Source organism: Thermobia domestica, chromosome 9 (assembly GCF_964235325.1).
Source record: "Thermobia domestica chromosome 9, izTheDome1.hap1.1, whole genome shotgun sequence".
Taxonomy (NCBI): Eukaryota; Metazoa; Arthropoda; class Insecta; order Zygentoma; family Lepismatidae; genus Thermobia; species Thermobia domestica.
In genome coordinates this window covers 247,505,363-247,577,451 of record NC_137462.1, presented here as the reverse complement: position 1 = coordinate 247,577,451, position 72,089 = coordinate 247,505,363, and positions in this window count along the sequence as shown.

Sequence of the window (72,089 nt, the reverse complement as noted above, 5' to 3'; positions counted from 1 at the left end):
TTCGGGACTTCGGCCTTCAAGACTACAACCTCTGTAGCATACAGATTATAAATGTAAGGCATTATACTGAAAAATTGATTTCATTTGTTTCATTTGAATGTTTGCAACGATATGATTTGGCAGGGTTTTTAATAGTAACAAAATACATTTATCTTTTATTCTGTCTTTTATAGTATTGAGTATTCTAATCCAAACTGTTTCGGTAGCCCCTACTACCTTCCTCATTAGAATTGGGAAATTTACAGGCAAAGCATACATGCAAAACTCTACGATGACATCGTGAGAGGTGTAATATTTTCCGTGTGAGATATTCGTGCAGCTGAGAAGGTAGCAAGCGTTACCGAAATGTCACGAATATAATACTCAATACTAAAGAATACGAAGTAATCTGAAAATATTTCGAGGTTTTGGAGAACAGGTTTACACGTTTAGCTCGAAAGTTTAGTCTTATTTCAGTGTTTCATCAGATACCAAATTAATATAAAACTAAATATTATTAGGTAAAAATTTATCATACTAATTTAGGGAATATCTGCCTTATTAGTTGTACGTACAACCAGTAACAGCACGATCTGCCTGGTTTTATCATAGTTTACTTTGCCTGAACAAGAGTCTAATTGCTACTTCACATTATTCATGTATGCGCATTTCTAACATTGCAGTAAAACATTATGACAACGAACTACTTTGGAACTTCGTGACTAAAAAAGGAAAAATATATTATTTAATAGAATATATTTGTATAACAATTAAATCTTTATATTTCAGATCGATGCTGAATTTAATAATTTGTGTTCGAAGTTCGGTTTCATAGTTGACCACCTTTTACTGCAAGCAAGGAACTGTGGCAGAAAATGTGCAGAGAATGTAGTTAACGATTTCCTTCAGAAGCATGCTTTGACAGAGGAAATTACGACAGAAAGTAAGTATATTATACATGTAGTTATGAACGTAATATTTCATCCGTATCCTTTGTATCTTGGAAGGGAGTTTTATTTAGTAGTACGTTGCCAATGACATATTTATGTTGATTAGTAAATACTATTTAAAAAGAAAGAAAAAGAATAAACAGCCGGAGTGATTAAGTTGAAAACACTTATCTCTGGTATGTTTTTCCGTATTTTATCTTGTCTAATAAGCCATCTCTGCCTACACAGGGGTTTTCTGCATTCTCTGCTTTCCTTTTCCTTCATTCCTCAGTATTTCCATTCATTTTTCATTCTTTACCATCACTTTTCTCGGAGCACGATCTTACAGATTGAAGTATCTTCTTAGTAAGAACGGCTATATACTCCAAATTGAGATGCTCCTACGTGATTATGGTTAGCGTATGAGACTGGTGTGACAGACTCGACCTCAATTACGGGTGCGACTTCTTGGAGATCGCATTGCAAGTTAAGCTGTAGGTCCACATCTCAGTACTAAAAAGGAACATTAAACTTTAAATCAACAAACCAGTCGTCTGCTATGCTAATGTATATAGTCATCCAGTAAAGAGAAGTTTGTATTATTTTGAAACATTTTACTTGAATAACAAAATAAGAATTATTTACAGAGAGCTTTGTGTTATCTCCGCTTTTTAGCGATTCACTCTTACATTCGCTTTGTGAGTCTTTCTTCTCATAATATAATGTTGATTGATTGATTAAGTGACGTTTAGCCTTCCTTTTGAACATCGAGACTATGTGAGACGTGGACCTACAGTTTAAAATGGAAGAGTGGAACCACTCTTTCAACGCTCTCCCACCGGGAATCGAAGCCGGGACCCTTTACACCAAAGGCGTGCATGCTAGCTTCTAGACCAGCGGGAAAGACATAACATAATTTATTGCAAGATGGAAAAGAGCTACCAAAAATTGTTACCTTCTTGAGAATCAGCACTTTCAATTTATCAGTCTGTTTTCAATGTCATCTGTTTGTCAGTGATACTTTTCTTTAAGGTTTCGCTAGAGAAAGTCCTTGGTGAGTAAGATCAAGTTTTCGTGTATATTTACCATATTTCAGGTAGCATGTATAAATATGTACACAAGAGTCTATTTGTCATCAACACAACTCTACTTCTGGCAAAGTACCCATTTGATTTTTTGTTTTCTTTACATTATTTTTTTATAGAGTCTTTTCAGAAACATAGTTATTGTTATAATTCAATCGCAACAAATAGTAGCTTTCATATGCTTTACTTTGAGAAGTAAAAATAAGAGTCAGTATTTTGAAACACGTAATACCTTTTAAATAAACGTACATGAACTTAAAATTGCACATCTTTGGCTTATTATCTTCACGTCTTAAGACAGCGATGGGCAAAGCATGGCCCGCGGATTAGATGTAGCTTCTTAAACGTTTCCACCCAGCCCACGACGTGATTCATTACCTGACGAATATAACTTCACTTCTGAGAATCAGTGGATTATACTTCCAGCCAAATTATGAGAAATTTTTAGAAATGCATTCACAATACCATTTATCACATTCCCCTTCATGATCTTTCGAGTATTAATAGAGCTTGGTTTTACAAGAGTGATACAATGACTGTTGTTCTTTTTTATAAATTATATTGGCCCGCCAATAGTTTTCTTCGTTTTTCTTTGGCCTGCGGCCCAAAATGTTTCCCCATCATTGTGTTAAGGAATATAACAATTATCTAGGGCTTTAGAAAGCAGTACACTTTACGTTAAACCCTATTTCAACTCATGAAAGTAGTTTTTGAATATTTTAGTGTGATTTACGTTGTACTTCAAAAAATATTTTGGTAGACAAGAGCAATATCTACTAATTGCAAACATTATTATATACTGCCTTAGTGATATTTTCTATCTATAGCAATCAATTGTGCACTACATTTGCTTCCATTTCTACTACCACAAGGTGTAATCACACGTAAGATAGGAGGAGTAAGAGCTAAAATAGTAAGGAGGAGGCCGGCACCTTACGTAGGGATGGTACCGAGACCGAGACTAGTCTCGGTCTCGTCTCGATAATTCAAGACGAGACCAAGACCGAGACGGGCTTTTATATATCGAGACGAGACCAAGACTGAGACGGACTTTTACATACCGAGACGAGACCGACACCGAGACAGATCTCTATAAATCGAGACGAGACCGAGACGAGACCATGATCAGTCTCGAAAGTCTCGGTCTCGTTTTGAATATTGATAGTTATTTTGCCTTTACTCAAAATTTGTTTCGTTGCTGTATGAGATAATATGGGAACGGTTGACTGATGTACAGTGTCATATTTAGGGGGTGGGTATCGGGCTCAAGCCCCTTCCGAAATAAATTTATAATCATTTCTTTGCATTGCACGTACAACACCAATGTTTTTACCCGTTCCTCAGGCCTCTCCCGAAACAAACTCCACTGCTATTGTATATAATCTTCTCTCTCTCTCTCCCTCTCTCCATATATATATATATATATATATATATATATATATATATGATAAATTGAACGGTTTTTAGATAGGTAGACAGATAGACGTAATATATATATATATATATATATATATATATATATATATATATATATATATATATATATATATATATATATATATAGGGTGGCCCATTTTAATCTTTCCACAGAAATATCTCGAAAACGGTTGAACATAAATGAACTGAACAAAAACTAAAATAAGAAATACCATGGGACAGATCGAATGGCGATGTCATGGTGCCCCCAGGGCCTCTCTTCAAGGGGGCCCGGGTACAAACTTTAAAATCTTAAATGGAAACATGGGTCGAGTGACACCTCATTCGACACCTCAGGTCTTTAAAAACTAAAAGGCGATGTTGCAAAAGATTTTTCATATCGGTCACCGTATTCAAAATAGCCCGCAAAATATGTTACCTGCATCAGATGAACGTCCAGTAGCACTAATATGAAAACGGTTGAAGATAATAACGAATGAACAGAATAAAACTCTTATAGGAAATCACAGACGGTATTTATCATTCCAGGACTCGAAAATGTTGCAACAGAGGAGAAGATGCTTAGAGTAAAAGTGCCATAATGAAAAGGAGGAAATCTATTTCCTAGAAAATCATCGTTCCAACGTCCCCCGTAAGTGGGTGAAGCGGGACGGGAAGAAACGGTGAAATTGCAAATGAGAACCTTAGTTTTTGCAAATTGTATCTAGAAAACAAAATTATCTGCAATGTGCTTTTATAACAGATAGGTGTCTGTAATAGATTAAAGTAGGTAAAATTCTTGTTAAATATTACTTTCCATTTTAATTTTAGATAATGATTTGTGCAAAAATGAATTAACTGAAATGCTAAACCAATTTGACGAAAAATGCAATTTTAGAACAACGAATACAAATGTTGGTTTTGCTCAAACGTCGTCTGAACAATATTGGTTCATTACTGCATTACAGTGCCAGTCACTTGTACGCCCAAGTGTTTGAGACAAACCATACCTATCGCAAGTAAAAGTGGGGCTTTCATTTGAGATTTTACAATTCATTTCCGCGTCGTCCACTTACGAAGGGAGGTCGGAAAGATAATTTTTTAAGAATTAGATTTCCGCTCACTTATACTTTAATAATCTTTTTCTCCGTTGGATTATTCTCGAGGCGTGGAATAATAAATATCTTCTGCGATTTCCTATACGAGTTTTATCCTGTTCATTTATCTTCAAACGTTTTCAAATTAGTGGTACTGGACGTTTTATCTAATACAGGCACTATGTCTTGGCGCCCATTTTGAATACGGTAACCGATATGAAAACACTTTTTAGTTTTTAAAGATCTATCGAACGAGATATCACTTGACTTATGTTTTTTCCATTGACAAGGCGGCCCTGGGGGTCACCGCGACATCATCCGACGTGCTTTATGTCATTTTCCTGTTTCACATTTTGTTCTGTTTACTGTCACAACTCTGTTTAGTGTTTGAAGGTCTATCGAACGAGGTATCACTTGCCCCATGTTTCTATTTAAAATTTTAAAATTGGGTCCTGGGCCCCCATGAAAGGCGACCCTTGGGGACACCGCGACAACACCATTCGATTTGCCCCATAGTATTTCCTATTTGAGTTTTTGTTCAGTTCAATTATGTTGAACCGTTTTTGAGATATTTCCGTGGAAAAATTAAAATGGGCCACCCTGTATATATATATAGGCGCGGATCCAGGATATGATCAAGGGAAGGGCTAAACCATACTTTGCCTCTTTATCCAGTGTAAAGCAGGATTGAAGCTCATTTTACTCAGTGTATACCTGAGCGTTAAGGGGGGATATAGCCCTTATAACACTTCCCTTGGATCCGCGCCTATATATAAACAAGCAGTGTTACCAACGAAAAATAAAATTGTATTTTCTCAAATTGCACTATGTAAGGTATGACCGTACCTATTTCTAATTTCGATATTAAATAAAACCATAATACCACATACATTATTCAGTGTAATAAAGGACAATACAGTATCACTAACATCAACATGTTGGAGATCTCTATTAACTCAAATAGCATAGACGGTGCAATGCGCATCATTTGTATCTTAGCGTCAAATACTATGATCATGGTATAATGTATTTTAAAGGAAGGAAGGAACAAAGTTACAAGAAATGAAAAATTTAACTTTTTCTAAAGACTTTACTTCGAAAATGTACTGATCACGTCTCATCATGTAGATGCTTATATAATACATTACGACTTTATAAACTTGTATAAGAAACAGAATGTACTTAAAGTGAGACGCGAAACGAAACATAAGACTTTGAATCTAACTTGTTTTGTGATCCAACCCGAGACCACACATAGCAAAGATGAGTGCAGTAGCTCCCACCATAAGGTTAAGGAAGTGTCTGTTTTAAAGTGTCATTAAACACTGAGATGTGAAACGGTAATGAAGCAATTGATCAATTTGAAACAAAATATATGGTAGTAATAATTTACTCTGTTTGTTACGATAATGAACGTTATATCCTGTTTTTAAAATGACAATCAAAACAGTGTTTTGGATAATAACTGAGAAATTGTAAAATTTCAATTTCGGTACCATTAAATACATTCGTACTGCTATGTGTTGCGTTATCCGTTAGGAGATACTGAACAATTCTGATTCAAAGGAAGCAAATAAACTGTACAGTACTGGAGTTAATTTAATCGAGTTTAATTGTATAGGCAGTACTGAGGCTATTTGAGACAAAGTCTATTGCTGAAAGTGAAATATGGGTTACTATTAGTGTTTTATCCCAAGTATGTTATACCCACTGATGATTGAACCCGGAACACACGCATGGAAAGCATTAGCGTTAGCAATTTAGCTACGAAGAAGTACATCATACCATAATTCCGTCAAAAATGAAGGCAAAAAGTAAGAACCGGAAACGACAGACTGTACGATAATAATACTTTCACAAATTTAATTTCATACTATTAATTTCGAGGCTTTCGAGACGAGATCCGAGACGAGACCGAGACTTGGCCTTCGAGACCGAGACTTAGATACCCAGACAGCACAATGCACGTACAGTACCCGTATAGTACATATACAATTGCACGGATGCAACATGTGCATCATCTGTATAAATGCACGCCTGTACATGTGAAGCACATATACGTCACAAGTCCTATTCAACATCTTCACGTGCACAGGACATGTGCAATGCACACTTACACGTCCTGCACAAGTGATTTACGCCTACTGCGCAGGTGATTTACAAGTAGCACACAGATGATTTACATGTAGTGCACAGGTGATTTGCATGTAGGACAGAGGTTATTTACACGTAGCACACAGGTGATTTACATGTAGCACACAGGTGATTTACACGCAGTAACCAGGTGATTTATATGTAGGACAGAGATGATTTACATGTAGGATAGAAGTGATTTACACGTAGCACATAGGTGATTTACACGCAGTACCGAGATGGTTTACATGTACGACAGAGGCGATTTACACGTAGCACACAGGTGATTGACACGCAGTAGCCAGGTGATTTACTTGTAGGACAGAGTTGATTTACACGCAGTACCCAGATGACTTACATGTAGGACACATGTGATTTCCTCGTAGTGCAGAGGTGATGTAAAAGCATATTCGAGATGCAACGAAAAACAGAGTTTATATATTTGGTGGCTTACGCAGTAACACCATCTATAACACCAAAGACATCACCTTCAAAGTATATCACAAGTAACTAACAATTGTCAGTGAGAATTTTACTTTTTTGAGTCTATTATTTGCAACGAGCAAAGCTTTAAGTAGTATATTTGACATGTTTGCCAAGTAACAAATAACGCAACATATTCTGCTGTAATCGCTCACGAAAATAATTTTGTAAACCTATGAACTGTCTGACAGTAGTTACAACAGTACAGTGCTGTCGCCTGTTGATCTTGTATCCTAGCTCAGAGGACGTTAGGGAGTTTCTACAATCATTCAGCTGTCATTCGTCGAAAAGTTTATATAACACCGCCTGGAGGAAAAACGACACCTATCAAAATTGCAGGTTACTTTATATTTTTGATGAGAATGAGAGTAAAAGAATGAAAGTAAAAGTATACACTTGCACGGTATTATGGACGTCTCATACACACGTGCAGTAGCCATGCAAATGCACATGTGCACACAACGGCTTAAGCACCGGTAACTTAAATGTGCTTCATCTTCGCAAATGCACATGTGCACATGCACAGCTCAAGCATGGGTTATGTACGTGCGCTGCATCCACGCAAATGCACATGTGTACATAACGGCTACAGCACGGGTTATATAAATGTGTGCTTCATCCATGCAAATGCACATGTGCACATAACGGCTTAAGCACGGGTTACGTACGTGCGCTGCATCCATGCAAATGCACATGCGTACATAACAGCTTAAGCACGGGTTATATAAATGTGTGCTTCATCCATGCAAATGCACATGTACACATAACGGCCTGTGCACGGGTTACGTACGTGCACTGCATCCATGCAAATACACGTGTGTACATAACGGCTTAAGCACGGGTTATATAAATGTGTGCTTCATTCATGCAAATGCACATGTGCACATAACGGCTTAAGCACGAGTTCTGTACGTGTGCTTCATCCACGCAAATACACATGTGCACGTAACGGCTTAGGCACGGGTTATATAAATGTGTGCTTTATCCGTGCAAATGCACATGTGCACATGCACGACTTAGTCACTGGTTATATACATGTGCATAACCCACGCAAATGCACATGTGCACATACACGATTTATGTATTTGTGCTTCATCCACGTAAATTCACGTGTACGGTTTATGCACGGGTTATGTATGTTTTCATCATCCACACAAATGCACATGTGCACACGTACGGCTTATGCATGGATAGAGCACATGTGTCATACAGGTACGTGTTGTCTGGGTAGAGACAAGCATCTGTTGACCGAGACGAGACCGAGACGGCGATTTTTGACACGAGACGAGACCGAGACCGAGACCGCTACTTATCAACCGAGACGAGACCAAGACTGTACAAAGTCTCGTCTCGTCTCGTCTCGAAACCATCCCTACCTTTCAGGAGCCACGAATATTTCATTGCAGAGCTACAGGTAAGTCGTGTCAGGCGTTTGATTAGACACATAATTTGTTTTGTATACCTTCCGGATTAGGAATATGTCTATTATCGTTCAGTTGTTGTCATAGTTTCGTAACTACAGAGTTAATACATTTACGTTCCACGTTATACGTTTTGGAAATATCTTAATAAAAGGACGGTTTTATAAATAATTTGGTTTGCATACTAATGGATGGTTCTAACGTCATCTGTATATGTAGTCATTAAGTTTCCTTCCTATGAATACAGAATTTGCACTCTCAAGCAGTGGCGTAACTTACAGGCTCCCGGTGAAGGGGGTATTTAAGTTTCAGAGTATAACTTTATAATGTTTGGATGTTAAAAGCACTTTGCAGAGTTCCTCCGTGGCTAAGCGGTTAGCGTACGCCCCTTTGGCGCGGGAGACCCGGGTTAGATTCCCGGCGGGAGCTCATGTGGTTCGGATTCCACGTTAATCAGTAGGTCCACGTCTCACATAGCCTCGCTGCTGAAAGTGACGCTTAACTGAAATTCAACTCAATTCAAAAGCACTTCAGTAGTAATGGGGATACTCTGCCGAACTCTTAATAATCCAATTTTGGGTCTCCATGGACCATAATGAATGAATTAGGGATGCTTTGGCCGGGATTACGTCACCTATTGAAATTTTGCTTATGCTTATTCAGGGGCCGCACGTTGGTGTAAATGAATCAGAGGTACCTTGGCCAGGCTATGACGTCATTGAATTGGGAGTATTGGATCAGAGGTCATGATGATTCTTTAAAATTACTAAAAATATGGTCTTGATGATTCATTACGTTATGAAATAGTACAGGTTTATGAATGCTTTCGTTCCCTTTTATGGCATAAAATTTGGAGATTGTTATGCATGGACTAACACGGATGCAAATGAAATCTTTTAGTTTTACGTCCCACGCTTATGCCATTTAGGCTAAAGGAGATGGTGACGATAAGAAAGGAATGAAAGTGTGGGAGAAAATTGGAGCATAATGTTGCCCACCACAAAACTATTTTCGAGGTGTTTAAATCAGGAACCACATACAGCAGAGGTGAACGCTCTACCACTGAGCCACCGCACCTCTACTGGTATGGATGAATTAGAGGTAGTTGGTTCGAGCTAATATGTTCGTTTGACGTCACTGAACTGGGATTTTTAGCTTGGAACTTATGATGGCTTGTTTCGTTCCCTTTTATGGGTATAAAATTACCAAAACAAGGTATGATCTCTTTTTTGATGACCTATTACGTTATGAATTAGTAGACCCCAGTAATAGTATAAATTAGTATTAGTATTAATATGAAACTCGAAAACTTTGGAGTTCCTTTGTGGCTAACCGGTTAGCGTATGCGCCTTTAACGTGGGAGACCAGAGTTCGATTCCCGGAAGGAGTTTATGCGGTTCGGATTTCACGTTAATTAGTAGGTTCTATTTTTGCTGCTGAACTTTGGGAGGAATACTTGATTTTTGGTTGTTATCCCTTTGATGAGATGAACTAACACTGGTGCAAATGAAATCTTTAGTTTTACGTCCCACGATTAGGCTAAAGGAGACGGTGACGATGAGAAAGGAATGAAAGTATGGGAGAAAATTGGAGCATAATGTTGCTCACCACAAAATTACTTTGAACCAGGGACCACATACAGCAGAGGTGAACGCTCTACCACTGAGCCACCACGTCCCTTATTGGTCCGAATGAAGTAGAGGTATTTGGTTTGAGCTAATGTGTTTGTTTGACGTCGGGCTGACCCTATTTCACTTTTGGGACCCCACATGGACCATAGTGAATGAGTTAGAGATGCTTTGGTTTGGGATTGCATTACCTATTGTAATTTCCGGCGGGAGCTCATGTGGTTCGGATTCCACGTTAATCAGTAGGTCCACATCTCATATAGCCTTGCTGCTGAAAGGGACGCTAAACTAAAATCAACTCAACAACTCAACTTATTGTAATTTTGCTTATGTTTTCTCAGGGGCAGGGATCACTCAGGACACATAAGATCACCTTAATTCACATCAGGAGTTGGGGGGGGAGGGTACAGGACCTCGTTCCCTTTGATGATTATCGATTTTGGAGCCTTATTACGTTATATGGAGGCGTATATAAAATTATTTCCTTAAATTTGATAAGTACTTTGTGATCCACTTTGTTCCGTTTCAGGGGTGAACATGGATATCTTGCAATCGTACCGAGTTCGATTCTTGGTGCTAGTTTAGGAAATGTTGAATTTAACGTCCCCAGCGAAAAACGATGGTGATGAGAAATGATAGGACGAAACAGGAGAAAACATGTTTCCTTTTAGAGGTACAAAATTGCCAAAATATAAACGTAAGCAATACGTTGTAGGCCTACCACGTGTTTGATCTTTTGGCCCAATTTATCCTCTTGGATGAGGCCCTATTACCTTATATAGTTATATGGACGTATACAGGGGTTCATTACCTTTTATAAGATATGGGTATATTTGTGAACCCTTTTAAAATTTGGGTGGAGTACTTTGGCCCACACCCTTCAATTTTGGAAATTGCCCAATTTAAACATTTGGTATAATAGTATAGGCTCTAATATATATTATTATAAATTTGGGTGGTCCAGCTCGTTTCTTTTAGGGGCACAAAATTACCAAATTTTACTGCAACCACGTGTTTGGTATTTTGGCTCATTTTATTACCTTGGATGAGGTCCTACTACCTTATATAGTTATATGGACGTATACAGATGTACATTTCCTATTATAACACATAGGTACATTTGTGCACCCCTTTAAAATTTGGGAGGAGTACCATAGCCCACCCCTTAAATTTTGGAAATTTTCCAGTTTAAGCATTCGGTATTATACTACTGGACTCTAATATGTATCATGATAAATTTGGGTGGTTCACTTCGTTCCGTTTTAGGGGTACAAAATTGCCAAAATATAAACATAAGCAATATGATGTACCACGTGTTTGGTTTTTTGATCCAATTTATCCTCTTGGATGAGGACCTATTACCTTATATGGTTATATGGTCATGTATAGGGGTCTATTCCCTATCATAAGATATAGGTACATTTGTGCATCCCTTGAAATTTTTGGGAATGGTACCTTGGCCCACCCCTTAAATTTTAGAAATTGCCCAATCACGTGTTTGGTCTTTTGGCCTAATTTATTCTCTTGGATGATGTCCTATTACATTATATGGTTATATGGTTATATAAAGGGGTCTATGCCCTATCATAAGACATAGGTACATTTGTGCACCCCTTTAAAAATTTGGGAGGGGCACCCTGGCCCACCCCTTAAATTTTGGAAATCGCCCAATTTAAACATTTGGTATAATAGTATAGAACCCTAATATAGATCACTATAATACCCTATGCACTCCTCTTAAGCTTTTTGATAAGAGAGAACCACGATACTTTAAGGTTACCTTCTTGGTCTTGGTGTTAGTTCGTGTAATTTATATCTTAAATAACATTTAGTTAAAATTATCTCGAAATATTTTAGTCAAAATTTTTCAGTGAGTGCAAAGAGGGAATTGTTTCACGGTTAACCGCCAAACGTTATCCGGTTTTTAACTATTCGATTAAAATTATCGGTTTTTAACTATTCGATTAACAAATAAACGGTTTTTAACTATTCGATTAAATTTTGAGTCCACTAATTTCCAGTTATTACAAAAGTTCAAGTGAAAATTTGAAACTAAATTTTTTCGAACTCAAATTTTTCAAATCAAAAATATTCAAACTGAAATTTTCGAATTAGAAACATCAAACTAAACTTTTCGAACAAAAAAAGTTGAAATCAATATTTTCGAATTCAAATTTTCAAACAAAAGAAATCAAACTGAAATTTTCGAATTATAAACATCGAACCAAAATTTGAAATAAAACTTTTCGAATTCAACTTTTTAAACCAAACAATTTCACACTGAATTATTTTGAACTAGAAATTCTAAACTAAAATGTTCGAATCAAAACATTTCAAACCAGTTTTAGAACTAGAAAGTTGAAACTAAAATTTTCGAATTCAAGTTTTTTGAAACCAATCAGTTTCACACTGAAAATTTTGAACTAGAAATTTTAAGCTAAAATTTTTCGAAAAATGGAATCAAAATTTTCGAACCAAAACATTTGAATCCAAATGTTAGAACTAGAAAGTGGAAACTAAAATTTTTCGAATTAAAAGTTTCAACCTGTTTTCGAACTAAAAAAAATTTTTATAACGAAATTTTCAAATCAAATTTTTGGACCTAGAATTTCAAACCAAAATTGTCGAACTGAAAGTTAGTTTCGAACAAAAGAAATAATTCGAAATTTTCAAACAAACTTCTTGAAAAATATTTAACCATAGCCGTTTACTGATTTTAAAATTTTAATTGTCTTGAAGAAATATTTGGGACTAAGTTTTGAGAGATGAACCGTTTGGTAAGCCATAGCCAGACCGAGACATTGATATTGCTTGAAATGAAGTTTAATCAAGCTTTATTTCATCAGACAGTACTAACTTACGATCCGTTTTAGTGCATTTTTTGTTTCAGATCAACGGCCAGCCATAATCGGACTTTTTTTTTTCGTATCATCATGAAAGCACGCCAAGCTTCTTCTGGTCATAGCCGCTACGCTACGTAAAAACCTGAATCCCTACCACAGAACAACCATAAACGCATATTTCAAGACCTTGAATCGAACCTGGGACCATTTGAAGAAAAGGTTACTTACTACAACGATTCCCATCTGATGAGATCAAGAAAGCTTAAAATCAATCATGCTTGGTACTCCTTAGAACAAAACAAAACAAAATGCTAAGATGTTCAACAGGTTGATATTAAACATCTACCGCTCCCTCTCTCCCTCTCCTGTAATAACAAAGTACAACTCAAGATAGGTTGAATTGTTGGATTTCGTAATGAAAACAAATGCGACTTCCTGTGGCAAGGTCGGTTAAGATGATTTCTGCAAGTGTCAGCATCAGCTGTACGATAACGTTTCATGGAAAGACTGACGAATGAAGTTTACGCACTGTTGTGAAACAGCGATCCTTAATAGTAGAACGGCACAACACTGGTATCGTATGTCAGGGAAGAAATCAAACTAACATCACAAACACGTTTTCAAGAAATCCTATTGCAGAACACGAAGCAAACTGAGCTTTGAATGATGTCGCAAAACAAATCTGCAAATGCTGCATTCTTTACCGGTGACAAAACTGAATGATTTCAAATGCAAAATCAAGATTTCTTAAAATTGAAAGTTGATCAGTTTACAGTATAATATTGTTTCAAGAGATTGGCTGGGTCGATTGATCTCATCAGAGGAGAATCGCTGTGGTAAGTAATCTTTTATTCAAATGGTCCCAGGTTCGATTCAAGGTCTTGAAATATGCGTTTATGGTTGTTCTGTGGTAGAGATTCGGGTTTTTTACGTAGCGTAGCGGCTATGACCAGAAGAAGCTTGGCGTGCTTTCATGATGATACGAAAAAAAAAAGTCCGATTATGGCTGGCCGTTGATCTGAAACAAAAAATGCACTAAAACGGATCGTAAGTTAGTACTGTCTGATGAAATAAAGCTTGATTAACTTCATTTCAAGCAATATCAATGTCTCGGTCTGGCTATGGCTTACCAAACGGTTCATCTCTCAAAACTTAGTCCCAAATATTTCTTCAAGACAATTAAAATTTTAAAATCAGTAAACGGCTATGGTTAAATATTTTTCAAGAAGTTTGTTTGAAAATTTCGAATTATTTCTTTTGTTCGAAACTTTAACTTTCAGTTCGACAATTTTGGTTTGAAATTCTAGGTCCAAAAATTTGATTTGAAAATTTCGTTATAAAAATTTTTTTTAGTTCGAAAACAGGTTGAAACTTTTAATTCGAAAAATTTTAGTTTCCACTTTCTAGTTCTAACATTTGGATTCAAATGTTTTGGTTCGAAAATTTTGATTCCATTTTTCGAAAAATTTTAGCTTAAAATTTCTAGTTCAAAATTTTCAGTGTGAAACTGATTGGTTTCAAAAAAGTTGAATTCGAAAATTTTAGTTTCAACTTTCTAGTTCTAAAACTGGTTTGAAATGTTTTGATTCGAAAATTTTAGTTTAGAATTTCTAGTTCAAAATAATTCAGTGTGAAATTGTTTGGTTTAAAAAGTTGAATTCGAAAAGTTTTATTTCAAATTTTGGTTCGATGTTTATAATTCGAAAATTTCAGTTTGATTTCTTTTGTTTGAAAATTTGAATTCGAAAATATTGATTTCAACTTTTTTTGTTCGAAAAGTTTAGTTTGATGTTTCTAATTCGAAAATTTCAGTTTGAATATTTTTGATTTGAAAAATTTGAGTTCGAAAAAATTTAGTTTCAAATTTTCACTTGAACTTTTGTAATAACTGGAAATTAGTGGACTCAAAATTTAATCGAATAGTTAAAAACCGTTTATTTGTTAATCGAATAGTTAAAAACCGATAATTTTAATCGAATAGTTAAAAACCGGATAACGTTTGGCGGTTAACCGTGAAACAATTCCCTCTTTGCACTCACTGAAAAATTTTGACTAAAATATTTCGAGATAATTTTAACTAAATGTTATTTAAGATATAAATTACACGAACTAACACCAAGACCAAGAAGGTAACCTTAAAGTATCGTGGTTCTCTCTTATCAAAAAGCTTAAGAGGAGTGCATAGGGTATTATAGTGATCTATATTAGGGTTCTATACTATTATACCAAATGTTTAAATTGGGCGATTTCCAAAATTTAAGGGGTGGGCCAGGGTGCCCCTCCCAAATTTTTAAAGGGGTGCACAAATGTACCTATGTCTTATGATAGGGCATAGACCCCTTTATATAACCATATAACCATATAATGTAATAGGACATCATCCAAGAGAATAAATTAGGCCAAAAGACCAAACACGTGATTGGGCAATTTCTAAAATTTAAGGGGTGGGCCAAGGTACCATTCCCAAAAATTTCAAGGGATGCACAAATGTACCTATATCTTATGATAGGGAATAGACCCCTATACATGACCATATAACCATATAAGATAATAGGTCCTCATCCAAGAGGATAAATTGGATCAAAAAACCAAACACGTGGTACATCATATTGCTTATGTTTATATTTTGGCAATTTTGTACCCCTAAAACGGAACGAAGTGAACCACCCAAATTTATCATGATACATATTAGAGTCCAGTAGTATAATACCGAATGCTTAAACTGGAAAATTTCCAAAATTTAAGGGGTGGGCTATGGTACTCCTCCCAAATTTTAAAGGGGTGCACAAATGTACCTATGTGTTATAATAGGAAATGTACATCTGTATACGTCCATATAACTATATAAGGTAGTAGGACCTCATCCAAGGTAATAAAATGAGCCAAAATACCAAACACGTGGTTGCAGTAAAATTTGGTAATTTTGTGCCCCTAAAAGAAACGAGCTGGACCACCCAAATTTATAATAATATATATTAGAGCCTACACTATTATACCAAATGTTTAAATTGGGCAATTTCCAAAATTGAAGGGTGTGGGCCAAAGTACTCCACCCAAATTTTAAAAGGGTTCACAAATATACCCATATCTTATAAAAGGTAATGAACCCCTGTATACGTCCATATAACTATATAAGGTAATAGGGCCTCATCCAAGAGGATAAATTGGGCCAAAAGATCAAACACGTGGTAGGCCTACAACGTATTGCTTACGTATATATTTTGGCAATTTTGTACCTCTAAAAGGAAACATGTTTTCTCCTGTTTCGTCCTATCATTTCTCATCACCATCGTTTTTCGCTGGGGACGTTAAATTCAACATTTCCTAAACTAGCACCAAGAATCGAACTCGGTACGATTGCAAGATATCCATGTTCACCCCTGAAACGGAACAAAGTGGATCACAAAGTACTTATCAAATTTAAGGAAATAATTTTATATACGCCTCCATATAACGTAATAAGGCTCCAAAATCGATAATCATCAAAGGGAACGAGGTCCTGTACCCCCCCCCCAACTCCTGATGTGAATTAAGGTGATCTTATGTGTCCTGAGTGATCCCTGCCCCTGAGAAAACATAAGCAAAATTACAATAAGTTGAGTTGTTGAGTTGATTTTAGTTTAGCGTCCCTTTCAGCAGCAAGGCTATATGAGATGTGGACCTACTGATTAAAGTGGAATCCGAACCACATGAGCTCCCGCCGGAAATTACAATAGGTAATGCAATCCCAAACCAAAGCATCTCTAACTCATTCACTATGGTCCATGTGGGGTCCCAAAAGTGAAATAGGGTCAGCCCGACGTCAAACAAACACATTAGCTCAAACCAAATACCTCTACTTCATTCGCACCAATAAGGGACGTGGTGGCTCAGTGGTAGAGCGTTCACCTCTGCTGTATGTGGTCCCTGGTTCAAAGTAATTTTGTGGTGAGCAACATTATGCTCCAATTTTCTCCCATACTTTCATTCCTTTCTCATCGTCACCGTCTCCTTTAGCCTAATCGTGGGACGTAAAACTAAAGATTTCATTTGCACCAGTGTTAGTTCATCTCATCAAAGGGATAACAACCAAAAATCAAGTATTCCTCCCAAAGTTCAGCAGCAAAAATAGAACCTACTAATTAACGTGAAATCCGAACCGCATAAACTCCTTCCGGGAATCGAACTCTGGTCTCCCACGTTAAAGGCGCATACGCTAACCGGTTAGCCACAAAGGAACTCCAAAGTTTTCGAGTTTCATATTAATACTAATACTAATTTATACTATTACTGGGGTCTACTAATTCATAACGTAATAGGTCATCAAGAAAGAGATCATACCTTGTTTTGGTAATTTTATACCCATAAAAGGGAACGAAACAAGCCATCATAAGTTCCAAGCTAAAAATCCCAGTTCAGTGACGTCAAACGAACATATTAGCTCGAACCAACTACCTCTAATTCATCCATACCAGTAGAGGTGCGGTGGCTCAGTGGTAGAGCGTTCACCTCTGCTGTATGTGGTCCCTGATTTAAACACCTCGAAAATAGTTTTGTGGTGGGCAACATTATGCTCCAATTTTCTCCCACACTTTCATTCCTTTCTTATCGTCACCATCTCCTTTAGCCTAAATGGCATAAGCGTGGGACGTAAAACTAAAAGATTTCATTTGCATCCGTGTTAGTCCATGCATAACAATCTCCAAATTTTATGCCATAAAAGGAAACGAAAGCATTCATAAACCTGTACTATTTCATAACGTAATGAATCATCAAGACCATATTTTTAGTAATTTTAAAGAATCATCATGACCTCTGATCCGATACTCCCAATTCAATGACGTCATAGCCTGGCCAAGGTACCTCTGATTCATTTACACCAACGTGCGGCCCCTGAATAAGCATAAGCAAAATTTCAATAGGTGACGTAATCCTGGCCAAAGCATCCCTAATTCATTCATTATGGTCCATGGAGACCCAAAATTGGATTATTAAGAGTTCGGCAGAGTATCCCCATTACTACTCACTTCGCAGGTTTCATATTACTGCAAGAGTACTCTGTACCTTAAAGAAAATAGAAATCACGGAACCAGCTACAATAGATTTAGTGAATTCTACTCGGAAAATGTATCGCCTTTTGTTGCAACAAGCTTCCGATAAGTAGTGAAGAAACAATTTAGTGAAATTTTATCTTGGAATTAATTAGCCAATTATTTAGTCGTAGATAACTTCCAATTTTAGTAGTGTTCTTGATTTGTGTACTTCTTTGCAACTGTATCTCACTTTGTCTGTGACGAAGCCAATCCTGAGCGATCATTCAGCACACTAAAACCCATAAACTTTATATTCGTAGAACAAGGTCGAAGATAAAATTGAGCTCAGCCCCGTAACTTGGACTTTTTCTTGGAAGACCAAACATTAATTAGATCTCCTAAAATATGCCAAGTTGAGGCCACTTAGAATAATAATGGCATTTGAAGTGAAATCCTTATTAAACGTATTCGATACTTTTTGGGACGCCAGTTGATGGTTTACTAAAGTAAGACCCAGATTACATATATGCTTCATCTTAAAGGAATGTATTTCGTTCAGATAGTGGGGCAGCAGAAACGCCTTAAATTATTTGCAATGCTTTTGAAAATAGTACGGTGCTTCACAAGTTAAATAAATGAGACAATATTTCACCCAGTGGAAAGACTTACTAAATATATATTTTGTCTGGGGCTCTAATAGGACACATTTTACTGAATGAGGCTCGGAACACATTTTCGTTTCATTTTTTCTCTGTTATGTGGTTAACCTATTCCAAGCTTCATTTATAAGTTCCTGTTCATATCACATCATACAAAGCAACAAAGTTTTAACTCAAATGGATCTTATCAAACAACTGGAACGTTAATTGGGAGGGCAGTTTCCCCATTCCCCCGCAAAAGTTACGGCACTGGTTGAGCCCTTTGCCAATCCTGAGCACTGAAAGCGAAGAATGGCACCACGTTGATATTGAGAAAGTAGTCAGCAAATTACTCTCCGAAAAAAAATACGCCGGTTTAGAAATATTTGAGCAAGTTCCACAGGTTTTGACGAGTTTTCATATGTTAGTTGTAATGTGAACGTTAGGAAGAAATTATTTCTGCTCTTGCCTTTGAGGTGAGCGGTCCCAGGTTCGACTTCTGGTGGGGACACTCGGCCGAAAGAGTGTAACAACTTTTTCAGACCAGCCATCTTGAGTGAAGTCTTTCTTGTGTTTCCCTCATTCATACCATTCAAATGCCGGGATGGAGATACCTAATATAATAGTCCCAGGCTGCTTCCTTCCTTTCCCAATCCTTTCTTCCTTCCCTTTCATCGTATAGTTTTCTCGCTGAGGGACATCATTCTTCATACGTGACGGTCTAACATGGCCTTAGATGCCGACAGCCCAGAAATCTAATTCCTAATTCCTAGAAATTATTTCTGTTAAGAAACATTTTAGTCCCATGTAATTGCTTAATAATAATAATAATAATAATAATAATAATAATAATAATAATAATAATAATAATAATAATAATAATAATAATAATAATAATAATGTTCAATTTTTGTATATTAGCAAATAGTGTCTGACTAGATGGAAAAATAACTCTACTACTGTATACATTTTACGTGTGCCATGAACGTAGAAATAGGAAGAGCCCTTTTGACATTTTCGCGGGTGAAGGGGGGCATGCATTCTTAGTTACGCTACTGTTCTCAAAGCATTCTAGTAATTCGTTTAACAATTGCTAAAAAAGAAGAAATCGAATAACGGTGAAATTTTATATAAATTAGAATTTGTGGTGTGATTCGTTCTTTCTTTCTTTCTTTCTTTCTTCCCTGGAAGGGAAACAGTGAAGGAAACTGATGAGAGGATTTTACTTATGTTGGTGACTCGTAGCCTTTCTTAAAACTGTTCGACTTCGAGTAAATGTATTAAGTGTGGCAGAACAAGCATTGATTCAGGAAGCTCCGCTAAAAGACGCCACTTAATTTTTTTCCGTCACAGATAAGCAGAAATGACTAATTTTCAGGTTTATTGTTTCCTTGTCTTGCATAAATGAAACAGGTCGAAATGTTTTTGGTTACCTTTCAATTTACTTATTTTTATAATCTTATTTCAATTGATATTAATCCTTCCAGAACGTGACAACCCTAATATTATTCTAAAGATCGCCATAGACGAGTCAGGTCTTAAGTCTTTCAATTGATGTTTATTAGGACCACGCAAGTGGGATATATATAATATTGTAATGTTAGTACCATAGGTGTTCATTTTACTCCGACCTCACTCACCCTCATTCTCACAGTTCATTCGAAGAAAGTTGGCCATCGCTCTCGCCTTCGTGTTGGGAATTTGTCCTCGCTCTTGCCCTGACAGTGACAGTTGGTCCTCGTCCTCGCTGTCCAAGCTTGTCATCGCCCTCGCGTCATTATGGGCGAGAGAATTTGAGGGTGAGGATGCCCTCGAGAGGGCCATCCTCACAAGGGTAAACACCTCTGGCTTAGTACGTCCGTTACACCGCTCGATAACTCTTCAACAAAAGATAATTTTAAAATTGTTTTCTGCAATCAATAGCTAGATAATTATCTCGGAGGAGTTCGTTAATGGATGTGATCCACCTACTTGTAGTGATAGAAATAAACCATTTCTGGTTTTAACATTGATCACTATAGAGCATAGACAGTAATCTCAAATAGTATATTTTTTAATCGATTAAGCGTCCCTAGAATATATTCCATTTTCACTCTAATCACTCAGCTAAAGCACTAAATGGTAGATCTAATACAACTTCTGGTTTCAATATTAATTGAAGAAATATTGCGTGATTCTCTTTACTGTATTTACTAGAGTCTATATTATCTTATTTCAATTGATACTAATTCAAATTATAACGTAGCAACACTAATATTATTCGAGATATCGCCATACACGAATAAGATTTATAAGTATTTCATTTTATTTTTATTTCTATTGTCACTAATTACATAATCTCTTTGTTTCCAGGGAGATGAAGGCATAGACACATTTATAGCAAATGGAAAACTTCTGGGAGGATCTCGAACATAGCCGTTTATATTGTCCATTGGCAATCGATACACACTGTTTTCCAACGAATGTTTTATTTTTTTCAAACTGTACACTACAGCAGAAATATTCTGTTACTCAAGAATTCAAATTCAGGTTTTTCACGAACTTGCTACGCTAGTAACTTTCACAGTAACGCGTATGCTGTTTTATTCCTATAGTCTACGATATTTTGTCAGATATAACATTGTAATTATTTAGTAGTAATGTTATGTACAGTTTGTGGACAGACATTTACATCTGTCATAGTGCTTTGTAGGCATATTCAGAGGGTTCATGTATCCTCATTGTCTTATGTAAGTTGTTATAAAAATTGTGCTCAAGTATTTAGCAAATTATTTACTTACCAAAGACATTTGTTACGAAGTCACAGTAACATTATAACTGAATACTGGATAAGAGATAGGAATTTGTCCAAAGAATGTACATATTCGAGTGTATGTGAAGTAGGTAATGTATAGACTTAGTTTATTGTTTGACAAATAAAAGATACAATGTACAAACATATTTCCTTTTAAACAAAATGAAACAAATATATATACATTTAAGTTTTTTTTTTAGTGTAACGTTGCATGATTATGTTTCAAGGCTAAAGGAGAAGGCAATGATAATGAAGTGATTGCAATGAAAAAAGTAGGAGGAAACGAGAATACATCGAGAAAACCAATGCACATAAAATGTGTCCACCATATCAGGCTACTTGTTTAAAACTACGCAAACCAACATAATGAAAACTTTAAGTTACAAGGAGCTTGTGTGTTGATTGAATTAAAATTCTCATCTATGCTATTTATGGAAACAAACAGGTCTCAGCATAAAAATGTAACCTTGCAGATTCAAAATTGAGTAAAAAAGTACTTTAACAATTAGATTATATTAGTATTCAAAAATAGGAAAGGGAGTATCTATTCTGCTGCCTTGCTGGCACAGGGAAAATTCCCCAAAATTACAAAGGTAGACCAATTTCACCTGCACTTAAAAATTTATAGTAAGTACGCCTTCTACACATTAATATTGATGTTAGACATTTTCATCTTCAAAGCTGGGAAATAGAAGTAATTTTTGAAGTACTCGTATTTTTTCAAAACCTGATTTCTATTTTCCAACTTTTAAGAGGAAAATGTTTTAACTTCAATATTAATGTATAGAAGGCGTACTTACTATAAATTGTCTAGTGCAGTGTGAGAATAATCTACCTTTCTAGTTCCAGGAAACTTTCCCTGTGCCAGCAAGGCAGCAGCATAAGTAATTTTTTCTCATTTTTGAATACTAATAAAATCTCATTTTTGAGTACTTTTTTACTCATTTTTTTAAAAAAAAAACCTTCTCATTTTTGAGAAGAGTTTTTCTTAAATTTGAGGGGAAATATTCTCAATTTTTGAGAAAGTGTGTTTCTCAATTTTGCGGCTATCTGAGCATTTCGAATACTTTTCTACTCACTTTTGAGTATACATGTTCCCAATTGTGAGGATAGCATTTTGAACAAAGAGTTTTTGAACAAAGAGTTTCTCAATGTTGATTACATTCATCTCATTTTACGGTTAACTTTCTCATTTTTGAGAAAATTTGTTCTCGTTATTTTTGAGAAATAGCAGTTTCTCATTTTATTTAAGAATATTTTATCTTGCTTTTAAGAAAATTTTACTCAAAACTGTGTAAAATTTACTCGAATTTGAGTACATATTGTTCTTACATTTTGAACACTCACACATTCTCACTTTTGAGAACAAAGTATTCGGAGCTATTCTGAGAACAAAATGTTCTCAAATTTGAGTCAATTTTACTCATTTTTGAGTAAGTATTTTTAACAGTGTAAGACTGATGAGTTGGTCCATTGTTAGTTTGGCATCCCTTCAAGCACAGGCTACTTCAGGCATGCACCTACAGCTTAACTTCGGATCGAACCCAATGAGCGCCAACCACTAATCCATTTTCTTTGTTGGACATTCTATAAGCTAAGCCCCAGGATACATACTGTTTTTTCACTCCTTAGAAACACTAGTTTATTAATCATATTCCAGTTAAATAGCTAACATGATTTCTTGTTCCAACACACTGAAAGATCCAATAATAGTCGGGAGGAAGAACACGTGGTTTTGGGACCAAATTATTATTTTTGTGATTTCTTTCAGTTTAAGAAGTTAATTTAGTTTATTATTGCGTAAGTATCACAAAAATATAACATTTTGATTTTTCCTGCGCATCAGATGTGACTTACGCCCTATCCTATAAATAGGACGCTGGTCCTTTCTGAAATACTAGAGAGGACATACATTTAACTAATTGCATTCTATTGTTTTAGTGAAGTAATTCAAATTTTTACTGCTAAGTGCCTCAAGGCATTGAGTGATAACGGCCGATGTATCAAAGCATGAAGTCTTCGTTTATATATATATTGCAAAAATTATTTAAAAAATTAAATATAAAAAAGTGGTGAGGTCCTGTGGACCTCCGGGTGATCTCCGTGTCACAATAAATAAGTGTGACCACGGACGGTTAAATCGTTTCCTCATACCAATAAATATTAAACGCACTACTCAATTGACGGAAACTTTGGACACTTATTATAAAGGCATTTTTCCACAATCGCTTGCAGATATATTTTCTCAAAGTCCAGACTTTACTAAATCATACACTTGTGTTGGAAGATATATCAAACACACTTTTAAGTTTATACCTACTTATATTCCAACAAATTAACATGAAGTGAAGCATTTAAAACATTTTATTTATATCTCACAACATATCAGGCGACTTCACATAAAACAAAACCAACGACTTTTCGTGTTACCGAAATATCACAAATAAGATGTAGAAAGTAATAACGCAATGTATGGGACTCAAACTACTAATCATCGAAAGAAATGGAACAGCAAAATGATAATTGCTCCAGAAAAATAACTGCTTAACAAACTGCTTCTTTGAAAACATAACTAACTAACTAACTAACTAACTCTATGGCCTATGGAACCCGGAGGTTCAGTGCGGCGTTCACAAAAGCTCTCCACTGACTTCTATCCTTAGCTAATTGCATCCAGTTTCTACTTTGTATTCCTATCTCTGCGAGATCCATCTTAATATTGTCCTCCCATCTGCGCCTAGGTCTTCCTAATGGTCGTTTTCCTATGGGTCTACCAGTCAAGACTTTGAAAGCGTTTCTACTTTCTTCCATTCTAGCTACATGACCTGCCCACCTAAGCCTCCTAGACTTGACGACCCTAACAATGTTGGGTAAACCGTATAAACTATGTAGTTCCTCGTTATGAAGCTTCCGCCATTCCCCATTCTCGTTCCTCTTGGGTCCGAATATTCTTCTCAGGATCCTGTTCTCAAATACTTTCAGTCCATGTTCTTCCCTCAGAGTAAGCGACCATGTTTCACAACCATACAGAACAACAGGCATGATTATCGTTTTATATATTTTAAGCTTCAAATTCCTCGACAGAATTCGCGACGACAAGAGATTTTGAACCGAATAGTAACACGAATTCCCTGCTTTTAGTCGACATTTAATTTCTTCGTGAATATGATTTTCTTTGAAAACATACATAAAGAAATTATGAAAGTAAATGGGGTAATTGCTTCAAATAGTTTGCTTGTGTGTGTGTGTGTATTATTTTTATTTAGCTAATTGCATTCTATTGTTTTAGTGAAGTAATTCAAATTACAATTAGTTGAAGCCAAAAAGAGGCATTTCACTGTTAATGATACTATTGGGATTTACGCCCCAACTAAGGAGATGTGAATAATCAAGAAGAAGCTGCTAACTTTTATCTTTAGCGGATTAGACCTTTTTTTTTTTTTTTTTTTGCCTGTAAGAAAGAAAACATTTATACTAATTGGGGTTGTATCAGATGTATAATAGCTAACATTACGACATGATTACGCATACTTCTTATAAAGCATATAAGTCCCTCTCTTCTTGTAGATATCTCTTCGTGTTTGCCATGTTTACAGGAAAGGAATTTCAGAAATTTCAGTTTTAATTAAAATTTAATTTGCTACTCAAATACTTTTCTCGATATGCGTTTCTGCTTCTGCACATTTCTAGCAACACATATAAAATTTTCTCTCATGAGTAAGAGTTATAACATGCGACACAAAAAATAAAATTAAATCTTTAATTTTACGTCCAACGATTATGCTTGTTAGGCTAAATGAAACAATGATGATGAGGAATGGATGTAATGGTGGAATGAATAAAGTGGGAGAAAATGGGATTACCCCGAGAAAGCCCACGAATATGGTGTTTGTCCATCACAAAGTCAATTTGGCTCGAACTTGGATCGAACCACGGACGACATACACCGGAGATAGATGCTCTATCACTAAAACATCACGGCTTGCATGGGACACAAATTCTAGACATGAGTCTACTTATTATAGTGATATATTACCATAACACTTTTTTTTAATTTGGAAATTTCCAAAATTTAATAGGCATAACATTGTACCCCTCCTATAATTTGAGTTGCTAGGAAATGTATTCATTGCAATATTTAGAGTTTAGTTAATTTTGAGTTTAACGTCCCTTTGAGCATCGAGGCTATATAAGACGGGCCCGACTCATTAACGTGGAATAAGAAACACATGAGCTCATGCTGGGATTCGAACCCGGGCTTTCCATGCCAAAGACGTGAATGCTAACCGCTTAGTGACGTAGGAGCTCATTGCAATATTTAGAGTTAGTGTTCCTAGGTATCCCTAGGTCATTGTCCCTGGGCCAAACCCTTATATCATTAAACCCAGGTCACCCCAAAAATTATGCTGACAACGAGGAATTCGCAAATCCCTACTATTATTTGTGACTTCGTTTACGCCAATATGTACCGCCATTCCACTGTTTCTGGAATTCGAAAAAAAAGTGTTGAAATGTAGTTTTTCCTTGATTTTGGATGTTTCTTCCCTCTAAAATTATGCACGTTATTCCAGAGGTTTATATTAATACTTTTCTTGTTTGATATGAGAAGTTACTTCTTTCAATTTGTCAACATTCAAACGAAACCAATTCAATGAACAGTTTGAACAATAAATTTTGTAGCTGAAGCAATGGAGTACAAGTGTGTTGATATATGAAACGTCTTATACAATATTAAATTATAATTTCTGATAGTGTTTCACGGCTTAATGCATTGCCTTAAGCACGACACACTTGTCCGTCTCCTCCTAATTGAAGTTCTGGTTGTCCATTAACTGTCTCTCATTAATTAAAGTTATTGCTCCAGAACTAATATATACCGAACTATTTGCAAATATCGAACAATAATTACTTAGATACGTGGGAATATCTATACTGAACCTTAACGTTAGAACTTCTCGGTTCCTGCCATAACACTAGCAGATCAATATTCATAATATGTCAATACCCTTTGTATTATAATTGAGCTTAACCTGAGTCAATCTCGGTGAGGCCTTGATGGCTCAGTGGTAGAGCGTTTACCTCTGGTGCATGGGATCGTTGGTACAACCTAGCTCGCGCCAAGTGAGTTTTGGTGTAGACAAACACAGTGTACGTACGTTTTCTTGAAGCTTTTCCGTTTCCTCCTACTTTCTTCATTCCACCATTTCATTCATTCTCATCATCAGCGTCTCCTTTAGCCTAGCCATCAATACCGTGAGATGAAAACTCAACGATTTCATTTTATTTCATTTCTGAGTCAATCTCATTAGAAAATTTAGAATTAACAATGAGCGAAATAACAAATAATAAAAAAAAAAACACTTAATGGCATATTGCAGCAGTACCGTGCCGTGGGGGTGGCGAGCGGGGCATCGGCCCTGGGTGCTGAAGTAAGGAGGCGCAAAGTTCGGGAGGAAAAAGAAGAGATATATAAAATGGTAGGAAAAGTAATAAAAAGTGCTCAAAGTCAAGGAAAAGCAGGGTTTATTTTTGAAAATTTTATTACGACTCATTCATGTGTTCGCGGGAAGAAGGGGAGTGGCACCGTGGTATATTATCCCCCCGGGCGCTGGTTTTCCACGACACGGCACTGGATGGCAGATAGTAAACCTTCATTCTAAATATGCTGTGACTTTAAAATCACAATTCTATTTGTAATATATCCGCAGATTTTATTCATGGATGTTCTTATCATCCTATATGAAGCCGTGATTCAGTTTTTATGAAGGCACAGACTTTTGTGTATAAACCACAGTTATAATTGGATTCTACTTAAAAAATACCAAAAATGTTATTTAGAAAGTACTTAAGAAGAAGAAACTAATAATAATAATAATAATAATAATAATAATAATAATAATAATAATAATAATAATAATAATAATAATAATAATAATAATAATAATAATAATAATAAGAGAATTCCTTGTACTTACCTTACCTGTTCGCGATCCTTCTTTAACGCACAATGGTCACACACTCACTGCTTCCCTTTTCAAGATAACGCACTTGTGGTTGATTTAAAAATGTACATGCTAATTTTCAAAGTGTTAGTACTCCACCGACGCCCTTCAGGGACAAACTTGGTCCAGAACAAAACGAAATCTCCATTATCTTTAATTAATACCAAACTTGGTTGTCATGTTATATGTGAATATCATGCATTTCTGATTAGTCTTCGCACACGTCATATTTTGTCTTCTGACAATCAATAAGCCACATGTACTTCATAGCTTTGCAATCACGGAAGTACAACATACATATTATACACAAGGTGTGTAAGAGTGGCTTTTGACAGTGAGACAACTCTATTTTCATTTTAAAGAGCTTATAAAGATACAAATAACAATACTCTGCAGATACCATTCAGTGCCAGGAAATATACGCCAAAATAGTGAAAAGAATACATCAAAATAAACTGGATAAAAACAATAATAATCAACCGTCAAAGAAGTAATATTACTTTTAACGAGCGATAATGTTCATGTCAACATTTCAGAAATATTTCCAAAAACGTCTTGTTCTCGTCCGAAGAATAGTAATTTCAACTAGTTCGTGTCTTACTTTTAAAGATTCCTCAGCAGATAGTTTAAAAGAAGTTCCGTATTCTATTTTATAATTTTTACAATATATTTAAGAGTATTTTGAGCTCATCTTAGGAACCAAAATCACACGTTTTGCAAGACAAAGATCTGAAATTTAATTATGAGTCACAATGGTTCAGAAAGATATCAATGGCGTCTCGTGACATAATTTTTCAGTAGTTCACGGTCGTTAAAAAATTCTATTCTAGAATTCTTTCAGTATTCTAAATAACAAAAACTATAAATCAAATCAATGAAAGTAATCATATATACATAAAAAGAAATACTAATTCATAAACAAGTCTTCTGAAGTTTAGTTTTTCAATTTTGTTTTCTCTGTTGATACTATACCTAATGCACTGAGACTATTTTGAGCTACGGTACTCCTTTAAATGCTTTTTTATTCTTTCATATGGTAACACAACTTTCAGTTTCTGAACTCAACTTCGGATTATTTGTTATGATTTTCACGAATTTAGTATATGCAGTTCTCTTTCTACAGACTCACCATCAATTTCACAATATACTAAATGTAATCTCCATTGGTATCAAGACTGCAAACGTCTGCTGTCTCGCATATTTGAAGAGCTGCTTCGTGGCTAATCGGTTAGCGTAAATGCCTTTGGCATGGGAGACCCGGATTTGATTTCCGAATATAATTACATTTGTATATGTAAGCAGTAACTTATTTCTTTACGAAAATAAAACCAACACTACCGACAATAATGAATCCGAATTCAATAAATAAGTCAATACTAAATCTTATTCTGATCTTTAATACATGCTCTCATATTCATTTATTCAGTGGAGTATTTCACTTGTGATTTAGTTAGTGTCCGCAAAGATGTATAAAACTAGAGTCTCTTTAAAAGTGGCCGTTATTTTAACTTCCAAAAACAGGACGCACATGAATCGGGAAAGAGGAGGTCTTTCAACGTCTTATTCCCAGATTGCATTGGGTGCCAGCATTTTTTTTTTTTTTTTAACAGAAGCGTTTGTTAAGAAGTTACAAGTACTCAATAGCATTTAAAGCTCCAACGATGGTCAAAAATTAAATAAAATGAAACTTTTTAGTTTAAAGTTATGCCCTTATGCCCTTTACGCTAGATGAGGCAGATTATTAATGAATTTAAATGATAGGAAATTAACTTTCTGTTATGTCCCTGAAAATCGAACCCGGAACCACGTGCATGAAATTAGAGTAAAATGCCCATTACTTTTAATCCTAGATTCCATTAACCCATAATCACCCTGCGTGGCGTAGTCTTTAAGCTCTCGCCTTTGGTGTGAGCTGTTTCGGGTTCGATTCCCCGTGGAGACACTTGGTCGAACATTTTTATTGCAGTGATTTTGAATTAGCTTTTTCTGTTTCCCTTCATTCACACCAGGCAAATACTGGGTGTTAAGAATAATGTAGATAATTCTTATTAATTTATTCTAAATTTAAAATACTTTTCTCTAAGTGATTTAAGGTTAAAAATTCATTAGTTATTACGATTCAGTGAACCAGTCTATACATTAGTTAATAATTCACGTCCACGTAGATCTTAAAACAGCTGCGAAATATTGCACAAAACGATGTGAAATACCACAATACAATGGGTACCTAATATGTATCCTTACATTAATGTCTAGACCTTACCGATATGGATTGAAGCTAACTGTATTATTTCTCGACGCAATTCAATGCCATTGAAACGTTTTTGCCATTCTGCAATGAGCTTCTTTACTTTGACATCAACGTCTCCTCATTAATAGAGAACTACCTGAATTACTTTCCTATCCACAATACAACTAACACAGCTTAAGACTCATAAAAAAAGGAACCTCCTTGAAGTCTTATCCATTCATTAACTATTCTATCCATTAACTTGAATTTTCTTACAATTACCTAGCTCTCGATAGTGTAGAACTGTAGTTATCCGACCGTTGGACATTAATGAACTGTTTTCGCTAGTTTCATAGACCACTTATTCCTTACAAAGAATAAAAATAAATGAAATGTATTAAAAACAATTTAACAGCAACTCACAAACAATCTCTACGCTATCCTGTAGGAACGCGGTTCACCCATTGAGAATAAATTATCTTAAATCGTACGGACGGGGAAAACTATACGAATTTCATATTTTGAGGATAAATACTTTTTGTACATTGATTTATCACGCATAGTATTTACTTTCGCAAAACATCTACCAGAATTATACTACTTCCTCCAAAGTAGGAGAAGGTAGTTCGGAGATATATCACTCCTTTCTTGTGCAAGGGATTTCTTGTTGGATCTCAAATCATGAAAGTTTGTGGTGGTCAATATCATGTCCATTTGTTTTCTCAGGGTTTTCCCGTTTTCTCCTAAACTTCTATTCCATGAACTATTTCGCAATAATTAGCTTTCATTTATCATCTGCCTTCATAACCCTAAAAGACATGTCCGTGAGACGTTAAATACTTCATTCCATTTTAGTTCTCTCTCCGAGAGTTTAGTCTGTACTAATACAAACTAGAGCAATCAAACAAATGTATGTCTACTCTTACAACTTCTATCAGCATTCTTCTAACTTGAACAATGTGCTATGATGTTTGTTAATTGAAACATTGTATTTGATTGTTTTTTTTTTTTTTTTTTTTTTCTAATTTCCTCATCGAACACTTCATAAAACATACCAGGAATTCCTGGGTTTCTTTTCCGGTCAGCTTTGCGCCGCCCATGCACCATATTCAATTGTGGATTAATGGAATCTACGATTAAAAATAATGGAAAATTTTAAATTTAACTTGATTCGGTCCGACGTTTTTTCTCGTTTGTTTTTGCATTTTCCGACAAATTTTCTGCTGATCATTTCCCGATAGGAAGCATTTCTACAAGTAGGTTGGTCTTTACTTTACGTCTTATCTTGTTCTCAGGAATCATCTCCCAAACATAGTCGATGTTGTTTTGAAACACCCTAGATATATAATAACTTACCCCTATAATCTCACCTATTCATACGTTTATTCTTTTGTCCCTAGCAACCTTTTTTTACCCTTCACATGCTAATAACATCAACACTAACGTCTATGGCATTGAATGTATGAAAAAATTCTTGTTAACCACCTTGACTATTACGTCATCTTACCAGACGTTACTCTATTTAAGTATGGTCGTTAATGAGCCCAAACAGTTCAAAGTATTAATGCAACTGAGGGTTCAATGAGAGCAATTTAAACGGATATACAATAGAAAGTGGATTTCGAAAGGATAGTGACTTACAGTTCGAGGATAAGATTACTAACGTTCTTCAGTTGTTGGAGAGTATAAACTGAAGATGATCCCAGTATCTCCAGGATGATCCCAGGATGTTCCCAGATTTATGGAAAACGGCTCGAAAAGTTGAAGAGAAACTAGAAAATGTGAAAAGAAGAGTAATTCAGCAAGACCAAATAAATCAAAATCATAAATCATTCCCTACATTGGCGCTATGAAAGCGATCCATTTTTCGAAGGAAAATTTAATATTGTATGATAACCAACGTTCGGATGAAGTCATACATAGACCTCTTGTAAGGTTACCGTATTTTCAAATACAAAAAAGGGAGAACTTCGAACAAATGTTATTTGTTATATATTTTACGCAACCATACGTATATATGATGGTTGAGTACATAAATACGATACGATACTACCACAGTAATATGTACGAGGGGGGACCCAAAAGTAACCGGATTGAAAGAGTGCCGTCGTTCCTAGGCGTAGTAGAGAGTTCTCCCGCCAGGTGGGGCTAGTAGAGACTTTCCCAAATCAGTGGGCCAAGCGGCGTCTGCGTAGGAGGTTACTGTTTGATCATATTATTATTTTTCTCAACTGTTCTCGTTTGCCGCCTGCGAAATCGTCATGGCAGATCGAAAGAGTGTGTTTGGTTTTTTTTTTTCCTACTTGGAAAATCGGAAACGAAAACTTCAACAGGCTTTCAAGAAGGGTATATGAACCGCATACAATTTGTTGAACGCTTTGGTTTGAACGCTTTAAGCGTGGTGAGCTGAGTATTGAAGATCATGCTCGTTCTGGGTGCTTTTCATCATTTCGAAATGACGAAAACATCGAAAAAATCCGTCGAAAAATCATGAGGATCGTCATTTTCTGATCCATGATATTTCAAAACAAACAAGAGTTGTGCGGAGCCCTGCAGGTTTATAAACTATTTTATTTGTTAAAGATGCGGTGGTTTCAGTGTATTCTGATATCCGTATCTAAAAACAAAAAAACAGCATTTTGTGTTAAAAACAGTAAACAAAACATTGTAGCTATGGAAAATGCGACCAATATAATATGGTTATATTGTTAACTTAGTTGATTTTTGATGTAGTGTGTATCCTTTGTTTTTCAACTCAGGTATGAAATAATACATTATAATATACATAAATCATTAAAAAAATAATCAAAAGAAGTAAATTTTAAAAACAGTAATTTTTACGTAGACAAATATATAGATTATTTTTCGGAGTCCGTGGGATTCCATGTCGGGGTTTACGTGAAAAATTCTGATGTCGGGGTTAAGAGTTAAAAGGAATAAATATCTTTAAATATATAGGCCTATATATATATATATATATATATATATATATATATATATATATATATATATATATATATATATATATATATATATATATATATAACTCTATGGCCTATGGAACCCGCAGGTTCAGTCCGCGTTCACAAAAGCTCTTCACTGACTTCTATCCTTAGCTAATTGCATCCAGTTTCTACCTTGTATTCCTATCTCTGCGAGATCCATCTTAATATTATCCTCCCATCTGCGCCTAGGTCTTCCTAATGGTCGTTTTCCTATGGGTCTCCCAGTCAAGACTTTGAAAGCGTTTCCACTTTCTTCCATTCTAGCTACATGACCTGCCCACCTAAGCCTCCTAGACTTGACGACCCTAACAATGTTGGGTAAACCGCATAAAATATGTAGTTCCTCGTTATGAAGTTTCCGCCATTCCCCATTCTCGTTCCTCTTGGGTCCGAATATTCTTCTCAGGATTCTGTTCTCAAATACTTTCAGTCTATGTTCTTCCCTCAGAGTAAGTGACCATGTTTCGCAACCATACAGAACAACAGGCATGATTATCGTTTTATATATTTTAAGCTTCGAATTCCTCGACAGAATTCGCGACGACAAGAGATTTTGAACCGAATAGTAACACGAATTCCCTACTTTTAGTCGACATTTAATTTCTTCGTGAATATGATTTTCCTCTGTTAATATTGATCCTAAATATTTGAAAGTATCAACTTTATCAAAAGTATTATTTAATATTTTAACGCCTCCACAATTTGCCGTATTACGGTCCCGACGCACTTCCATGTATTTAGTTTTCTCTGCATTTACTTCTAAACCCATGTCCCTGCAAGCATTTAATAAGATCTCTGCATTTATTTCTACTGTTCTCCTATCATTCCCTATTAAATTTACATCATCAGCATATGCCATCACCTGGTGAATACCGTTCAACTGTAGGCCCTGGTTGCTATCTTTGATTTTCCTTATACCGTATTCTAGCACAAAGTTAAATAATAATGGCGACAACGCATCTCCTTGTTTCAGGCCATTTTCGACGTGAAAGCTCATGGACAAAAATTTTCCTACCCGGACTTTACTTTGGGATTCACTTAAGCATATCTTAATTAATCTAATTAGCTTTCTCGGTATTCCAAGTTCTGTAAGAACGTTGTACAATGTTTCTCTCCTAACCGAGTCGTAAGCCTTTCTAAAATCAATAAATAGTTGATGTACCGGGATATTGTATTCCTACTTTTTTTCGAGTATTTGGCGAATGGTAAATATTTGGTCGATAGTTGATCGATTTCGTCTAAATCCGCACTGATAATCTCCAATAATTTCATCTGCGTATGGGTCAGTCTTGCTAATAGAATATTTGAAAGGATTTTATAGGATGTTGACAGAAGAGAAATGCCTCGATAATTATTACAGTCAGTTTTGTCGCCTTTCTTGTGGATTTGAACATTGATTGATTCTTTCCACTCTTGTGGCAATTCTTCCTTGTTCCAGATAAGGAGAATGAGTTTGTGTATCTTGTTCCACAATTTTTCACCTCCAGCTAAAATTAACTCAGCCGGAATTTCATCCACACCCGGAGATTTGTGTTTCTTTAATTTCTTTATAGCGGCTTCTACTTCTATTCGATTGGGTTCTGGAATATACGGTTCTGCGGTGTGTATCTCCTTTTCTCCACGCGCATTAGTTTTTGGCTGCGTGTTCGGCAAATCGTCAAAGAAATCTTTCCATCTATTTAAGAGGCTATCCGTATCAGTGAGAACTGTTCCGTCAGCTTTCTTTAATATATAAGCACGAGGTTGATAGCCTTTCTTAAATTCGCTTATCCCCTTATACATGTCCCGAATATTTTTATTTTTACTATTATCTTGAAGTTCCTTAATTTTAGCTTTCAAAAAATCGCGTTTCTTTGTTCTAAAAGTTTTGGAAGTTTCCTGCCTGATATCTGCGAAATTTTGTGTAGTTATTTCATTCGGATTTTGTAGCCACCGTAATTTTGCCTGTTTTCTCTTCTCTGCTAGTTTAATGCATTCTTGGTCGAACCATGGTTTGTTCCTACGTATTTCCGCGTGTCCCAATTTTTCTACTGCTGAGCTTTTAATGCTATCTCTAATTTCAATCCAAGTATCCTCAACACTAATGCATTCCGAGTCTTCTAAAACCGAGAATCTATTCGAAACTTCAATCTGGTATTCCTTTCTTACATGCCTCTCTTCTAATTTCTTTAAATCTCTCCGTTTTCGGACATTGAATATTACCTTTATTGAACGATAATCTCTCCCGTATTATCGCTACTACCAGGTAGTGATCAGTGTCACAATCAGCCCCTCTAAACGACCGGACGTCAGTTATGCTAGATTGCCTTCTTCTATCTACTAAAACATGATCAATTTGATTATGTGTTTTTCCGTCTGGTGATGTCCAAGTGTATTTATGAACGTCGCGATGTGGGAATTTTGTACTCTTCACGATTAGGTTTTTGGATGTTGCAAAGTTCACGAGTCTAACACCGTTGTCATTACTTTCCTTATGCAAACTTTCGTTCCCTATAATCGGTTTGAAAATATCCTCTCGTCCTACCTTCGCATTGAAATCCCCTAATAGAATCTTCATATGGTATCGCGGGAGTTGGTCAAATATCCGTTCCTCTTCTTCGTAAAAACTGTCTTTTATATCGTCACCCTTATCTTCAGTTGGAGCATGTACATTTAAAACAATAATATCACACCACCGTCCCTTGAGAGTTAATAAAAGAAAGTCTGTCTGTAACAAATTCAACCCGTTTAATTGCTGGTAATATTCGTTTGTGAACGAAAAACCCTGTTCCTAACTGGTGATTTTTATTACCTTCCCCGTAAAAGAACGTAAAATTTCCGGAATTCTCAGATCCATTTCCTTCCCACCTAACTTCCTGAACTCCTACTAGGTCCATCCTGTATTTCTCTAACTCACTCGTAACAAATTTTAACGCGCCTGCCCTATAAAGACTTCTAATATTCCATGTTCCAAATCTCATGTCCATTTTCTTTTGCCGAGGTCGTGCCAAGTTATCAGTCCTTGTCCGAGGCTTTTGTGAATGTTTCTGAACAAGTACCTTTTTTTTTACAGGATGAGGGTGTTAGGACCCTGTAGGTATTGCTTTAAATAAAGTTTACCGTACCCGTTAACATTTTAAGCAGCAAGCAATGGTAATATGAAAAATATCTAGTGAATCCCACAACAAAGAAATTAGAGTTCCTAGGGGCAACAATACAATAGGCACTGGACTGCTGGAGAAAGTGGAAACGCCAGTTTCGCAAGCAAAAATAACTAATAACAAAATAGTATTAAACATTGTTTCCAGTTGCTTTTATTTGAATCCCTATTAGGTTATTTGGAATTGACTTACATTCTTTTCGTGTATACAATATGATAACTGTTTTCATGGAAAAGGAGTCGACACACTTTTTAGTTTTGTGGTCAAATGTTGCTATATTTTTGTTGTCATATGTTACGAAGGAATGGGGACTCAGTGGTAAATTACTTACTTCCGGTCCGATCCTAGGTCATGTAAATTCGTGGCTAACAACATCGTGTCAGTGGGTTTTCTCGGGGTTCTCCCTTTGCTGCCACTTTCTCCAACCAATTCTTATTTATCATTTACTTTCAATAATCATAGTCTCCTTTAATCTATATGGCATGTGTGCGAGACATTAACTGAAGATGCCCTTTCATTTTTTTCATGCATATGTTGCTGTATTAACAAAAAAGAAACCTGATAAAAATCATCATGCCGACACAATAAATTGTGTACAAGGTCCAACTCTGCTATCAGTTGTCATGTGTGCTCGAGTAGTACACATAGTTAGCTATTCCAATGCTTATGCACACCCCCATCGTTTAAATTAACGAGCAAACTTAAATTGAATCGACACTTATGTGTTAATCTGTTTTGGTTATTCTGTTTAATGTGTTGAGAACCAATAAGTACGTACACGATAACATGAGAGTTTCAATCCCTTGTTTATACACTGTTTTTTTTTTTTTAAAAAAAAAAACAATATCTACATAGCGGATGGAGACTTGTATTACTAAAGGAAACAGCAACACAGCCCCGTTTGAAACAGTAGACAGCTAGCAGGTGAGTGGTGGGGATAAAAGTTCCTATCAACTTGTCTTAGGGATGGTACCGAGACCGAGACGGACTTTTATATAACGAGACGAGACCGAGACCGAGACCGAGACGGACTTTTACATACCGAGAGGAGACCATATCTCGAATATTGATACTTATTTTGTCTTTACTCAAAATTTGTTTCGTTGCTGTATGAGATAATATGGGAACGTTGACTGATATACAGTGGCGTATTTAGCGGGTAGGTATGGGGCTCAAGCCCCTACCGAAATAAATTTGTAATCATTTTTTCGCATTGCACATACAACAAATGTTTATTACCAGTTCCTCAAGCCTCTCCCGAAACAAAATCCACTGCTGTTGTATATAATCTTCTCTCTCTCTCTATCTCTATCTCTATCTATCTACCTATATATATATATATAGTATGGCGCTAAATTCGTTGTACACAAGCAGAGGAGTGATTCCTGAGAGTAAAACAAACAAAAAAGTTCCAATAAACATAGGGCGAAAACAAATCGTTTACGTGTTATAGGCTGCCGAAAACATGAAAAAATGAATTCTAAAGGTCCATACCTCCAAAACTATGGGATCAACTGTAGTCGGGTCAAGACTTCACTTACGAACTAGTATGTGCTCTATCCAAAAATACATGTTTTAGATACGCAACAATTTTTATGGAAATATCTCGAAAACGGTTGAACATAAATGAACTGAACAAAAACTAAAATAAGAAATAGCATGGAGCAGATCGAATAGTGATGCCATGGTGCCTCCAGAGCCGCTCTTCAAGGAGGTCCGGGGCCCAACTTTAAAATCTTAAATGGAAACATGGGTCAAGTGATACCTCGTTCGATAGATCTTCATACAATAAACACCGTTGTGGCAAAATATTGTTCATATGAGTCACCGTTTTCAAAATGGCCGCCAGGACATGGTGCCTGTATGAGATAAAACTTCCAGTACCACTAATATGAAAACGGTTGAAGATAATAACGGATGAACAGAATAAAACTCCTATAGGAAATCACAGCGGGTATTTATCATTCCACGGCTCGAAAATGTTGCAACAGAGATGATTAGAGTAAAAGTACTATAATGCAAAGGAAGAAATCTAATTTCTAGAAAATCATCGTTCCAACGTCCTTCGTAAGTGGGTGAAGCGGGACGGGAAGAAACGGTGAAATTGCATATGAGAACCTTAGTTTTTGCAAATTGTATCTACACAACAAAATTATCTGAAATTTGATTTTATAACAGATAGGTGTCTGTAATAGATTAAAGTAGGTAAAATTCTTGTTAAATATTACTTTCCATTTTGATTGCAGGCAATGATTTGTGCAAAAATGAATAAACTGATATGCGAAATCAATTTGTTGAACAATGCAATTTTAGACAACATGTACAAATGTTGGTTTTGCTCAAAGTCGTCTGCACAATATTGGTTCATTACTTCATTACAGTACCACTCACTTGTACACCCAAGTGTTTGAGACAAACCATATCTATTGCAAGTAAAAGTGGAGTTCTCATTTGAGATTTTACCATTCATTTCCGCTTCACCCACTTACGGAGGGAGATCGGAAAGAATTTTACAAGAATTAGATTTCCTCTGTAGCATTATCTTACTTATACTTTAATAATCTTTTTCTCCGTTGGATTCTTCTCGAGGCGTGGAATGGTAAATTCCTTCTGCGATTTCCTATATGAGTTTTATTCTGGACGTTTTATCTAATACAGGCACCATGTCTTGGTGCCCATTTTCAATACGGTAACCAATATGAAAAATCTTTTACCATAACACTTTTCGTTTTTAAAGATGTATCGAACGAGATATCACTTGACCTATGTTTTTTCCATTGACAATTTTGAAGTTGGGCCCTGGGCCCCTTTGAAAGGCGGCCCTGAGGGACACCATGACATCACAATTCGATTTGCCCCATAGTATTTTCTATTTGAGTTTTTGTTCAGTTCACTTACGTTCAACGTCCCATGATTATGCTAGGGCGTCTAAAGGAGACGTGGAGCTAATGATTATAATGGAATCCGAACCACTTCGGTCTTTCAACTGTACCGTCACCAGAAATCGAATTCGGGACCACGCGAACCGAAGTCAAGCGTGCTAGCCGCTAGACCAAATGGAGGTCCTCACATTGGGTTGATTTAAATCTTTGAGTCAGTGTTGTCAGATTCGAAGATCAAAAAGTAGCGTGTCTGTGCTCCAAAAGTAGCGGATTTGAACTATTTGTAGGCCAAATATATTCAGTAGAAATGAATTATTTGGGAACTAATGACTGGTAATAATTAAATAATTTTTAACATGGGCTGGAAAATGTGCTGGACATATTGCAAGAAATTATGATCGATGAACAAAAATAATTCTAAACATGATACCACGAGATAAAAACAGCCTAGGAAACGTCCTGATACAAGAAGATTTGATGAAATCAAGAACAACTGGGGAGTAACCTGAAAAAGAATTGCTCAAGATAGATAGTTGTGGAGAAGACTTGGAAAGACCTTCATCCAGCAGTGTATTGACAATGGTTGATTATGATTATGACTATGATTTTTTACACTTGGACCTCAGAGGTAAACTAAACCAAGTCATAATTTCGTAATTTTACAAGAGAAGCGAAAAACCAGTTCCTTAAGTAAGACCTATACTACTGTTTTCAAACTATACTAAGTACACTCTTAAAAATTTCATTGCTCAGAAATGAGAAAAATGCATGTTCAAAACAAAATAAGTAATGTTTACTCATATTTGAGGAAAAATGTCTCATTATTTCCAAATGTGTTTTCATTTATGAGCTAAAGGCAAATTTTCAGGTTCCCATTTATGAGATTTTCTCACTTCTTAAAAATGAGAATGGAATAGTGCGTGATTTTCAATATCTTAGATGATTTAAAAAACAACGATAACAATCTTACCGAAATAATATTATATGTTTAACTAGGGAGTAATATTGCTAGGGCTTAATTACTATTCAGGAAACGAGATAAAGGATTTCAGCTGTAGCAGAGTGCGAATGGATATGAGTACGCAGTAGGTGATGCAGCTGAGGTGGTGTATGAATACACGTCATGTGACAGCGGCGAGGAGCAGCATACATATCAACTTTCGAACGTAAGTTTGGGTGGATTGTAAACACTACCATAGACTAAAAGTTACTGTAGTATGCTGTAGTATAGTAAAAGTAGGCCTACTGTAGTGTAGAACGCTGCCCCCCCCCCTCATACAGGTTATATAGGCTATAGCAGTCAGGTTGGCTCCTTTATATATCAAAGTTCAGTACTCAATTTACATAATAACGAGTGCAGCAATAACAAGTGAAGGCGGGTTAGAGCCCCGTAGGGCACGTTGTTTTCTATATTACAATAGAACGGGGAGGCATGTCAATGTTTTACACCCTTCGCCATTCGTTGTAATGTGCAAAATAGCTTATGTACGGAAACAAAGAATACATAAGTCATCTGTGTAGTTAGAAACAGCGTTAAAAAACAACGTACGATTTATTATTATGGAATTGTAATACAAAAGTACTTTGTACTGATCACCGAGCATAGATTGACGCCTCCTTTTTTCACCACCAATAAACGTTTTAACGACACACGTTTGCAGGTTATTTGTGGCGTAGTACTGTACGCATTTGCTCTTAATTTAACGTAGAGGCTGCGGTAGCTCAGTGGTAGAGCGCTAACCTCTGGTGCGATGAGGCCCTTGGTTTGGCTCGCGGCAAGTGGGCTTGCTGGTGGATAAACACAGTGTGCATGGGTTTTCTCGGGGTTCTCCCATTTCTTCCCACTTTCTTCATTCCACTATTTTTTTCATTCTCATCATAATCGTCTCCTTTAGCCTATCCAACACAACTGTGGGAAATAAAACTCAAAGATTTCATTTATTTTTTTAACCCAACGTCTCAGAATTGTGCTCCAAGGCTAAGAGAGAGAGTGATAGAGATGGATAATAATGGTGTAATGAAAATGTGGACGTACGTTTCTTGGCAGTTTTTGCATGGGTTTGTGGTCTTTTTTCCAATCTGAATTGAATTCTTAGCAGTGGAGTTTCAGCACATTTATGAGGAGCACAAACTGTCGCATTCCCCTGCAGTAATGAAGAAGGTGGAAGGTAGGGGGTGAGTCCTGGAGCTCCGGACCTTCCCCGAAATCGCTACTTTTATGTAAATTTTATCTAATTTTAGGTACAATTTTACATGTTTTAATACAATTTGTCCTCGTATTGAACTTTGAGCATCTCCGAAATAAATTCCTGCTTGCGTTTCTTGTAGGAGGAAACTGAAGAATCCTGGAAAACCCCACGAACACGGTGTTTCTCATGTAGGTAACTTTTTATGGCAGAGAAGTAGGCATATGCGATGACTGAGTGGTAGAACTAAACTCCGATGCATGGGGTCCCTAGTTTGATTCCACCTCCGTCAAGTGGGCAGTGTGAGTAAATATATTATGTATGTTTGCTCGGGATTCCCTTATTTCTTCATTACAGCATTTTCGCTCATGATCATCATAACGTCTCCCTGAGCTTCGTAGCATAAGCGTGGGACGTTACACTCCAGCAGAAATTGTTGCCGTTATTCTGAAGTAGACGGATAATTCTTGAATCTGAATTATCAAGAAGTTGGTATAATGTTGGATCAAACGGGACAATCTAGAGTAAACCACGTCGATGAAAAAGAAAAGTCTTGAGAAAGTGGACAGTGATGAAAAGAAAAATGTTCAACTGTCTGATGCAGTAGGAATAAGTAACGCACCTAAAATACAAGTCATCGTGGTATTCGTGGAATTTTCTTGAGTTGAAGTGAAGATTTAAATGTTATGTTTTAAAAAATATCTATAACTGTAGGTGTTTATTTAATATAAATTCTGGGTGTACTAATAGTTTGAATTTTTTTGCAGGTTTATATTTTGTTTATATCCTTTTCCGTCTTCTCGTATTTGAGAACCCTGTTTCTGTGCACCGTTTCTCGCTTTTGAGGGAGATATTTCTCAAATCTTTTTGAGAAATGTGTTTCTCAAAATTGGGGTTATACGTCTCATTCCCTCAAATGTTACTTTCTCAATTTTAAGAAAAAATACATTTTTTCTCAAATTTGAGAAAGCATTTGCACCCTCAGAAATGAGACATAATTCCTCGCATTTGAGTCATTATTTCTCAAAATGATTTGAGAAAATCGAAATCTCACTTTTAAGAATGTATTACTCGGTGCACAGATAAGAAACGGATGTTCTCAAATACGAGGAATATTTTCTCGAATTTAAGAAACCATTTTTAACAGTGTAGTTACAAAGTAATAGGATGCTTTTAGACTTACATTGTTACACCACTAGAAACAACACAGTCTATTAAAAAAGTATTCTTAACACAATTTCGATCCAAAAAAATGATTTAGCATAGTCTACCTCTAAAGTTCATGTATATATATATAACTTTTACTATAGGTAAGGTAAGGTAAAAACAGATCCAAAATTTAACGAAATTCGTACAGCGAAAAACAAATTTGATCCTTCATATTGCAGCAAAACTACGAAAATTAATACAAAATAAAACTAGAAAATTAGGAATCACTTGTTTTGCCGAGACAAAGAAAATAGATACATATAGCTCGAATTACCTATATACTTACATAATATGTATGTTCATGTTTCGCAAGTAATTTTCAAGCAATATAAAATTTCAGCGTAATGAACGCATGATTAGTTTCTCTAATAAAGATCACATGCACCGCTGAGAAAAATGAAATGAAATCTTTGAGTTTTAGGTCCCACGGTTATGCCGGTTAGGCTAAAGGAGATGGTGATGATGTGTAATGAATGAAATGGTGAAATGAAGAAAATGGGAGGAAACAAGAGAACCCCGAGGAAATCCCACACACACGGTGTTTGTCCACCACAAAGTTCACTTGACGGGGATTGGGATCGAACCTGGGACCCCAAGCACCAGAGGTGAACGCTCTACCACTGAGCCACCGCGGCCCCATGCACCGCTGAGAACTCAGGAATAAACTTAATCTATGTTACGGCACTGAATATATGCTTCTGTAATACATTACGACCTTATAAGCTTGTATAAGAAACAGAATGTACTTAAAATGAGACACGAACTATACAAAATATAAGACTTTGAATCTAACTTGTTTGGTTATCCAACCCGAGACCACAGATAGCAAAGATGAGTGCCGTAGCTCCCACCATAAGGTTAAGGAAGTGCCTCTTTTAAAGTGTCAATTAAACACTGAGATGTGAAACGGTAATAAAGCAATTGATCCATTTGAAACAAAATGTATGGTAGTAATAATTTACTCTATTTGTTAAGATAATGAACGTTATATTCTGTTTTTAAAATGACGATCAAAGCAGAGGTTTTGGATAATAACTGAGAAATTGTAAAATTTCAATTTCAGTACGATTAAATACATTCGTGCTGCTGTGTGTTGCGTTATCCGTTAGGAAGTATTGAACAATTCTGATTCAATGGAAGGAAATAAACTACTTTATAGTACTGGATTTAATTTAACAGAGTTTAATTGTGTAGGCAGTACTGAGGCTATCTGAGACAAAGTCTATTGCTGAAAGTGAAATATGGGTTACTGTTAGGGTTTTATCCCAAGTATGTTATACCCACTGATGATTGAACCCTGAACACATGCATGGAAAGCATTAGCGCTAGCAAATTATAGCTACGAAGAAGTACATCATACCATAATTCTGTCAAGAATGAAGGCAAAAAGTAAAAACCGCAAACGACAGACTGTACGATAATAATACTTTCACAATTTTAATTTCATACTATTTATTTCGAGACTTTCGAGACGAGACCGAGACTTGGCCTTCGAGACCGAGATCGAGACAAGCATCTGTTGATCGAGACGAGACCGAGACGGCGATTTGTGACTCGAGACGAGATCGAGACCGTTATTTATCAACCGAGACGAGACCGAGACTGTACAAGGTCTCGTCTCGTCTCGTCTCGATACCATCCCTAACTTGTCTGAGGTAGACTGTAGACTTCCTACCATGACATAAGAATTTGTAGTGCTAGATTAGTGTCAAAATACGTAGCGTAAGATTTGGCCCACTTTATCCTATTGGGTATCACCACTATAATATTAAAGATTAGTTTGTAACAGTTAGGATTCTGCGTTCAAGGGAGCTTCCACAATTTAATTCATTATGGATTCATTTGGTGCTTTTCGGATCAATCTGGCCAATCTCATAATTTTTATCTGGTTTTAATTAAGATTGGTGTCATGTACTTTTCTTGAGGCTGAGGGAATAGAGCTATTGCTTCGGGTTAAAATAAGCGAAGAACAGGTAGTAAAAGCAATTTAAAGTTGAAATTTTGTGTATATACAAGATGTGATAATACATTACCGTTTATGAAAATTGCAACACCCAGAACGAATGACACGAATAAAACCAAACGCACTTCTAAAAATGGTTTCTTAAATTCGAGAAAAAAATCCTCGTATTTGAGAGCATCCATTTCTTACCTGTGCATCGAGTAATACATTCTTAAAAGTGAGAGTTTGATTTTCTCAAATCATTTTGAGAAATAATTACTAAAATGCGAGGAATTATGACTCATTTCTGAGAGTGCAAATGCCTTCTCAAATTTGAAAAAAAAAATGTATTTTTTCTTTCTTAAAATTGAGAAAGTAACACTGAGGAACTGAGACATAAAACAATTTTGAGAAAAACATTTCTCAAAATATTTTGAAAATATCTTTCTCAAAAACGAGAAAAGGTGCACAGAAACGTGGTTTTCAAATACGAAAAGGAGGAGGGAAAGGGTATAAACAAAATATAAATATGCAAAAAAGAAGAAGAAACTATAATTACATACAGAATTTATATTAAATAAAGAACATTGTTTAAAATAACCTCCGTTTCAACGCAAGAGAATTACATTCTTTAATAACGAAATGTTTGTTTTACAACAAACCAAATATTAAGCATACATTCTGAGAAAATTACATTCATTAAATGCTTTCTTTTAAATAAGTATTTAAAATATGCTGTGTAATTAAACACAGAATAAGTTTCTCGGCTCCGAATTTGATGGTTTAGTAATTTCTTTATTTAGGATACCATATATAAATCTTGAGCAAGAAAATTATACATAAAATAAGTAAGTATCGTTTCACAGTCAGAAAACTCCAGTAAACTTCCAAACTATGCAAATTGAATACTATATTGGAGAAATGTTCTTAAGACTCAGAATCGATTCTCAAAAACCGCTTTTCGATATCTCGTACAGTTTTTGCTTTACGATAAATTTCTACCACTTCCGGATTCGGCAGAAATATAAGAGTGGGGTTGGTATTTCCCTAAGACCCTGAGTCAATTTGCAGAAACCGTTTGTCGCTAACTATCATGGTTCTTGAGTTATAAGCATTACTATTGAAAGGAAAGTGGTCTATTTTAACCACTCCCGGTTTAAACAGAAAATTATCTGGAAAGATGGAACCTATCCCTGGGACGCTGAATAGATTCCCAGAAGCTGCTTTGTCACTAAATATTAAAGTTTCTGATTTACGGTCATTAATTTTGTAACCGGAAGTAGTCGATTTATACCACTTCCTGTTTAAATAGAATAATTTTGAATGGGATGGGAACTACCATATTCTTGTAACGTTGAATCGAATCCTGAAGACCGCTTTTTGATATCTCTTACCGTTTTTTCTCTTTGAAAATAAGTATTGGAAACGGAAGGAGTAATAAATTTTTACCACTTCCAATTTTAATTGTAAGGCGTAAAGGTGTTTTATTTCCTTGACACCCTGAATCGACTCCCGGAAACTGTAAGTCGCTAGCTCTCACCGTTTTCTAGTTGCAAGGGTTTTTCTTGAAACCGGAAGTAGTAATGAATTCCTCTTTTAGTAGAAATATAGGGGGGGTGTTTTATTTATCTTAACCTAAACTAAATGTATCCAAAAGAGCTCTAACTCGCCTTCACTTGTTATCGCTGCACTCGTTATTATGTGAATTGAGTATAAAGGTTTGGTAGATAAAGGAGCAATATATATCCTATCTGACAGGAAGAGGGGGTGTGCGTTCTACACCCTAACGAATGTATTACAGTACTTTTTAGTCTACGGTAGTATGTTTACAATTCACTCAAACTTACGTTCGAAAGCTGATATACATGCCGCTCCACGCCGCTGTCAGATGGTATGTATCCATACACCAACTCAGATGTATCAACGTACTGCGTAACCATTCGCACTCTGCTACAAATAAAATCCTTAATCTCGTTCTTTGTATAGTATATAAGAACTAGCAATATTACTCCCTAGTAAAACATAGTAATATTATTTCGGTAAGATAGTTACCGTGATGTTTTAGTCATCTATGATATTGTAAATCACGCATTTAGTGCAGGGGCATATGTAAATATAACCATGTCCGTGCGATTTTTGATGAAGCAATTATATGATTGCTGACAATACATAGGTAATGAGCTATAGAATCATGTACTACCGGGTGTTTTGTCTCAAAGTGTGGCCGTGCCGGTGTATGATGTCATAATTCTAAGATGGCTGCTAATGGTGACATCAATGATTTTTAGCGCAACACAAGCTAAAGTTTTCAACCGATTTTCATGGGAAGTGGCTCATTTTATTTCTTCTGCTGCATGTGCTGCATGTGCCTTTTGCATAGATATTTGAAACATATATATAGCTTCACTACTTCAAAAATTAAGAAAACTATCAAAACAGGTAAAATTAAATCGCTTTTTCTAACTTTAATGGGCATACCCACTAAACTACCGAATGGGTTTCAATAAGTGTTTCATTTTTCTACATGGGGTCATTTCATGTCAAATCACCTAATTTTAAGACATGACTGTGCTTCAATGTCTCAGATTCTCTTCAAAACTTTTTCATACATAAATACCAATGAAATTACGCTAAATTAATTTTTTCAGATTTTTTGGATGAGAAATGGGCCGGGGAGAAATTTTTGAAAAATGTGAATTTTGCTTCAATTTCACTTTTGGCACTCAGCATCATGGATCTAAATTACCTTAACTTCCTTATTTTTGAAGTTATTGGGCTCATCCAGGTGTCAAATGAAAGCTTATTTTTTTCTCTCTGAGTTGATTTTAAATAACCTTGCAAACGGCTATTCTGTCAAACATTAATGGGCATACAAACAAATTATTAGGTTTTTTTTACAAATTGTGCCATTGCTCAAAAGTTAGGACTATGAAACTTTTTAAACTTTTTTGTACATTCATCTTAACACGTACGTGGTATGGATAAAATATAAAGAGGGTGTTTTTTGTATATTTGTAATTATTATTTTTTATTTACGGAAATATACAGTTTGAAGTTTTGTTACAAATTGTGTCATTACTCGTAAGTTACAACTATGAAACTTTTGAAGCTTCTTTTAATAGAATCATTTTATCACATACATGATTTGGTTAAAAAATAAAAAGGGTGCTTTTGGTATTTTTGCAACTATTATTATTATTATTTGTTTTCTAAATGTACAGAAATATACAGTTTTACTGTTATTAAAAGATTATGCCTTTCCTCTGAAGTAGTGATGGCCAATTCCGGAATTTTTACTTTCCGGATTCCGGAAAGTATAATCAGAAAAATTTCGGAATTCGGAAAAGTTCCGATTTCGGAAAAATCTGTAATTCGGGAAAATCCCGGAAAGTGAAATTTCCGATTCCGGAAAATTTTTGCCATTCCTAATCTGAAGTGACAACTGTCACACTTTAAAACTTTTTCAAATAATCATCTTAGTAAATAATCATCAGATATGGTTAAAAATAGAATTAATCTAATGTGTAGTTTTGGTATTACCATAATATTATATTTTTGTACTTTAACTATGACTTTGAACTTTTTTCCCAATTGTACCATCGCTTACAACTATTAAACTTTTGTAACTTTATAGGATTAGTTCGCATTTTCTAAGAATGATTAAATAACAAAAAGGGATACCTTTGTTGTAATAATCTTGCGGCTTTGTGAATGGAAAATATAGACCTAGCAATGTAAGCGGTTGAGTGATTATTACAAACCCTATCAACATAAAAAATAGACTAATGTACATAGATGAAAACGATTGATATACATACCAGTAATACTTCTTAGAATTACATAGATTTACATAGAAAATGATGTGTCCTATGCTTCACAGCTCATTCTTTTATTGATCATATGATGTCTTATTTTAATTTTGCTTTCAGTTGCGTAAGTGCGGGCTGATTGGCTTGTAAGAGATGGAACAGGAACTTCCCAGTTGATATTTTCAAAAGATATCCAACAAAATTCTTCATTTTCCAGCCAGTAGAATATAGATGACCCAGAGCGATTCATGAATTTCACTCTGACGTACAAAACTAATAATTACAAAAATACCAAAACCACCCATTTTATTTTTTAACCATATCATGTAGGTGCTAAGATGATCCTACAAAAAAGGTTTCAAGAGTTTCACAGTTGTAATTTACGAGCAATGACAAAATTTGTAACAAAACGTTTAACTGTATATTTCCGTACATGTAAAATACCAAACAAAATAATAATTACAAAAATACCAAAATCACCCTTTTTATTTTTAACCATATCATGTATGTGCTAAGATAATTCTATTTAAAAAGTTTCAATAGTTTAATAGTTGTAACTTACGAATAATGACACAATTTGTAACAAAATTTAAAACTCTATATTTCCGTACATAAAAAATAATAATTACAAAAATACAAAAAACACCCTCTTTATTTTTTAACTATACCATGTACGTGTTAAGGTGAATGTACAAAAACGTTTCAAAAGTTTCATAGTTGTAACATTTGAGCAATGGCACAATTTGTAAAAAACCTAAAATTTGTTTCTATGCCCTTTAATGTTTGACAGTGTAGCCTTTTGCAAAGGTTACTTAAAATCAACTCAAAGAACAAAAATTAACCTTTCAGTTGATACCTAGATGAGCCCAATAACTTTAAAAATAAGGAATGTAATTAGGTAGATAATTTAGTAGATAATTTAGATCAAGAATGCTGTGTGCCGAAATGTGAAATTGAAGCAAAATTTACATTTTTCAAAAGTTTCTCCCCGGCCCATTTCTCATCTAAATAATCTGAAAAAGTTAATTTAGCATAATTTCATTGGTATTTATGTATGAAAAAGTTTTGAAGAGAATCTGAGACATTGAAGCACAGTGCTCTAGGTGACTTGACATGGAAAAACCCCATGGCTATTGTTTATACATGTCAAATAAATATTTGATAAATAGATAATTTTATTTATTTACAGATTTAATAAAAAAGTCGACAAAATGATATAAAAATGGATCTTTTTGAAGATATGCAGTCAAATATCGACAATGAAAATGGTGTGAGGTACAAAATGTTAACAAATCATTACGCCGATAAATATCTTTAAATTAAACAAAAGTTTCCGATTATAGGATAATTTATTCTCGCATTCTAGTGGACCACAAAAATTATTTTACACTGTTTACACGTATCGGCCTGTGCTTCTACTCTCCACTTCTATTTAAAAGATACAAATCTGTTTATTCTGTTATTGTGGTGGTTATAGTTGCTTCCAGCAGACAGTGTGTTTATGGCCAGAATTGGAGCTAATATGACGTTAATAGAACTTATCGTATTTACGCCTACGTAAATCCCAAGCAATTTAAGGCATCATTAGGACTTCATTCTCTATCTGGGTGTGACACACCAGATTGTTTTAAGAACAAGGAAAAACAATCTCTTTAGAAAATTTTTGAATCTTCCACAGAAAAAGTTCTACGTGTATTTGATAGGTTAGGCTGCCCAGAAAGTTTTATATGTGTAGATGAAAAATTGATAGATAGGTACATTTGTCGCGCATATTTACAAGGTAAACAATTTTCAGTTATTGGTAAGCTCCAGTCGTGGCTGTTTACCGAAAAACATGTCCAACGTGAAACTTTGCCGCCAACAAAGCCAGTTTTACACCAACACATATTAAGAACTCACTACCAAGTAATGAAGTGACGACGGGCTAATCTTCGACAACCAGAGCTCCCTGACCATCTACGTTTGGATAGGAAAGGAGTAGAAATGAGTATTTTCCTACTATGAATCATGTACCATGTTCTCCAGAAGCTATTTTAAAATTGATGAGTTGCGGTTGTGTAAAACGACGATGTGCTTTCAATTGTGTCAATTACAAATGCCGTGCTCACATAACAGAACTGAGCAAATGCTTAGCAGAGGAAGAGTATTGTGACAACAGTGAAAATGACGATCTAATTCAACTGTCGGATTCAGATAATGACTCTTAATTCGAATTTCTATTATCAGTTTCCTTTCTAAACAATTCTGTAATAATAAAAAGGGGTTCTTTGTGTATTTGAAGTATTTTACTATTTGTTTTGCTTTTACAACCCAGTATGTTTACTAATTTTTATTTTTGTTTAATTGGGTACCTATCTTTTTTTAACAGTAATAAGGAAGTGGTCCACTACAATGCGAGAATAAATTATCCCATAATCGGAAACTTTTGTTTAATTTAAAGGTATTTATCGACGTAATGATTTGTTAACATTTTGTACCTTACACCATTTTCATTGTGGATTTAATTTTACCTGTTTTGATAGTTTTCTTAGTTTTTGAAGTAGTGAAACTATATATACGTTTCAAATATCTATGCAAAAGGCACATGTAGCAAAAAGAAGAAATAAAATGAGCCACTTCCCATGACAATCGGTTGAGAACTTTAGCATGTATAGTGCTAAAAAGACATTGATGTCGGCGTTAGCGGCCGTCTTAGAGGTATGTGGTCATACCCCGGCTCCGCCACACTTTGAGACAAAAGACCCAGTAGTATATGATTCTATAGATCATTACCTATGTATTGCCACCAATCATATAATTGCTTCGTTCAAAATCCCACGGAATTATATATGACCCTCAACTAATTATTCCATTTTCATTTTTAAGAAATGAGAAAATCTCATAAAAGGGAACCGGCAAGTTAGGCTTGAGCTCACAAATGAAAATTCGTTTGGAAATAATGAGACTTTTTTCTCAAATTTGAGTAAAAATTATTTTGTTTTGAACATGCGTTATTTTCATTTCTAAGCAAGAGAATTTTTAAGGATTGCGCGGCATGGTATACAAATAGTATCAGACAAATGGTATCCACGTATGACCGGCAACGTCCTCTTATCTGTGATTGGAGTAGTACCACACAAGGCCAGTGCATGGTGCAGTGAGGCAGTGCATAGTGATCAATTAAAGTGGAAACAAACAGACAAGTGTCAGTATCCCTCGTGGACGTTAAAGGACATAATATACTCTGTTGAGTGAGTTCGAACGGGGAGGAATGATCGGTCGGCGGGAAGCGTTTTTCTCATATCCCGAAATCGCTGTTTGTACAGTACATACAGCGATGGCAGTTGGCATATGTGGAATAAGTGGACAGAAGATGTTCGTGCAAGGCGACGAGCAGGGACTAAACCACGCAATGTGAGCACAGCACGGGAAGACAAACACCTTGTTTGGATGGCCACAACGTACCGGACAGTGACATCCACAGTGTTGGTTTAACGCTGGGGCACTGTCACGTTGTTTTCATGTCTGCCCACTGCTTGACATCGTTTGGTGAGGGCTGGACTGTTGCTAGGATACCTTTCGATGGCTCCCCTTGACCAGAAACCACAAACGCAGAAGACTGATGTGGGCACTCGAACACCATCAGTCGCAATCTGAATGACAAAATGAAGTATTCTTGGACGAATTTATTTCAACATTTCCTACAGTGATGGCCGCATAGGAGTATGACGTTGCGATGGTGAGAGCAATCTGCCAGCTTGCATTATTGAGCGTCAAAACTGACAAACACACAGTGTGATGTGCTACCCATTGGTTATCGCATGGGATCGCAACTTATAAATATCTAATTCAGTCTCAACAGCAATCGGTATATTGCTGAGGTGTTACAGTACGAAGTGATACCCTACCTACAGGCAACTTCAGACGCCATATTTCAGCAGGATAACGTCACGCGGCATGTAGCAAGGAATGTGGAAGCTTTCTGCGCAGAATACCAGGCATCACTACTTTCCTGGCCTGGCCTGTCACCTGAGATGTCGCCCATTGAGCATATCTGGGATATTGTTGGGAGGAAACTTCTTCGTCACAGTCTGCCATTCACAACTTCGAATGCCTTGTGGACTCACGTACAAACTGTATGGAAGAATATCCCCCAGGAAGATTTCCACCACCTTATTGATTGCATGCCGGGACGTATAGAGGCGCTGATCTCAGCACGTGGTGAATTTACACAATAGTGGTTTTTCAAGGTCGCTTGTGGTGTACAGTTCTGTAATTGTAATCATTTGTGGTTTATCGTGTACCTAGTCACTGGAATAAATTTCGTTGTTTCAGCATAAATCTTTCTGGGTGTTGCAATTTCCATAAACAACAGTGTATAATATGGGGTTGTGTAATACATTTTATTCAAGAATTCTCAATCAACTTTACTCCTTTAAATGGAAATCAGTCACGAATAAGCGAAGCAAAGTGACCGCATGGAATTCCCATTAGTATTTAAAAAATGTTCTTTGCACACACTAAAAGCGTAAAGTTAGTAAGGAAATAGTGTCCCATGATAGCGTTCGTAAATAGTATTTAGTTTTGATGCAATATGTCGCCATTTTCTTTGACATTTTCTAAACAATTCCGTTCATTGTGGTTAAAATCTTTCACGAAGAGACAGAATATACCCACCGAAAAAAAATACACAAAAGAATATCACAATATTTTTTTTTTTCAATCCGTTACAGATAGGGTCTTTTTTTCTCGAGACTTCAGAATTATCTCTATATTTTATGCTTGAATCAGGTAAGAGTAACAAATGATGTAGCTGTAGCCCGTAAACCATGTTTATAAGTAATATGTGCGTAAAAAGTAATTGTGTCAATGTTAAGAAATGACAGATAACAATTTTCTAAATAACACTGTATTGTGCTACATATTCAATATTTTAAGTGGGCCTATGTAAGTAAATATTTTTTAAAGCTAAACGAAGACTGTTAACTAATATGTTTCAACATCACAAACGTATGTTCATTTGTATTTTTTCAAAAACTACGCAACAGAATATACACTAAAATATATTTTCACTTTCAGCTCGATTTGGCCTATCAAGTGTAGACAACATTATCTTCGGACAACAGTTAGTAAAACAAAAGTTAAAATTTGAGACTTATTCGTAATTTTAAGCTATATATAATTATCCATACTATGTTCTATCTTCTTAATCAATATAAATAAAAACGAAACTGTCTATGTTTGTGAGTTAATAACCCTTGAACCACGAAACCGATCTCAATCAAATTTTCAACACAGATGAGGTTCGAGACTGGGATGGCTTTCGTCGTTTCACATTTATAATGAAACTTGGGGAGGAGGAAGGGGGAATATGTATAAAAATGATCGCGAATGATCAATATTAGTGTCTCATTCATAGTTGCTGGAATCGCTGAGATAAATAGTGGCACTTTCGATGCTGTTTAAAAAAAAATCAGTCCCGAACCTTGGGGAAGAGCAGGGAGAGATGTATAAAAAACTATCTAAAATAACCATTAATTGAAACCGTTTTACGTTCAATGGTTATGCCCTCTAGCCAAAAGGAGACGGTTTTTGATGAAAAATGAATGAAATGATGAAATGAAGAAAGTAATTTGAAACAGGAGAAACCACGGGACGACTTGGGCAATGGGGACCAGTTGTCGACAGGGACAAGATGGGTATCATTCGATTCGTATTAACGAGCAGATCAATAATTGATATGCCATTTTCCCGAAAATTCAATTTTTACCCGGGAAATTAATAAAAATTCGGGATTTTGAGCAATGGGGACCAGTTGTCGACAGGGACAAGATGGGTATCATTCGATTCGTATTAACGAGCAGATCAATAATTGATATGCCATTTTCCCGAAAATTCAATTTTTACCCGGGAAATTAATAAAAATTCGGGATTTTGAGCAATGGGGACCAGTTGTCGACAGGGACAAGATGGGTATCATTCGATTCGTATTAACGAGCAGATCAATAATTGATATGCCATTTTCCCGAAAATTCAATTTTTACCCGGGAAATTAATAAAAATTCGGGATTTTGAGCAATGCGGACCAGTTGTCGACAGGGACAAGATGGGTATCATTCGATTCGTATTAACGAGCAGATCAATAATTGATATGCTATTTTCCCGAAAATTCAATTTTTACCCGGGAAATTAATAAAAATTCGGGATTTTGATGAATGGGGACCAGTTGTCGACGGGGACGAGATGGGTATCATTCGATTCGTATTAACGAGTAGATCAATAATTGATATGCCATTTTCCCGAAAATTCAATTTTAACCCGGGAAATTAATAAAAATTCGGGATTTTGAGCAATGGGGTCCAGTTGTCGACAGGGACGAGATGGGTATCATTCAATTCGTATTAACGAGTAGATCAATAATTGAAATGCCATTTTCCCGAAAATTCAATTTTTACCCGGGAAATAAATAAAAATTCGGGATTTTGAGGAATGGGGACCAGTTGTCGACGGGGACGAGATGGACATCATTCGATTCGTATTAACGAGTAGATCAATAATTGATATGCCATTTTCCCGAAAATTCAAATTTTACCCGGGAAATTAATAAAAATTCGGGATTTTGGGCGATGGGGACCAGTTGTCGACAGGAACGATATGGCTATCATTCGATTCGTATTAACGAGTAGATCAATAATTGATATGCCATTTTCCCGAAAATGCAATTTTAACCCGGGAAATTAACAAAAATTCGTGATTTTGGGCATTGGGGACCAGTTGTCGACAGGAACGAGATGGCTATCATTCGATTCGTATTAACGAGTAGATCAGTAATTGATATGCCATTTTCCTGAAAATGCAATTTTAACCCGGGAAATTAATAAAAATTCGGGATTTTGGGCAATGGGGACCAGTTGTCGACAGGAACGAGATTGCTATCATTCGATTCGTATTAACGAGTAGATCAATAATTGATATGCCATTTTCCCGAAAATGCAATTTTAACCCGGGAAATTAATAAAAGTTCTGGATTTGAGCAATGGGGACCAGTTGTCGAGAGGAACGTGATAGGTATCATTCGATTCGTATTAACGAGTAGATCAATAATTGATATGCCATTTTCCCGAAAATCCAATTTTTACCCGGGAAATTAATAAAAATTCGTGATTTTGGGCAATGGGGACCAGTTGTCGACAGGGACGAGTGGGTATCATTCGATTCGTATTATCGAGTAGATCAATAATTGAAATGCCATTTTCCCGAAAATCCAATTTTAACCCGGGAAATTAAAAAAATTCGTGATTTTGGGCAATGGGGACCAGTTGTCGACAGGAACGAGATGGCTATCATTCGATTCGTATTAACGAGTAGATCAATAATTGATATGCCATTTTCCCGAAAATCCAATTTTAACCCGGGAAATTAATAAAAATTCGGGATTTTGAGCAATGGGGACCAGTTGTCGACGGGGACGAGATGGGAATCATTCGATTCGTATTAACGAGTAGATCAATAATTGATATGTCATTTTCTCAAAAATTGAATTTTTACCCGGGAAATTAATGAAAATTCGGCACTTTGAGCAATGGGGACCAGTTGTCGACAGGAACGAGATGGGTATCATTCGATTCGTATTAACGAGTAGATCAATAATGGATATGCCATTTTCCCGAAAATTCAATTTTTACCGGGAAATTAATAAAAATTCGTGATTTTGGGCAATGGGGACCAGTTGTCGACGGGGACGAGATGGGAATCATTCGATTCGTATTAACGAGTAGATCAATAATTAATATGCCATTTTCTGGAAAATTCATTTTTAACCCGGGAAATTAATAAAAATTCGTGGTTTTGGGCAATGGGGACCAGTTGTCGACAGGGACAAGATGGGTATGATTCGATTCGTATTAACGAGTAGATCAATAATTGATATGCCATTTTCCCGAAAATCATATTTTAATTCGGGAAATTAATAAAAATTCGGGATTTTGAGCAATGGGGACTAGTTGTCGACGGGGACGAGATGGGTATCACTCGATTCGTATTAACGAGTAGATCAATAATTGATATGCCATTTTCCCGAAAATTCAATTTTTACCCGGGAAATAAATAAAAATTCTGGATTTTGATGAATGGGGACCAGTTGTCGACGGGGACGAGATGGATATCATTCGATTCGTATTAACGAGTAGATCAATAATTGATATGCCATTTTCCCGAAAATTCAAATTTTACCCGGGAAATTAATAAAATTCGGGATTTTGAGCAATGGGGACATGTTGTCGAGAGGGACGAGATGGATATCATTAGATTCGTATTAACGAGTAGATCAATAATTGATATGCCATTTTCCCGAAAATCAAATTTTTACCCGGGAAATTAATAAAAATTCGTGATTTTGGGCAATGGGGACCAGTTGTCGACAGGGACGAGATGGGTATCATTCGATTCGTATTAACGAGTAGATCAATAAAGGATATGCCATTTTCTTGAAAATCCAATTTTTACCCGGGAAATTAATAAAAATTCGTGATTTTGGGCAATGGGGACCAGTTGTCGACAGGGACGAGATGGGTATCATTCGATTCGAATTGTCGAATAGATCAACAATTGATATGCCATTTTCCCGATACCAAATTCCCGAATTTTCATTATTTTCCGGGGTAAAAATTGAATTTTTGGGAAAACGACATACGAATTATTGATCTACTTGTTAATACGAATCGAATGATACCCATCTCGTCCTTGTCGACAACTGGTTTCCATTCCTCAAGATCCCGAATTTTTATTATTTTACCGGATAAAAAATTGAATTTTCGTGAAAATGACATATCAATTATTGATCTACTCGTCAGTACGAATCGAATGATACCCATCTCGTCCCTGTCGACAAAAGGTCCCCATTGCCCAAATTCCCGAATTTTTATTATTTTCCAGGGTAAAAATTAAATTTTCCGGAAAATGGCATATGAATTATTGATCTACTTGTTAATACGAATCGAATGATGCCCATCTCGTCCCTGTCGACAACTGGTCCCCATTGCCCAGTCTCGAATTTTTATTATTTTCCCGTGTAAAAATTGAATTTTCGGAAAAATAGCATATCAATTATTGATCTACTCGTTAATACGAATCGAATGATACCCATCTCGTCCCTGTCGACAACTGGTCCCCATTGCCCAAATTCCCGAATTTTCATTATTCTCCTGGGTAAAAATTGCATTTTCGGGAAAACGACATACGAATTATTGATCTACTTGTTAATACGAATCGATTGATACCCATCTCATCCCTGTCGACAACTGATCCCCATTGCCCAAATTCCCGAATTTTCATTATTTTCCGTGGTAAAAATTGAATTTTTGGGAAAACGACATACGAATTATTGATTTACTTGTTAATACGAATCGAATGATACCCATCTTGTCCTTGTCGACAAGTGGTCCCCATTCCTCAAGATCCCGAATTTTTATTATTTTCCCGGATAAAAATTGAATTTTCGGGAAAATGACATATCAATTATTGATCTACTCGTCAGTACGAATCGAATGATACCCATGTCGTCTTTGTCGACAACTGGTCCCCATTACCCACATTCCCAAATTTTTATTATTTTCCCGGGTAAAAATTGAAGTTTCGGGAAAATGGCATACGAATTATTGATCTACTTGTTAATACGAATCGAATGATACCCATCTCGTCCTTGTCGACAACTGGTCCCCATTGCTCAAAATCCCAAATTTTTATTATTTGACCGGATAAAAATTGAAGTTTCGGGAAAATGGCATATCAATTATTGATCTACTCGTCAATACGAATCGAATGATACCCATCTCGTCCCTGTCGAAAAAAGGTCCCCATTCCCCAAATTCTCGAATTTATTATTTTCCCGGGTAAAAATTGAATTTTCCGGAAAATGGCATACGAATTATTGATCTACTTGTTAATACGAATCGAATGATTCCCATCTCGTCCCTGTCGACAACTGGTCCCCATTGCCCAAATTCCCGAATTTTTATTATTTTCCCGGGTAAAAGTTGAATTTTCGGAAAAATAGCATATCAATTATTGATCTACTCGTTAATGCGAATCGAATGATACCCATCTCGTCCCTGTCGACAACTGGTCCCCATTACGCAGATTCCCGAATCTTTATTATTTGACCGGATAAAAATTGAAGTTTCGGGAAAATGGCATATCAATTATTGATCTACTTGTTAATACGAATCCAATGATACCCATCTCGTTCTTGTCGACAACTGGTCCCCATTGCTCAAAATCCCGAATTTTTATTATTTGACCGGATAAAAATTGAAGTTTCGGGAAAATGGCATATCAATTATTGATCTACTCGTCAATACGAATCGAATGATACCCATCTCGTCCCTGTCGACAACAGGTCCCCATTGCCCAAATTCTCGAATTTTTATTATTTTCCCGGGTAAAAATTGAATTTTCCGGAAAATGGCATACGATCTATTGATCTACTTGTTAATACGAATCGAATGATACCCATCTCGTCCCTGTCGACAACTGGTCCCCATTGCCCAAATTCCCGAATTTTTATTATTTTCCCGGGTAAGAATTAAATTTTCGGGAAAACGACATACGAATTATTGATCTACTTGTTAATAAGAATCGATTGATACCCATCTCATCCCTGTCGACAACTGGTCCCCATTGCCCAAATTCCTGAATTTTTATTATTTTCCCGGATAAAAATTGAATTTTCGGGAAAATGGCATACGAATTATTGATCTACTTGTTATCACGAATCCAATGATACCCATCTCGTCCTTGTCGACAAGTGGTCCCCATTTTTCAAAATCTCGAATTTTTATTATTTTCCCGGATAAAAATTGAATTTTCAAGAAAATGACATCAATTATTGATCAACTCGTCAGTACGAATCGAATGATTCCCATCTCGTCCCTGTCGACAACTGGTCCCCATTGCCCAAATTCCCGAATTTTCATTATTTTCCGGGGTAAAAATTGAATTTTTGGGAAAACGACATACGAATTATTGATCTACTTGTTAATACGAATCGAATGATACCCATCTCGTCCTTGTCGACAACTGGTTTCCATTCCTCAAGATCCCGAATTTTTATTATTTTACCGGATAAAAAATTGAATTTTCGGGAAAATGACATATCAATTATTGATCTACTCGTCAGTACGAATCGAATGATACCCATCTCGTCCCTGTCGACAAAAGGTCCCCATTGCCCAAATTCCCGAATTTTTATTATTTTCCAGGGTAAAAATTAAATTTTCCGGAAAATGGCATATGAATTATTGATCTACTTGTTAATACGAATCGAATGATGCCCATCTCGTCCCTGTCGACAACTGGTCCCCATTGCCCAAAGTCTCGAATTTTTATTATTTTCCCGTGTAAAAATTGAATTTTCGGAAAAATAGCATATCAATTATTGATCTACTCGTTAATACGAATCGAATGATACCCATCTCGTCCCTGTCGACAACTGGTCCCCATTGCCCAAATTCCCGAATTTTCATTATTCTCCTGGGTAAAAATTGCATTTTCGGGAAAACGACATACGAATTATTGATCTACTTGTTAATACGAATCGATTGATACCCATCTCATCCCTGTCGACAACTGATCCCCATTGCCCAAATTCCCGAATTTTCATTATTTTCCGTGGTAAAAATTGAATTTTTGGGAAAACGACATACGAATTATTGATTTACTTGTTAATACGAATCGAATGATACCCATCTTGTCCTTGTCGACAAGTGGTCCCCATTCCTCAAGATCCCGAATTTTTATTATTTTCCCGGATAAAAATTGAATTTTCGGGAAAATGACATATCAATTATTGATCTACTCGTCAGTACGAATCGAATGATACCCATGTCGTCCCTGTCGACAACAGGTCCCCATTGCCCAAATTCCCGAATTTTCATTATTTTTCCGGGTAAAAATTGAATTTTCGGGAAATCGACATACGAATTATCTATCTACTTGTTAATACGAATCGATTGATACCCATGTCGTCCCTGTCGACAACAGGTCCCCATTGCCCAAATTCCCGAATTTTTATTATTTTACCGGATAAAAATTGAATTTTCGGGAAAATGACATATCAATTATTGATCTACTCGTCAATACGAATCGAATGATACCCATCTCGTGCCTGTCGACAACTGGTCCCCATTGCCCAAGTCGTCCCGAAACCACGCACATGTCTACCACACCACAAAGCGCACTTAACGCAAGCAGAGATCAAACCAAGGACACCATACACTAGAGGTGAACGTTCTACCACAAAGCCACTGTGGCCCTGAGTGATATTAGTGTCGATTCCATAGTTCTCCGGCTGAGATGAAGAGTGACACCTCCGATGCTGCTTAACCCTTTTGCCATGTTTCGTACGAATCTATACGATGGAGTAAAGTTGTGTTTAAAAGCGTATTAATCTCATATAACATGTATTGAACCCTCGTTTCTCTTATTGGCCAAGTCAAGTATGGACCAAAGAACAGTCCAGACACCTTTTGGAAACAGATGGTAAACTTGGCTGCATTAACTAGGGACGGATGGGCGTAACATTTTCTTAATGAAAATTTTTTAAAAAATTCCCGCTCTTAGTTTTCTAGATATCAAATTGAAATCTTGCAAACGGATTATGTGCACCTTTAAGCATTTATTATTTTGTGTTTGAAATCCTTACGTGAACCCGGGCCCGGGCCCGGCGGGCGAAAATGTTCCCAGGGAGTGATTTTTTTTTTAGAAAAAAAACATATTTCCCCGAATTACCAATTTCTGTTGTATGATACGGGCATGCGATGGTATTGTTGGGAAGGGCGCGTAATACTGACAAAAGTGAAGTTTGAACCATGATTCTAGATCGAATAGTAATGCTGCAGGAAATTTTCAGAATATATATATATATATATATATATATATATATATATATATATATATATATATGTGTGTGTGTGTGTGTGTGTGTGTGTGTGTGTATAAGTGGGTCACCTTCAGATTTTCAATTTTTTCCTGCCCTTTGTTGTCATGATCTCAGATTGAAATTTTGCACTTTGTAAATTACTACGTATTTTTCAAGAGATTTTCTGACTCCTACATGAGCCCAGGTCCAGGCCACAGGGGTGCCAATATTTTAATTTTTTTTCGAAAAAACTCCCGGTTTTCCTCAATTTTTCTTTCTGTTTCTGGTGTATAATGCGGACCAGATATGGTACCATCAGAAAGCATGATCCATTCTTAAAAAACAAAAGGTATGATGAATGATCCTACGATAAATAGGGTAAGGAAGCCTCAGCTCCTTGAGTGAAAAACTAAAAATTACCTCATAAGGTGGAAATCCCAAAAGAGTTAAATCCAAATTCAGCCCCCATTTGTACTTCTAAGGAAGGGTTGATGACATGTTAAGATAATTGAAAATGACCTATAGTAGTATCGAATTCATAGTTTTTGGGCTTCTTAAGTTGATTTTGTTACAATTTTGATACCCTTTACCTCTAAAATGTATTATATTCTCACCGCCCGAAGAACGGGCATTCTGCTAGTTAGAGCATATTTTAGTATTAGATTTATCTCAACAACTGGCTAGTATAATGTTAAGTTCAAAAGTGTACACATAATCTCTTATGCTCATGGACATAATTTTGTTTAGCTTAATAAGATATATCAATTAGTATTGTCTCACCTTTGGATTTCTTTTTCGTTGAAACGCTAATAATAGCTATTTTAGAAATAGTAGCATTGTTCGGTAGTGAGAATTATTCTTAAGGAGCAATGAGGGGAACACAAGTTTACAAGGGACATTTGTGTATAACACGCTTAGCGAATATAAAATATGAAAAATACCTTGAAATAACACGCACACACACGTATAATATTTGCCTAGAGTTTTCAGATAAAGTAACGGAGTACTATTGTATATATAATCAGTTTTCTTTCTTCAAATATAAAATTGGAAACGACTCTAGAATTTACTTCATTTAGAGAGCCGTAAATACTCTTCAACAGATAATATTTGATTTAACGTCCCACAATTACGCTTTGAAATTCAGGAATGTGGTAATGATAATGAGTGAAATGACAGAAAGAAGAACAAAAAGAGGCAAATCGGAAAACCCTGAGAAAACCCACATAAATGTTTTTTGCCCACTAAGACAGCACAATATAGTTTTATAGCGAACATTTCACTTCAGATTGATTATAATAAACTATTTTCTCTTTCTTTTTCTGGTGCTGAAATCAAAGCTTGGTAATTTGAGAAAGCTGCGAGTGTATTAAAAATAATTTTAAATGTGTGATGATAAAAAATGATTACGGTCCAGTCCTGCAGGTCTTCAATATTTTCGTTTATTACACACGAACCATTACTGATAAGGGAGAAGGGCCCTTAGGAGAAAGTTTTCGAAGAAGGGGAATGGTTATGCAAAATGATTTTCATGAAGCAATATAAGTGTCTTCTTTAAGGCTCATTAACGTTAATTTATGATTGTGGTTAAAACTAGTTGGCGGAAAGGAAAATAAATCGTTACCATGATTACAAATTTCTGTATAATTTTGGTCAATATTTATGGTTTTCATCAAACAGTGTACACTTGCTTTTGAATCTTAAACTTTGTTCCATGATTTGGGATAGAAATTGCTGTAGAATAAAATGAAGAAATCCCCTCCACTTAAACGAAGGAGGAAAGAAAGAAGGTGCTAACCTTTATAGTCCATGACTAGTTTCGTCAAGCATAAATATATCTCATTCATGCAAGAAGATAATATCAGAATAAGATGCGTGAGTAATTATATTAATACGGTTGATGATTAGTTAGCTGCAAATGAGGCAACGCCCTGTCTCGTGTTATAAGCAATGAAAAATGATTAGTTTGATGTGAGTTCCACGAAGGCTTCTCCTACATTAATTGAAGGGATAAAATAGTTTAATGAATTACCTCCCTGTACAATAGCAACGTTTGCCAATTTTCATTCGAAAAGTAACACATCTTAAAAAGCCGTAATTTTAAGTTTTTTTTTTTTTTTTTTTACATGTTCAACCCCAGTTTTTTCTTAAATTTTAGTTACTACCGTAAAGACAATGAAGAATATCAAAAGAATATAGAAGGTGAGCCAAATAGTATACACAAATTAGTAGTAAATAAAGTAATAATGATTTCCGAAACATTTCTCATAAACTCTCAACCAATAACAATAATAACAACAAAATCCATCATAAATTTTTGGATATGTTACAATTACTCAGATCTAACCTTACACTCAGAATAAACGTTTCGCATAATTTAGGTGATGGAAAAAGTATCAAAAATCCAATCCAACAACCTGCCCATTATGAAGTTTTAATAATATTACACTAGTTCGGATTCAATCTTAACTTATCGATCCACGTCTTATATAGTCTCGGTGCTCAAAGCAACTTAACTCGAATCCAACATAAGCAATCAAAACGATTCTTCACAAATTCTTGAACGCATTGGAAGGTTGAAATTTCACCTTCATCTTTGGTCCACGTTTCACATAATCTCGGTGCAAAAAGGGATCTAAACATATGGACAACCAATCCTGTTATAATTTTTGAAAATATTACAGTCTAATGGATTCCAAATGTGGAACCACGTTGCGTATAGGCTCGGTAGCAAAAGCATTCTAACTCCAATCCAACAACTGAAAAAAGTACCTTCATAAAACTTAAACACATCCATCATAAAACTTGAACACATAACAGTGGTTCGAATTGCACAATGGGTTCGCGTCTCACATAGTCTGAATAATAAGAGGGACTTAAACCAAATCCAAAAACAGCAATAAACAACAAATCCTGTCATAAATTTTAATAGTAATACAGTGGTTCGAATTTTACTTTAAACTGAGGATCTATGTCTCATATAGTCTCGGTATTAAAGACAATCAAACTCCAGTCTAACAACAAAAATGAAACTAAATTCGTCGTAAATTCCGGTATATATTAGAGTAGTTCAAATTTCATCTTTACCTGCACACTATATTATAATTTCAGAGTTAAATTCGTTTTTTTTTATTACAGTATACTCATTCAAGAGATGACCAACAGTTGGGGAATACTGACACTTCTAAGCTTAAGGCGCTGTCAATTCTACCTGGAAGTGAAGGAACCACTACTAAGTGAAACTGTGGGGTTGTATGGAAAGTATATCTGTAAAAGTTTAAAGATAAGTAAAATAATTTGACTAGAAAGGTCTAAGTTCTTGTTTGTGTATTGTTCAACACTAATGGTGGACAACATACAGTTGAAAGTTATGCAATCACAAGTGGTTTGTTCATGAATGTGCACTGTTTTCTAACTTGCAAAAAATATAGTTAAGTGCAACATATACATTCGGAAACTTTCGACACTCACATTTGGGGCAAATTCGACAGATGCTTTTTCCCCCTTTTGTTGTGATTTTTAATAACTATATATCAAAAATACTACGTTAGTATTAACACGTAGGAAATAAAATGTCTGCATCCTTTTTAAGTTGTATGAGATGCTCCTGCAATTTGAACAAAATGTCAGTAGCCATATAGACCGTAAAGCATGCAATGCTTCTTGCTACTGCTTCAAGAGCTTTTCAAGTCCCTCGGATACATTCCGTCACAGGTTATTCAAAGTTAAGTACAAGTAACATTTTAGTGGACATGCAACATTTACTGAAGAAGACGAACACGCACTAGAAAAAAGTTAATTATATTAGACGCATTCTTAAAAATTCCCTTGCTCAGAAATGAGAAAAATGCATGTTCTGTAGCGCCCCAGAGGGCCCTAATCCCTGGAAGGCTACGGCTAAGCTTGACGCCCAGTGCCGGAGCACCGAGTTAATAGTTATACGAATGGGGTCGCCACCTGTGAACCGCTAAGAACACAGGAATAAACTTGAGCAAAACACACAAGAATGAATACAGATTAAAACTGCATTCAAGAAATCCCAAGAAAAAAACAAAACACAAAATACAACAATACAACGGTAAACGAATCCAACCTATGCGAGACTGCCACCTGTACACTCTACGAGTGTACAGAGAACAGCCCTTTCCTTGTGTCATGATTTCCTTACCTGATAATAAACCAAGGAAAACTCAACCACCAAAGATATACCTGTGAGGTTTGGTTTCTCTAAATATAAAAATTGGGATTATATGGGTTGTAATATTTATTTGACTAAGTATATTTTCACAAGCAAAATTATTCAATACGTATTATGCACGTGTAAATGGAATAATATTGTTTTCTTACATTGAGACTAGAAACAAACAAAATAAAATTCCTGTTATTTTTGAGCTTGCGCAGTCATGCACCAAAACAGATTTATGCCATATATTAAGAAAGTTACACATGCTGCATCAATAACTGATTATACCAAGAACAAATACACACATAAAATAATAGGACGTTATGTTGATAAGTTCATCATGGCTTTAGTACATACTTAAACAAAATAGCTCGAGCAATTTAACTTTAAGAACCACGACTAGTCGGGTGGACATAGCATTGGATAAGACATTAGTATAAATGAACATCATACATGGCTGACTTAATATTAAAAGACGAATGGACCCTTTTTAAAAGAAACATCATGTCATATTAATGCTATACATAATAAACGTAGGGCTCTCTAAGGTGAACAAAAATGGCAATAACGACTTTGTGACATATTATAATAATTGACATTGTAACATACCATAATATTTGACCCATGTGATCAATCTATCGTGGACCACAAATGCAGCGAAGATACCTTCAGGCAGAGCTTAACAACAAGAACTAGAGAGGGTACAACATGAATTCCGCAGAGAATTGAATCAGCTGTAACACCATCAGCATAACCAAAGAGGACAATCCACTGAACCAACTTGTGCTAAGTGGCCAAGCAAACTTTATATGGTGGAGACACGCTCATGGCTTAGCAATAATGATCTCAAAAGACAACTATTAGCCATGCACTTCATCTTACTCATGAGATGCTTATAACGCAACTAAGACTTCTGACAATTGCAAATGATTACCTGCAAACCAACATTTAAATGATGTACTTGCAAATCCACAAATGGGTGCAATGCGTACACATTGCGAAAATGAATCACTGGAAATGACGTTAAATTCTGTGCGAAGCAGAATTACTGGCCAGCTGCGAGGGCAGGCGCTTATCCTGTGGGGTACTTACCCTAATTGCAGGCATTGGATAAATCTATTTCGCTATTATTTTCTCAGATGCACTTGCTACACAAATGAGCAACACTTTAGGAGAGAATACTGATTACACGAGACACACGAACTACTGCATCACTCACACACATAATATACAGATTTTGGGCAAATTGACGAATCACTATCACTAAGTTGTTCCTCTTGACTATTCAGAGCTGGTCTGATTGTAGGAAGACGTCCTCATTGCAAATGACCTTCCCCGGGCAGGGAAGAGCCGGTGGCGCATCCATTTCCTGAATGGTACTGGGCAATCCCGATGATATGGTGACTGTACACTGATTTAAGATGATACGCATGAGTAAAATATGTGGAAAGTACAAACATTGGGTCATCACAACAAAATTAAGACTGGCTACTTTAACCAACACACTGAAGAAACGTCAGAGAAAACGTGTACAAGTAAACTCAATGGCATGGAACTATATACATCCAAGGCGCAAGACCCTATCTCACTTAAAAGACGCATAGCTTCATCTTCACTTTTACACGTAGTAAATGAATGTAATTGTTCAGATTGATTATAAGGTTACATGAGCTTAAGCTGCTGTGAGATAAATTCATGGTTTACATAATGATATGATGAGAACATATCAATACCGACGGATCACTTGACATGTTGCGTTGACTGCTTCCTGAAACACACTCACAAAAGTTAGTCTGTCCCTGTTGGGTTGACAATAAGATCCATGGACTTCCATAGTAGAGAACAGAATTGAAGTAGGCTAATAATGCAGTAGATAGGATACTCAACCATTGTGTTACTTCATTGACGACGTGGATGGGTTGGGAGGCCCGCTAACAAGAGCTTAGCTGTACATGTTGATGCTTAATTTATGCTGCAAACTAAACTTGGGTGCGACTACTGACATCATGACAAATTCAATCCACAAATAGCACACCAGCTGCGAAAAGATGCTTCTACGAAGCCACTGTACGGAACGTGCGAAATTTTCACACAATGCCGACTCACGTGGTAGACTGAAGCGAAGGCCTGCTTCCCAACACCATTTAAATATTGCTTCAATTTATGCTGATTGCACGGACTAACTAGAATGAAATGTTCTACATACCACAATGTGATTTAAACCAACTTTAGAGACTCAGATGAGCACTATTAACCAAGATATACCGAAAATGGGTTGACAGGTGAAATTACTACCGCCCCTTACGTTTCCATCTTCTTGCTGAGTACCCAGAATTCTTTGCGCGCGCCCGCGAACATGATGTTTCTACAGGGTTGCAAACTACAATTTTGTTACAAGAAGTATTTTTATAAGTTACACTAGTATTACAATTCTAGTCAGATTATATAGGGGCGTTACAGTTCAAAACTAAATAAGTAATTTTAACTCATATTTGAAGAAATATATCTCATTATTTTCCAACGTATTTTCATTTGTGAGCTCAAGGCAAATTTTCAGGTTCTCATTTCTCAAAAATGAGAATTGAATAGTGCTTGATTTGCAAAATCATAAATGATTAAAAAGTAACGGTAGCAATCTTACCGAAATAATATTAATAAGTTTTACTAGGATGTAATATTACTAAGGCTTAATTACTATTTAGCAAACGAGATAAAAGATTTCAGTTGTAGCAGAGTGCGAATGGATATGAATACGCAGTATAGTGATGCGGGTGAGGTGGGGTATTGGATACATGTTATGTGACAGCGGCGAGGGGAAGCATATATATCAACTCTCGAACGTAAGTTTGGGCGAATTGTAAACATACTATCATAAACTAGGATATACTGTAATACATTTGTTAGGGTGTAGAACGCTGAATCCCCCCTTCATATAGGTTGTATAGGCTATAGTAGTCAGATTGGCTCCTTTATGTATGAATACCAAAGCTCAATACTCAGTTCACATAATAACGCGTGCAGCAATAACAAGTAAAGGCGGGTTAAAGCCCCGTAGGGCACATTGTTTTCTATATTACAATGGGGAGGCGTGTCAAGGTGTTACAGTGTTCCCTTTGCCATTCGTTATGAGGTGTAAAAAAGTTATGTACGGAAACAAAGAAAACATAAGTCGTCTGTGTAGTTAGAAACAGCGATAAAAAGTGATTTATTATTATGGAATTGTAAAGCAGAGGTACATTGTACTGATCACCTAGCATAGATTATCGCCTCCTTTTTTCACCAGCAGTAATCATTTTAATGACACACGTTTGCACGCTATTTGTAACATACTATACGCATTTGCACTCAATTTAACGTAGGTGCCGCGGTAGTTCAGTGGTAGAGCATTTGTCTTTGGTGCGTGAGGCCCTTGGTTCGATCTCAGTTTGCGGCAAGTGGGCTTTGTTGTATATAAACATAAGCGTGTGTGGATTTTCTCGGTGTTCTTCCGTTATTACACAATTTCATTCATTTCTCGTCATCGGCGTCTCCTTTAGCCTCCCGATATAACCGTGGGACGAAAAACTCATTTTTTTAATTTAACGTTCAAAGGTTGTGCTCCTAGGCTAAGGGAGACAGTGATAAAGATGGATAATAATGTAATGAAAATGTGGACGTACGTTTCTTGGCTTTTTTTTTTTTTTTTTTTTTTTGCATGAATACGGGTTTGTGTCCTTGTTTCCAATCTGAATTGTGTCTTTAGCAGTGGACTTTCAGCATATTTATGAGGGGCAGAAACTGTCGCATACCCCTGTCGTAATAAAGAAGGTGCAGGGGAGGGGGGGTGAGTTCTGGGTCACCGGACCTTCCCCGAAATAACTACTTTTATGTAAATTTTATCTAATTTTAAGGGCAATTTTACAAATTTTAATGCAATTTGTCCTCGTATTGGACTTGGACCTCCTCCGAAATAAATTTTTGCGTACGTCCCTCGTAGGATGAAACTGGCGAAACCTGGAAAAGCCCACTCATACGGTGTTTTCTCATGTAGACAACTTGTTCATGGCAGATAAGTAGGCATATTGGACCGCGACCAGTGGTAGAACCGCCTCCAATGCATGGGGTCCCTGGTTTGATTCCAAGTCCGCCAAGTATGCTGTATGAGAAACACTGTATGTGTGTTTCCTCATGATTCCCTCACTTTCTTCATTACGCCATTTTCGTTCATTATCTTCATAACGTCTCCCTAAGTTCCGTATCATAATCATGGAACGTTACACTAAATCAGAAATTGTTGCCGTTAGGCTAAAGTTGACGGATAGTTCTTGAATCTGAATTATCGAAAAGTACGTAACGTTGGAGCAAACGGGAGAATCTACCTACGTAGATGAAAAACAAGTCTTGAGAAAGTGGCAGTTATAAAAGGAAGAATGTTTAACCGTCTGATGCAATAGAAATAAGTACGGTAACGCACTTTTCGGAGAGACATTTCTCAAATTGTTTTGAGAAATCTGTTTCTCAAAATTGGGGTTATATGTCTCATTTCCTCAAATGTTACTTTCTCAGTTTTAAAAAAAAAATACATATTTTTCTCAAATTTGAGAAAGTATTTGCACGCTCAGCAATGAGACATAATTCCTCGCATTTGAGTCATTATTTCTCAAAATGATTTGAGAAAATCAAAATTTCACTTTTAAGAATGTATTACTCGGTGCACAGGTAAGAAACGGATATTCTCAAATACGAGGATTTTTTCCCGAATTTAAAAAAAAAAACCGTTTTTAACAGTGCGGGTATGGGTTCATCCAAGAAAATAAAATGTGGTACTGTAAAGGGAAATACAATAGTGCCAAACTTTTAACATGTGCACAGAAAAATAGCGAAATAGAAAAATCAAAAGATAGTGTCATTAAAGAATGTACACTGTTAAAAATTTCCTTGCTCAGAAATGAGAAAAATGCATGTTCAAAACAAGATAAGTAATTTTTTCTCATATTTGAGACAAAATGTCTAATTATTTTCAAGCGCGTTTCCATTTGTGAGGTCAAGGCTAATTTTCAGGTTCCCATTTATGAGATTTTCTCATTTCTTAAAAATTGCGTGATTTGCAATATAATAGATGACTGAAAAATAACGGTAACAATCTTACTAGAGTGTAATATTGCTAGGGCTTAATTACTATACAGGGAACGAGATAAAAGATTTCAGTTGTAGCAGAGTGAGAATAGATATGAATACGCAGTAATGCGGCTGAGATGGCGTATGAATACACTATACTACTACGAGAGTCGAGGAAGTAAACATGTGAAAATAAACGTATAGATTCGAGCAGACAAGATTGTGGAAGTTATTACCTGTGCTGTATTTAAATTAATATTGTATTGTAAGTTCATATATTTTATTGGTGGAACACTATTGTAGTAATTGAACCGAGTTCACAGTAAGAGCACAGGTAAATAATAAATGGATTGATTACTGTAAATATCCTTTCTTTATGTAATAATAAATAGATTGGGGAGGCATGTCAATGTTTTACACCCTTTTCCATTCGTTATAAGGTGGAAAATAGCTGATGTATCGAAACAAAGAACACATATAAGTTATCTGCGTATTTAGAAACAGCATTGAAAAAAGTGTGATTTATTATTATGGAATTGTAATGCAAAGACACTTTGTACTGATCACCTAGCATAGATTAGCTCTTCTTGTTTTCCTCACCAGTAATCTTTTTAATGACATACGTTTGCAGGTTGTTTGTGGCATATAGTCACTGTGCGAATTGCGTATTTCTTGCAGACTGATTATATGAATCCATACAACAATTCTGAAATATATATTTCTTTCTCAATTCACTTTCTGTACTTTCAGCAATCATTTTTCAGGTGTGCACGTGCATTCCCAGGTGCAGATTCACTTTAAGAGATCTTGTTCAAAAACACCAAACAACCTGTGCTAGATGGCCACTAAAAAGCACGAATGCTATGTAACCGAGTCAGAGCAGGGGCGCAGAAGGGTACCGCGCGTTAGCGCGGGGATCCGTCCGTAGGAAGCAGGCGCGTCAACGATGGTGGTTATACGCGTAAAGGAGGATTATGGAAACCTACTGTTTTTACGATGGAAAGATATATATTTTTGTGAAAGTTATTTGCTTGTTACTTTGAAGTGTGCACACATTTCCGGGAACAGATCCATTTTAAAGAGTCTTGTGCTAAAAACACCGACCAACCTGTGCTAGATGGCGACTAAAAAGCTTCAACAGAGTCAGGGCTGGGGGGCGGGCGTCCGTAAGAAGCAGGCGCTTTAGCGATAGTGGGTATACGCGTAAAACAGGGTTCTGGAAAACCACTATTTATACGATGCAAAGGTATGTTTTTGTTAAAGTAATTTAGTAGTTACATTGAGGTGTGCACTTACATTCCCCGATGCAGATTCATTTTAAGAGGTCTTGTGCAGATAACCAACCTGTGCTAGGTAGCCACTTAAAAGCACGAATACTATCTAACCGAGTCAGAGGCTGGGGGCGTGCGCAAGCGTGCGTCCGTAAGAATCAGGCGCGTCAGCGATGATGGGTATACTCGTAAAAAAGGATTATGGAAAACCACTGCTTTCACAATACAAATATATAGTTTTTGTTCGTTGCATTCGTCGCACTTCATATTGTTGGTAATTAATGTATCACTACTTATCTTATGGGTGACTATGTGCACACCAAATTCGACCTTCATTAATATATTTCACGCAGATGCGCATCTCACAAATAAGAGTACACCAGATTTCGATTACTTACACACTAGTCCATTAAAATATTATTACAAATTTCTTCTGTAAATATTACAAATATGTGGATCCGTATAATCAATCTGCACGGAATATTTTTCCCAGGGACAGGGATGAATTTCACCCATATACGCATCCACTCGTCACACACGTACACAATCCGTATGGAGAGAATTTGAAAAGTTATCCCTACGAGGGATGAAAATTTTCTTCTCCAAGAGCGTTAAATATTTCTCATAGAGAAAACCCCTGGCATTTCCGTCAATTCTGCATATAGCATATAGCACACTGCATATAGCAATACACCCATTTGTTCTTAATTTAACGTAGAAGCCGATAGCTAAGTGGTGGAGCGTTCACTTCTGGCGCATGATTTCTTGGTTCGATCCCAG